The following is a 63,263-nucleotide window of genomic DNA, read 5'->3' as shown; positions in this document are numbered from 1 at the left end:
CCCTGATCAGTACCTACCTTATTACAGACCAATTCAGACCTTGTTGATCACCCCGTGCCCTTACAAATCTCAACGTTCATGCTACAAAGTACCATCACAAGGGAGACACAAACAAATAGACAACACAGTTTTGTGATGTCCGTATTGAAACAGCTGTGCGTCATATGGACCTGAAAACTCAATCTCCCTGTACAAGAATACGGGGTAAACCGTATGGGTTGACAGGTTTGATAATGACCCCCTCCTCATCAAGTTAATCAAACATTTGCCGTTGATTGCATCATCCAAAACACCCCGTAGTGGCGATTCTAATTCACGGTAAACCCCTCGTGAGCACGCCCGTCGTCATTACGTTCACGGTTCAAAAAAAGCTTCGCTATATATTCTTGGTTCTTTCGGTAAAGTCACGTAGAAGGGAAATAATAAAATAATAAAAATAAAACTATTCTCACGACGTTTCGATAGCAACACAAAAAACGACACTTTTTTCAAAAATGTATTGCTGTGGTATTCACACCTGATGATGATTACTTGTGTTGCAATCGAAACGTCGTGCGAATTTTGTTTTATTTTTTATTATTTTCCTTCTACGTGACTTTACCGAAAGAACCAAAAATATGAATCCCTGCAGTCACGAAAGCTTAAAATCGAAACTTCACTATAAAATTTCGTACCCCATTGTGGCACGTTATATTACAATTATTACAGGCCCCATGGCACAGAAAAATCTTAACATTTGCTGGAACGCCATTGACTCCCTCCTGGATATAATGATTTAGCCAATCTACATTCACATACCTGTCAACCCTTTATCAGTGCCTGACTTATTACATACCAATTCAGATCTTATTGGTCACCCTGTCTGTACCCTTATACATCGTAATGTTCATCTTACAAAGTCCCATCACAGGGGAGAAACACAAACAAACAGACAAGAAACATTGCCCGTATTGAAACGGCTGTACGCCGTATCGACCTGAACACTCAATTTACGGGTAAACCGTATGTGGGTTGACAGGTATGCATTCATAAAATATATCCACAAGTACCCGGGCAACACTTGGTATTTCCTGCTAATACATTTAAACAATTGTGCGACCGCGTGACAATATACTCTTTGGTTCTTTCGGTAAAGTCATGTAGTTAGAAATAAAATAAAATAAAACAAATCACGACGTTTCGATTGCAACACAAGCAATCATCATCAGGTGGGAAAACCACAGCAAGAAAAAAATCGCTGAAGCGTGACAACATATTTTTGCGAAATGGCAATGCTGCAATTTTCACACCAGTTCACGTCATACGTCAAAAACGTGAAGTGATGTCACGGGGCTAGCGGCGGAGTGGGCGTGGCTATGTGATTAGTGGGCGGAGCTAAACAACGGGGGGATGAGCCACCAGCTTCACCATGGCTCACGGTTGAGCCTCCCAGAAATGCGGTAGATCCCCCCCATGGGTATGCCCCGCCTGCACATCACACGACTGCCACGTCGCATGTACAATGCTCTCAGCCTTGTCCAAACCACCAGCTCAACAACTAATCTGAATCATTTAGGCCAGTAGTTCTCAACCGGAGGTACGCGGACCCCTGGGGGTATGTGGCAATGTCCCAGGGGGTACATGAGGTTATTTATAAATTTGTGAAATTATATTATACGAGTCATTAGTGAATAATCATGTATGAATCTGCCGATATAAAACATCTACAATCCATATGGTAACCGAGAACGATATGAAAGACATTTCTAAACGCATTGATCGTAAACAATGTGCTTTACCAGAGTAACCAGCGAGCGCGAACAAATTACTTCATGCTTGCAGTTACGAAGATACCTCACAAAATGGGCAATTGGTTCAAATATTGATGTTCATTATTCATACATTGATTTCTCAGAACCATGTTGGGTCACGCAAGGGTTTAATCGGTTGAAACAAAATTCAACAAGAGCTACAGCAGCCAAAAAAGGTTCAGAACCACTGGTTTAAGCCACCAATTCCAGATTAATAAATGTGGCCGTCCTAACAGGCAGCAGCGAAAGACACATGCAGCCCTAGACAATGTTGCAGTGTTGTGTAAAACTAATTCTTTCTGGCAAAGACTAATTAGAGAATCCATTGAAATTGAGAGGAACAAGAATAACTTTAATCGCTCTGACAGCTACAGGCTTAGTGCGGCCTGGAAGCGTATTATTAAATAATACACATTACATTTTGATTTAAAGAATTACTAATCTACAACTCATTCCTAATCATAACCAATGACTGATTACTAATCGATTATATAATTACAATACCCCCCTCCGCCTCTAATCACTGCACCTGATATGAGTTAAGTGACGACGTCACCCTGCTGCTCTATATAAAACCGGGAGCGAGGGCTTTACCATTCTGGCGAATTGCCCGATGATGCTGGATGTATTTACCAGCGAAACGTCGTACTCAAACTATAAATGTGGATTTACTCTTCAACACACCGGTGGGCTAAAGTAGTGAATTATTTGTCTGTCAACGTGACACCTTTTTTGCTGATTGGCCGTGTCGGGTGGTGGAGGGTTACGACACATTTATAAATAAACGCGATCTAACCCAAAAACCTTTATTATGAAGAAGTGAATAATTCTGCATTTTGGTTTAAAACTGGAAGAATGAGTCCAAGGTTCCACTTCCACTCATTCTATTCACACCTCGAAGTACAAATCTGAAAAAAAATTGTCAACATATGAGCGGTCTGTTTTTATAGTTCTGTAATGTGGTTGCTTTTGCTGTAATTTTATTTGGAGGTTCTCACGTCCCAAATGACCCCTCATCCCTCGTGAACCCACGACCGTTATGACTCCAAGTGCAATGTGACCCCACAAATCCCCTATGACTGCACGACTCCCCCATGACCCCACGACTCCCCCATGACAACACGACTAATCCATGACCCCACGACTCCCCCATGACAACACGACTAATCCATGACCCCACAACGCCCCCATGACAACACGACTCCCCCATGACCCCACGACTCCCCCATGACCCCACGACTCCCCCATGACAACACGACTAATCCATGACCCCACAACGCCCCAATGACAACACGACTCCCCCATGACCCCACGACTCCCCCATGACAACACGACTAAACCATGACCCCACGACTCCCCCATGACCTCTGCTCACGCAACTCAGTATACGCAAGACGCAATCTCAGCTCGGTTCTTTATTCACGGGGAGAGCGCGCGGCCCCCATGCGGCACGCACGGGGCGGTCCGTGGCCACGGGAACCGATACAGGCGTAGGGCTTCTGCAGGGAGGCACAGGGGCTCAGTCTGGGAGATTGGCTAAAGGGTTAAGTTCGGGAGAGAGGGCAGCACAAGTATCACTTCTGCGTGTCACGATGGCATCGAGCCGGTACAGCAGGGGCCGTTTTATGATGGCCGGCGGAGGCTGCACTGGCCCGCATGGCAAAGGGGGGTTGGTGGGAGGACAGTCTTGGCTCGGGCAGACAAAAGGATGGGAGGCTGGCTCGGAGACCGGGGAACTGGAAAGGGGGATGTGGGTCCCGGCCATGTGATCACCGCTTTGGGGGGAGGGGATCGGGGACAGTGCGGCAGCCCACGTCTAGGGCAAGTGGGCAGGGGAGACGGGGCAAGGGTCAACGGATAACAAAGGGCGGTGGATGGGAGGAATAGGGCAAAAGTGGATGGAGCATGGCACACGAGGCAGTGGATAGGGGGCAGTGGGCACAGTCATTGCCAAAGGGCAAAAAAGGGGAAAGGGCAGCGGGGCACTCCTCACGTGCCGCCCCAGGGTCGTGGATGGGAGCCCGGGGCCTCGGTCACCCACCCCACAGCGACAGCATCACAGCTCAAGCTCGGGTACACAGGTACTCACAGGTACTCAGTACTCACCACCACCTCTACAGCGCTAGCACTAGCTCTACCAAAACAGCAGCGACGCGGGCAGTCACAGCGACATTCACCAAGTAGATACCGCGTGTGTGCGTGCGTGTGCATCACATTTTGGACAATACATACGTGTTTCATAAATAAGACAAACAACATTGATTCATTATAGCAAATTATCATTATACAGTAATTATAGGAATCCTAAGTTCCTTTGCGACAAGGCGGTCAGCTCGGCGTGTCCCCACGGTTCAGTCCTGGGAAGGGAGAGGGAAGAGGGAGACGAGAGGGGAGAGACAGAGAATGTGGCTCCACCAACACCATCGCAGCAGCCCACATGACCCCTCTCCCTTCCTGTGTGACCCCCCCAACATGACCTGTGCATCCCTCCTCCGTTCGCATGGCACCTGTGCCCCAACAAGATCCATGATCCCACAACACCTGCGGAGTCCCTGTCCCTCCCCCACGCGAATCATCCACCACGCCAAAGGTACCCTCCCCCTGCATGACCCGTGTCCTCTCCCTCAGCTCACGTGACCAGTGCCCCCCCCCCGCCCCGCGTGGCGCACCTCCTCGGAGCTGCTCTCGTACTTCATGACGTCGGAGGGAGGGGGAGGGGCCCCGTCGCGGCTTTGCCGCTTCTCGGCCTTCACCATGCGCTCGTTGAGGATGTCGGCCACGCGGGTCTGGTGCACAAAGTCCAGCACCTGTGTGCAGCATCCGCAGCAGCAGCAGCATCCGCAGCAGCAGCAGCAATGGCAGAAGCAGCGGCGGAAGCAGCAGCGGCGGAAGCAGCAATCGCAGCGAACAAGCACGTGCACACACGTGCACACATGCGCACGGGTGCGTGACAACAGGTACACATTCGCACACGCACACATACACACGGTGTGCGACAACAAATACACGCACACACACGCGAACACACGTGCACAGGTGTGCATACTCACAGTTACACGATCACACGCATCCCCACCACAAACACGCGTGTACATCCATTCACACACACACCCACCCACACGCTTACGCACACGCCTCAAATAAATTCACAGCCCAATGTCAATTGCACTCACAGATGACGAGGCGGCCAGAAACCAAAGGCGAGGGAGTGACTCCTCTCTTGACCCCTCGCTTGACCTCGTTTTCGACCTCTTTTTCAACCTTTCTCTTGTCCCCTTACCCGACCCCTCTCTAGAGCCCTCTCTAGACCCCTTGCCCGACCCCTTGCTCGAGCCGTTTAATCTCCAGGGAGTTCCGGTGGGCTCACCTGTTTGCGCGAGTGAGAGGCGAACTCCTCGAGCGTCTCAGCCGCCTCCAGTTTCCCCTGCCGCCGGTAGAGAGCTCCCAGGTTCTTCAAAGTCGTGGCCAGAGTTGGGCTGTACGCACGCACACACCAGTAGTATAAAGTCAACGATCTCCTGTATAGCCTGAACAGAATAATGGAGCAAGTGCTGTTTGCGAGCACCTATGAAGGCTGGCATGGGATGCAAGGCGGTGGGAGGCCACACCGCAACAGGTACTCTAATATTAAAGGCTGAGATGACCTAGGGGAGGCCCGGGACTGGTTCAGATATTCGTCACTGTTATTGGTCGTCAGCAGAAATCTAACCCAGGCGATTCTTGCTGCGAGTGTTAACACTACGCCATCTTGCCACCAAGTAGAGGTGAAAGGCCGAGGTGAGGGAGTTGAGGTTAGAATGTGTAACAGACCTGGGGTCAATTATAACTCAATCAAGTGCAGTCCTGTCAGCTGAAGTGAAGGTGACTGCACTTCGATTGCACTCGTTCTGAACGAGCCAAATTGGAATGCGAATGAGCCCAAGGCTGTTGCGTGGGATGCACCTGTTGATGCTGCAGGTGCGGTACCACCCGTTTTCTTTCACGGCATTCCAGCCCTTGCCCTGGCGCACGGCACCGCCAGCCACACACACACAAAGACAAAGTCAAAGATCCCACAAATAGTCTGAACAGTCTTTTGGGGCAAGTGCTGTTAGCGAGCATCTATGACGGCCGATACGGCAAACGAGGGTTGTGGGTGGCCAGTACCACGCCTGGCCGCCATTGTCTCCCTAGTGGGGATGTTTACACACCCCACCAGGTGTTTATTTGAGGCCGATTTGACCTAGAGGAGGCCCAGGACCAATTCAAATAACCATTACTGGTGTTGGCTATGAGCAGAAATAGAACTCGGATTGGCAGGTTTGTAGAGCAGTGCACAAACCACTAAGCCACCGTTCCCCACACAGACGCGCGCACACGACCCACGGTGCCATGTGTCGCAGCGATCATGTGTGTGTGTTGTGCTGCAATGTGTGTGTTGTGCCGCTGTGTGTGTGTTATGCCACTGTGTGTGTGTGTTGTGCCATGTCTGGCTGCGCACCTTGGTCTCCTCGCGCTCCTCCGCGTGCATCCAGATGGGTTTGTTTTCTCCTGCAGGAGTGACAGGGCAGCGCCACCCAACACAAGCATGGCGTCCACAGTGAGCACACCACAACACCCGCCGTTCTCACTTCTCACACACAACCAGCACTACACCCAACCCTAACCAAACCTTTACGCTAATCAAACCCTAACCCGTAACCAAACAATGCTCCCACCGCTCAGCTACACCCACTCTAGCATTTCCACTGAGCTCTACCCATGCAGATTAACCCTAGCCTTCACCCCAAGCCTCACCCCGACCTCTACTCCGAGCCTCACCGAGCATGGCGTGGCTCTTACCGTTAATGGCGCCGAACTCGCGCTCGTGAGCCCGAGTGAGGATCTCCTTGTACAGCGCCTCCGCTGCCTTGTACTTTCCCTGCTTCAGGAAGCAGGATGCCTGCAGCACACACACATACACATGTACTCACACACACGCGCGTGTACTCGCACAACGGCACACACACGTGTACTCACACGAGCACACACACACACACGTGTACCCGCTCGCACGCACCAGGTTGTTCTTGGTCTTGGCCACATTGGGGTCGTCGGGGCCCAGCCGCCCCTCGTAGATGTCAAGCGCGCGCTGGTAGTAGTGCTCCACCTCTCCATACTTGCTCTGATTCTGGCACAGCAGCGCCAGGTTGTTCAGCTGCTTTGCCACGTCCGGGTGGTCCTTACCCAGCGCCTACACACAAAGACAACGGTCCCCCATGTAGCCCATGCAAACTGTTGGAACAACTGCTGTCGAATTTCAACGAAGGCCGGCACGGTGCACCTACGAGGGGTGGGTGTGGCCAGCGCTGTGCCGGGCCGCCTGCGTCTCCCTGACTTTCACACACCACAGCAGGCACTCGTGTTGAGGCTGGGATGACTGACAGGACGTGTGCAGGACTGGTTCGGATATCCAGCACTGATGTTGGCCGTGAGTGAAAATAAATCTCGAGTCACCAGGTTCACAGCGCAGCTTGCTTATCACTACGCCACTGCTCCCCACACACGTGCACACATTAACGCACAAGCATTCGCACACGTACAGACTCGCGCATGCACACACTCGCACAAACGCACGCATGCACCCACCTTCTCGCGGATCTCCAGGGCCTTCTTGCAGAGCGGCTCGGCCTCCTTGTACTTGCCGCGCTTGCCATAGAGCACGGCCAGGTTGTTGAGAGTGGCAGCCACCTGCAGGGACACAGGGCCCACAGCACGTGAGCGCGTATGGTGGGGCCTGTGTGTGTGATGGTGTGTGCGTGTGTGTGCGTATGTGATCGTGTACGTGTGAGAAGGAGTCTGTGTATGGGAGCAGTAGTGCAGCGGTTAACATGCTGCGCTATGAACCCGGTGACCTGAGTTCAATTCCCGCTCACGGCCAACACCAGTGACGATTATCTGAACTGGTCCTGGGCCTCCCCTAGGTCCACTTAGCCTCAAAATGAGTACCTGGTGCAGTGTATAAACATCACCACTAGAGAGACAATGGCGGCCAGGTGTGGTCCTGGCCACCCACCCATCTCGCGTACCGTGCCGCCCTTCATAGGTGCCTGCTAACAACATTTGCCCCAAAAATCTGGTAAGGCTCCATGGGGGATCTTTGTCTTTGTTTGGTTGTGGGTGGTGGTGGTGGACTATGGTACTCACGGCTGGGTGATCTTTTCCAAGGGTTTTTTCCCGGATGGCGAGGGCATCGTTCAGCATCTTGGCAGCCTCCTTGTACATGTTCTGATCCCTGGGCGGCGACATGGGCAAAATATACCAACTGCACGGTGCGTGTGTGTGCGTGTTGCGAGGCGTGTGCGTCCGTGCGTTCATGTTACGAGTCGTGCTTCACCGGTAGACGAGCGCCAGGATGTTGAGCATGGTGGCCACATCCGGGTGGTCGTGGCCGCTCGTCTTCTCCAGGTCCTCGAGCGCCTGCTTGCAGAGCGGTACGGCCACCTCATAGCGGCCCTGCGATGCGTACTGGATCACCAGGTTGTGTAGTGTCTTGAGCCGCGCCGGGATCTCGTAACCAGCCTGGAGCGCGCCCACCGATGCCGCACTGCTCACGTGCACTGCAGGGGCACGCACACACACACAGGCATGCATGTTGCACGCATGCATACGTGCACGCGCGTGCATGCGAGTGAGGTGAGCTTGTGAGCTCACCTTGGTCGCTGAGGGACTCCTCCCCACGGAAGAGCTCGTCCAGAGTTCCCCGTGAGCACACGGAGTCCTTGTCGTCCTGCAATGCACACACAAAGGCCAAGATCCCCCGATATCTTAAACAGACTGTTGGGACAAATGCTGTCAGCAGGCACGGCACACGAATGGGTGTATGGCTAGCACCACGCTCGCCACCTTTGCGGCCTCACTGAAGATGTTTAAACATTGCACCAGGTACTCATTTGAGGCTAGGGGAAGCCCACGACCACTTCAGATATTGATCACCTAAAGTTGGCGGTGAGTGGGAATCCAACTCAGGTTGCATGGTTGGTAGCACAGCACACTAATCGCTACACTACCACGCCTGTATACACATATACTCGGACAAACCCAGACACACGTACATCCACAAATACAGGTGTGACGTAGCTCGGGTGGTTTGGTCAGGATAGTGTAGCAGCAGCGGTGAGGCCGAAAAACAATGTGGCTGCAATGATGTGTCCAATGCGGCTGTAACGATGTGGGTGGGGGTAATGTAGCCACGGTGGTGTTGCAGGGACGGTGTGGTGAGGCTCACCGAGGGAGAGAGGTCATCGTCGTATTTGCGCATCTGGCTCATGAACTCCAGGTGCTTCTTCTCCTCCTCGAGCTGTGCCACGGCCTGCTCGCTGCGCTGCAGCTTCTGCTGCGTGCCCGCCAGCTCGTCGCGCAACCACTGGTTCTCCTGGCACAGGCGCCGCACCTGCGCTCGCAGCTTCTGCTTCTCCGACTCCATCGAGTTCAGGTGGTTTGTCAGCGCCATCATCACCTGGGGTGGGCAGCGGGAGAGGCTCGAGAGCGCAGACTCTGGATACACGAGCTGTCGCCGGCCCGAGTCAGGCTTGCCTGCCCTGCTAGCCAATCCAACTATCTTTAAGTTCCCCCTGCCTACTCACCCACTCACCCAAACATACGCCCACCTGCTCACCCCACAGTCCACCAGCCCAATAGCCCACTCGTCAACTTGCACTCCCGTCCGCCCACTCGCAGATTCTCTCATTCACCTGCCCGCTCACTCCACAGCCCATTCGCCCACTCGCTCGGCCGCTTGTCCCCCAAGCCCTCACCTGCGCCTCCCCAAGCCCCAGGTCGATCATGTCGAGGCTCTTTTTGACGAGCTGCGTCTTCTCGGTGACGACGTCATCATCCTCATCTCCGTCCTCATCGTGGTTGTGCCCACGCACCGTGGCAGCGTGGTGCGGACGTGCCAGCGCCTCCAGCAGCGTGTGCAGCAGCAGCGTGTGCTCCCCACGCAGCGCCTCCAGCCCCTGCATTACGGTGCGCGTGCCCGACAGGATCTCCTCTTGCGACAGGCGGCTGGGCCGCTCCTCGCGCACCAACACCACGGTCGACATGGCCTCAGAGTCAGCTGCACTGCACTGCACGGCACCGAGGGCACCACCGTTACTGTAACATCACGGGCAGCAGGGTGGCACTGTGGCAACACTTGAGCCTCACAACAAGAATGGCCTGGGTTTGAAATATATCACTCCCTGTTCTGCAGAGTGTGTATGTGGGTGAGCGCTACAGTGAGTGTCTGAATGAGTGTGTGAGTGCGTGTGTGTGCACGCGTGTGTGTGTGTGAGTTTGAGTGAGTGGAGTTTGTATGTGCTCCCCCTGTTCTAATTGAGTTGTTTCTGGGTTCTCTGGTTTCTTCCCATAGCTAAAACAAAACCACAATTTAACTGCTATTGGACAAAATATCCCAATGCTGAAAATTAAACCTGCAAATTACTCAACTGGCATTACAAATAGCAAAAACATCAGCCCCTCCTGCGAAAATTTTTTCAGGACCTTCCTGAAAATGAGTCTTGAGACTCAACGATACTTTCCTGGGAAAATAAGTGGAATAATAACCAGCAAAGCCAAAGATTCCTCGTATAGCCATAACAGACTTTTTGGGGCAAGTGCTGTTAGCGATCGCCTATAAAGGCCGGCACGGCACACGGAGGGGGTTGGTGGCCAGAACCACACCCGGCCACCTTTGTCTCCTGAGTGCCAATGTTTACACACCGCACTAGGTACTCATTTTAGTCGACCGAGGGGAATGCCAGGACCGGTTTAGACAATATAATCGTCACTGGTGACGGCCGACAACGGGAATCGAACTCGGGTGGCCGGGTTCGTAGCACGGAGTGCGCTAACCGCTACACTCCCGCTCCCCACATCACCACCATATTCACCAGCACCCACGCCAACACAATCACCACTACGACCACCATCAGCACCACCATCGGTAGCCATCATCATCACAAGTATCGACCGCAGCCGCCGCCCTTCCTGGGCGCTGTCCCCGCTCTCCCAGCCCCATCGGCGCTTCCTCGCGTCGAGCATCGATCCCCCGCCCACGTGCTCCCCCGTCTCCCCCCCCCCAAGGTCATGACATCACTCGGCTCTTTTTAGCGAAAGACGCTCAGAGCCATAAGCAGAACACTAACACTGATTCGAACTCTAATCCTATCTCTAACCAATACTCTAGCCCCATATCTTGCCATAACCCATAACCCGTACGATAATCCCAATTATACCCTAACGCCAACATTATTCAGCTGTACTATATCTAACCATGACTCGATCTCTTATTCTATCTCGAGCCATACATTGCCTCTAACCCGACCACAAACCCCGACAGCCGACAACACTAACTCTAACGCTGGCTCTACTGTACAGTACTTGTAATATACAGTACCTCTATGACCTCTAGCCCCCGCTGCCACTCACTATAACCCGAATCCAACTCCCACTCACAGCCCTGACCCCAACTCGAACCCGAACCCACACGGCTCAGAGGCGCGTGTCTTCCAAGCGTCACGACGCTGCTTATGCTGATGAAACAACCTCCAGCCGGGCCACAGCCTCCCTGCACCCTGCCTCCTCTTGCACCCCACTTCCCAGCACCCCGCCTCCCACGGGGCACTCCACTTCCATGTATCCCACCTCCTGCACCGAGTTCCCTCCTGCACCCCGGCTCCCTGCACAGCACATCCCTGCACCCCAACGCCCTGCACCCCGGCTCCCTGCACAGCACATCCCAGCACTCCACCCCCCAGAGCCATCGCACACCACAGATGATCAGTCCGCGGGACCCCTGCGTTGTGGATGCAACCAATCACATTCGTCAGTTACATCCCGTAAACACGTGACACAATACACACAACACGCACGATTTATTCACAACGTGAACACGTGACACAATACACACAACACGCACGATTTATTCACAACGTGAACACGTGACACAATACACACAACACGCACGATTTATTCACAACGTGAACACGTGACACAATACACACAACGCGCACACTTTATTCACAACGTGAACACATGACACAATACACACAACACGCACGCTATATTCACAACGTGGACACAATACACACAACACGCACGCTATATTCACAACGTGGACACAACACATAATACACACAACACACACACACTGATCACTACGTACAATACACACACACACTGAACACTACGTATAATACACACACACACTGAACACTACGTACAATACACACACACACTGAACACTACGTACAAAGCACCAACACACTGCCCACACACACAACACCCCCTACACAACACACCGCCCACACACACAACACACCGCCCACACACACAGCACAACACACCGCACACACACCGCCCACACACACAGCACACACTGCCCACACACCCCACACACACTGGACACACACGACACAAACACCACACCCACTGGACACACACACTGGACACACACTGGACACACACAACACCTACACACTCCGCACTGCCCACACACACTGGACACACACGACACCTACACACTCCGCACTGCCCACACACACTTGACACACACACTACACCCAATGGACACACACACACACTGCCCACACACACTGGACACAAACACACTACACGCACTGGACACACACACACTGCCCACACACACTGGACACACACACACTGCCCACACACACTGGACACACACACACTACACCCACACGACACCTACACCACACCCACTGGACACACACACACACACACTGGACACACACACTGGACACACACACTGGACACACACTGGACACACACAACACCTACACACTCCGCACTGCCCACACACACTGGACACACACGACACCTACACACTCCGCACTGCCCACACACACTTGACACACACACTACACCCAATGGACACACACACACACTGCCCACACACACTGGACACAAACACACTACACGCACTGGACACACACACACTGCCCACACACACTGGACACACACACACTGCCCACACACACTGGACACACACACACTACACCCACACGACACCTACACCACACCCACTGGACACACACACACACACACTGGACACACACACTGGACACACACACTGGACACACACGACACCTACACACTACACCCACTACACCCACACAACACCTACACCACACCCACTGGACACACACACACACACTGGACACACACACTGGACACACACACTGGACACACACACTACACCCACTGGACACACACATACACTGGACACACACACTGCCCACACACACTGGACACACACTGGACACACACGACACCTACACACTCCGCACTGCCCACACCGATGCGGCGCTGCCCGCCCCTGCGCGCTCTACTGCAGAGGCCGCGGCCTCCTCCTCCCTGACTCGAGAGCCACGCAACGCGGAGGAGGGAGGCGCCGTGCACGAGAGCGACGAGGAGAGACAAAGGCGGCCCCCACCTCTGCACAGAAATCGCCGCTCCTTCTAAAGCCGAGCCCGCGGATCCATCCAACCACGGCCACGTTACTCCGGTTCCGTTTTCTCGGGTTCCCGTTACACCGGTGACGTTAACCCTGGACCCCGTAAGCACACAGAGCTAGGCGCACTGGTTACGCGGCTGCTGATAACGGTGGTAACGATGGTAACGGTGGTAACGATGAAGCTGCTGGGGGGTGAATCTGCTCCCGTTGCTCCCGTTGCTGCTGCTGCGTCTCGCCCGGGCGTTGGAGCTGATGCGCATGCGGCGCGGGTGGCGTCACGGGGAACGGGAAGCGAGGGATGGGGGAGTGGGGGGGTGATGGTGGGGAGTGATGGTGGGGGGTGATGGGGTGGGGGGTGATGGTGGGGGGTGATGGTGGGGGGTGATGGGGTGGGGGGTGATGGGGTGGGGGTTAGAGGGGGGGGCTCTCATACAGGACCCCCCCCGCCCCTCATCCACATGATCATCCCCACCCCCCCAACGCGAGATAACACAAGGGGGCAGCTACCCCCCCCCCCCCACATGCACCTCGCACACGGAGACAAAGACCACCCCCACCACCCCCATTATAACCTGAACAGATTCTTAAGGCAAGTGCTGTTTGCAGGCACCTAAGAAGGCCGGAACGACACGCGAGGGGATGGGTGGCCAACACCACGCCCGGCCGCCTTTTACTCATTTAAGGCCGAGCTGATCTAGGGGAGGCCCAGGACAGGTTCAGATTAACCGTCACTGATGCTCGCCGTGAGCGGGAACCGCACTGGGGTTGCCGGGTTCGTATCCACCACTACGCCCCACGCTGCACACAACAACACCACCACCATCGCACGGCAGCCGCAACACATGCCTATTAAAACCTGACACGTCGGCCACAACGCACGCACACCACCACTGCAGGAGTCAGTCACACCGCTGCAGGAGTCACACCGCTGCAGGAGTCACACCGCTGCAGGAGTCACACCGCTGCTGGAGTCACACCGCTGCTGGAGTCACACCGCCCCACGTGCCGTGCACATCACCCCCCCACCCCACGCCGACCACAACAACCTCCCACCGCTGTGCACAACAACGCAAAACCTCCACCCCCACCGAACCCTACAGCCACAACCACACACCCTAATAGGCACCCACACTCATCCACACAGCAACACAAAGACACACACCTCGATACACAGCACATACCCCCACAAGCACCCCGACGCCCAGCAGCACACCTGCACCCCGCCTGGCGCAGGGGGAAACGCAGCCGCGGTGACGTCATCGCAGCGCTCTCGGGCTGCAGCCTCCACGAGAACATCCCCCCATCCCTCTCCCATCCCCCATCTCCCCCTCCCCCCATCCCTCTCCCATCCCTCATCTCCCCCTCCCCCCATCCCTCTCCCATCCCTCTCTCCCCCCCATCTCCCCCATCCCCCCATCCCCCCCCTCATCCCCCCACCATCCCCCTCCCCCCATCCCTCTCCCCCATCCCCCTACCCCCCAAGCCCTCCCCCCCAGGCCCCCTCCACCCCCCGGCCCTCACCCCCAAAGCCCCCCCCCCAAACGCCCTCCCCACAGCCCCCTCCCGCGGGGGGCACGGTGCTCTCTGCCTCACGACCACTCTGCATTTCCTGCCCAGCGCTGCAGCTGCTGGGAACATCCAATAAGCCCTGTGCCACTGTTTCACTACCCCGTGTGTCACTGTCGTGCCTAGCCCTGAATCTACGTGTCCCTGTGCCACTACCCCATGTCCATGTGTCACTACGCGTGGTATATCACTGTCCTTGTGGCTATCCCTATGTATCTGCCCGTATCCCTGTATCACTGTCCCTGTTATCCCTGTATCACAACCCTTTGGTGTCACTGTCCTTGCGTCTATCTATCTTTGTTTAACCCTGTATCCCTGTGCCACTAACCACCCCGTGTGTCAGTCTCCTGTGCGTTTGTGTCACTGCTCGCCGCGTCTTTCTCCCCGAAATCCGAGCTCTTATTAGGAGATGAAAAATCATTAAATCACTACTCCGTTCAGCGGCGCCGACAGAGCTGGGGTGGCAACGTGGGCACAGCACTCACAGGGACGCAGCGGCACGTTGCTCAATTTCCAGACCACCAATTCAACAGAGCCATTCCCCAAGCGCCATGGACGTCAGTGTCCAGGCTCCATCCCTGCATCTATTTTCAAGGTCGCCTCGCAATCTGAAGGCTGCGAGTTCAAATCTTGGTTGGGCCTGGTTGAGGCAAACCTTCATTCCGACGGGGTCGATAAAGTAAGGACCACTTTTTTGGGGGAGACAACAGTGGTTGTCCTATGCATAGACTCGACCCCGACTTAGGAATGTGGAATTTCCAGCACTGGTTATGTAGGGCTGTAAACAGGAGATGAGTGTCGATGCCTCCACGATCATTTGAGCAGCAGGAAGTCACCTTGGCCCTTAACTTGCCGTGGCTGTGTAACAACCATGTGTGGAAGCGGCCGGGCCCAAAATCCCACACCAAGCAACTCAGAATCTGCTCGGCAGAAAACTCGGTAGGTACCACTAACCATCGTCAGGCCATCGCCAATTCATCACCCACGAGCATCACTAATCATCATCACTCATTACCACCAGCTTATCAGCAGATATTACCAACATTACCAGCTCATCAACATCAACTCCTCGCCAACCAATATCACCAGGCATCACTCATCATCAAGAGCCAACACCCAACACAACCATCGTTCTATCACCTGCCATTACTCAACATGAACCACCACTCAATGTTGTCAGCCAACGGCCATCACCAGAAAAAAAATCCAACATCGCTATCCCAGACCCATCAACATCCATGTTCATCACCACGTCGCCCCTCTTCGCCTCACTCAACATTACTGAGACACGAAACATTCATGACGAGGGGCAGGGCACGGCCACCACCGCGACACAGCAGAGGGGGCCCTGTCGGATCAATCGAATCACGACCATTACCAACTTACCACCATCGCTTGCCACCACCAACATTTAATCTACGGGTGAAATTATATATTACAAGTACGACTACACAATGGATATAATTATCACCACCACATTTACTATCATCACCATAAACTACCAACATCACCGTTATCGGCACCATCACTACCAACATCATTACCACGATCATCATCGCCATCGCCGCACGCACTTTGTGTGATTGGGCAGGTGAACGGATCTCACTGCGGTGCTCGTTGGCGCATTAACGGGAAAACCATCATCACCACCATCACCACCGCCACATCATCACTGCCAACATAATTCCCATCACCATCGTCACTGCTCATTATCAACAGCCATCACTAACATCACCACCACCGCCACCATCACTACCAACGATCACCATCACGAACATCACTACTAACATAACGAGCAACATCATTACCGTCACTCTAACCATCACTACCGTCATCATCAATACCATCTGCAATATTACCACCACCATTACTAACAACCATCATCAATACCATCAGCATCGACATCACCATCACCACCACCATCTCCAACCCCCCACGCGGCGCCTACCCGCGGCTGCAGGATTTGGGGCCCGCGAGACGCCACGCGCAATGGCGATGGTATCGAGAGATGTAACGGTGGTGGGTTAACGCGGTAACTGGGTGGCTAGGGTAACGGAGTTGCTAGGGTAACGGAGTTGCTAGGGTAACGGGGGTAGCGATGGAACGCGCAGAGCTCCGTGCGCTCCCGGCTCGGCCGCTCGGCTACGGCGTGACGTCATCCCAGCGTGCCCCGCGTCGGGGTCACGGTTCGCCTCGGGGTCACGGTTCGCCTCGTGGAGCTCGTGGTGCCAGACAGAGGGCACCGGGGCCCCATGTCCCGTTTCCCCCCTTATCTCACGTCCACCTCCTCGTACGCTCTGTTATTATCATCGGCTGGCCAGGGAGCTCCGCCACCTAGTGGCGTAAGGCCTAAGCAAGCTAAGCAAAAGCTAAGGACCCCTATTGTATCGGGTGCCCCAGAGGCATCACCTGCATTATCTAATGAAAAAGCAATTATCATAAATACACTCATGAATACCCAATCTCTATCGTGTCCTAAGATAACTCTTTTTTCGTCTTGCTTAATTTCTATCGGTATTCTGTCCCATGGGAACGAACGGCAGGAAACGTTACACGCACTTCAAAGAGAAGGCTGTACATTTGGGCTAGGGATAACGGAGCAAAACAGGTCACATGCAACAATCAACATTTGGAGACGTCCGTCAGAGACAACTGGAAAACTGCAGCGTGCGCCTGCGTATACCGAGTCCCCAGGGCAGCTGTTGAATGCGTACGAAATCACAGCACAGGTGCACAAGTGCGATTGCTTTTGGAAAGCTGAACTTGGTCATGACAACACAGCCATGTGCGTCTAGAGGTATTTAATCAGCCCACACACTCCCTGCTGTGACGTATGGATCAGTCAAGGCCATTCATGAAAAATACAAATGAAAGGTGCGCAGAGAAGCGTGGAGAAATGCACACTTTGGAACTATGAGACGAGGAGCGTGTGGATTAGAGAACGTACACAGGTTAGAGACATCACACAAACTGTTCAAAAAGTCAGGTTTTGGCAGGACACGTTACAGCTGGAAGGGACAATCGGCAATGGCCAAAAATAATAACGGAGTAACAGCTGAGGAATGGAACACATTCGAGAGGGTGTGCAAATGCAGAAAGGATTGTTGTAACACAGGATCGTGGGTGGTAACAACAGAGTGGGGATGCCTTCATCCAGCAGTGGATTGATCATAGCCGATAACGATTTACTGTCAGCTCACGAGGAGCTTATTAATTGAAAGTTGGGCCTACAATCATTAATCTGACTTCAGGCCTCCAATGGGTCAGCAGCACTTTCCTCCACCCCCCCCCCCCACCATCATGAACAGCAGTGAAACGGACCGACTGGTTCGACAACATGCTCACTTTATTTCAATTACACGCAAATCCTCTAGCAATGAAGCCATAATGCACAATAAAAGAAAAAAATATAAAATATGAACAAGGTGCCCGTTCGTGACCTCGACCCCCAACAGTCCCCTTGGTGCCCTTGCTTGTCTTCTGCTGCCCCCTCTACTCCTGCCCTCCTGGGCAACTCCGCTCCCTCTTGGGGGGGGGCAGCTTCCGACGGTCCCGCTGTGCATTGCGCTTGCGCTTCTGGCTCAGGAACTTGTCGACCTTCCCTGACTTCTTGAGCGCCTGGTACTTCTCTGCCAACTCCTGCTTGCGCAGCTCGGCTGTGGTAGGGGAGGGGGGGGGCATGGACAGTGGGGGGAGAAGGGGTTAGCGTTCACTTCTGTGCCACCACACGGGGTAGGGGGCGTGTGTGTGGGTGGAGGAAGGATGGGGGGCTCACATTTCTTGGTGTAGAATGGGGAGTGTCCCTGCAGCATGAGCTCCCGCGCTTCACGCTTCGCCTTCAACTCCGCCTCCCGCCGCTTCTCCTGCTTTTGTTTTGCTCTCTCTTGGTTTTCCTGTTTCACGCGTAACCACAACCACACTGTTCAAGCAACCACACAGGTCAAGCTACCGCACACCCACAACCATACAACCACGACAATATGGCCACGACCACACTGTCCAGGTGACCACGCAGGCAAGAGTCTGTCTCTCCGCATAAAGCATACATTTCTCTAGTCCAATAGGCAAGGTGTTACCAGGCCAAACTTAAAAAATAGTATTTCCTGGAATGTTTAAATGTTGCATACAGCAGCCTGTTTATGGCTGTGTACCACACGATGCTCCACAATGGCAGATGAAGTGTTTAAACGGTGGTGCGTGAGAATGTGCAGCCGTAAAGCTTGCGCTGCATAGGACGTGTTGCCCATCGCCCCGTCCCGTCCTCACCATCCTTTGCAGCAAGTACTCCATCTCCTGCTTCCGATCACTCGACTTCACCTTCTTCAGCCCCTTCTCCAGCTCCTGAAGCACGCAGACGCATGCACACGAGCACACGTACCTCACGATCCAGTGTGCGCGTCTCTCACGTGTCCCACCACACGGAACGATCACGGTGCTGCCCCCACCTTCTTCTCACGCTGACGGATGGAGTCGAGGAAGCTGTAGGTGCTCTGGAAGATGGTCTCGCTGAATGTCCCCGACAGGTCATCAAACCTTGGGTCCCGCACAACCTGTGAGCAGAGAGAAGCAGGTGATGCATGGCTCCTATCAATATGCGCATTTACCTATGAGAGCCTCACAATTCAAGTCGAGGCTCAAGACCTCCAAGTTCACTCTACCTATGACTGCCTCTCTCTTAAATATACACACAAACCCCTTGAGAACAGTATATTGGGATATAGTTGCATCTATACACTATACGGATTTATTGCACTTGTTCACCGAGAAAAGCCTCACCGAGTCTCAGGACTCTTTTCATAACGGAGCGATGTCACGATGCGTTTCCCAATTAAGTAATTTGGGGTGTCATTTTTCAAATTTAGCAGATTTGGACAATGATGCTGGCACACAATGGCCTACTCTTCTTCAAATGAAAACACGAGATCTTGAATGCCCACTATGAAGCAAATGGTGCATATAATGTTATGGTTAATATGGTATATACACACACCGAAGTAATAACCAGGGCAGCCTGGCCACAAACCTCTGCAACAAGGGTGAACGCGATACGACTGGGCTGTCACTATCACCCTACATCATACGACTCTTGTCACCCAGTGTGAGCATGGGGGGAAGACGTAAAGCAGCGTGGGAGGGGTATCCATGGGTGGCCATTAGGAGGGGGAAAGGGAGGGACGTGTGGCTTCACCTGCTTCTTCATTGAGATCACCTGGCGCAGGCGACCCACAGGGCACTTGGAGGACATCTCCACGGGCCTGTGAGAGGCAGAACACAACTTACTGAGACAGAATGAGGTGGATGTGGTGAGGTGGATGTGGTGAGGTGGACACGCTGGTAAAGCATTGGTGAGGTCGACACGACAGTGCGGGGTCATGGTGAGATAGACGTGCTGAGGTGTTGGGGAGATGTTGATGAGGTGGGACAGTGGTGTGGAGTTGATGAGGTGCGGCGTGGTGGTGAGGAGGTATAGGTGAGGGACCGGTTCTTGTCGCTTCTCTTGGGCGCGCCCCCCGCTGCTGATGCTGCTGCCCGTGCCCCTGCACTTCTGCGCTCGAACTCCTTGGTGCCCATGGTCTCCCTCACACGCTGCAGCTCCTCCAAGGACATCTCGGCCATCTCTGCTCGCGCACAGAGAGACACTCTGGATTAAGAGTGGTTAAATCGATGTATTTTGTACTACCGGTATTCGCGTTTTTGAAACTGGTGAAAGAACGATATTGCCGACCGCATAGAAAAGCCTGCAGCTTTCAATGCCCTTTAGAGCTCCCTCTATTCGAGGTTCCATCAACCAGCAGGGGCGTGAGCGGGCATTTGCAGGGCTGCACATTTTTACCCGAGCAATTCGGGCAAATATGAACCACGCGGTGATTGAGGCCGCCTTGCCGTTCGTGCGTTCTCACGTGGAAACCCGTGTCTTCATTGTGAACATTTCATTACCGCTGAATGCTTCCGTTAATACATTCTGTCGTTTAATAACCCGACGACAAACGAAGTCAGCACACGACTCCTCACCTCGCCCGGGTCCCCCCCGCGTCGCACCACCTCACCTCGCTTCCAGCCGCCGTCCTGATCGGCGTCGCCAGCAAGCTCCGCGTCGCTCCCTGCACTACTATCATCTTTCTCATCTTCGCCCCCTTCCGGGACTGCCAGCGCCACAACTCGAGGTTGCCCCTTGGAGCCCTGCGCCACTGTCCGCTTCCCCGGGCTTTTGCGAGGGTCGGGGCCCGCGTTGCGGGGCCTTCGCTGCGGGGCCGAGAGGGTCCCGGGGGCGGCCGATAAGCCTCGTCCCCGTCCCCGCTGCATCTTCCCTCCCCGGGGAGGGAGACGCGGCTGCCCCGGGGTCCCCGGCTGCCCCGGGGTCCCCGTCCCCCTCCCCGCCCGGCGGGAGATATCGCCTGGTAGCGGCATCGGCAGCACTCGGGGCTCCTTTGGGGGGAGGGGATTTTGGGTCTGGACGGAACCCCCGAGCAGTCGTAGCCGGGGTCTAAACGCACCGGTAGTAGCCCCCCGTAAGGGGGTCTCGGGGCCACGCGGGGTCGCCCTGGAACGAAAACGTGAGAGGTCCACTAACTCTACAGTGCGTACAGTGTGGCACGTGTGTTGTCACGTGACGGTGGCGCGCCCTGCGCATGCGCGGTTGTGTGAGTGAGTGTGGGGGGGGGGGTGCAGCCATGCGCCATCCACTGCTGGATGAGGCGGCCGTGAAATAGCGAGCGCTCAAAGGCCAAGATCCCCCCGTTGTAGCCTCAGCAGACTGTAGGGGCAAGTGCTGTTGACCCTATGAAGGCCGGCACGGCACGCGAGGGGGCGGGTGGCCAACACCACGCCCGACCGCCTTTGTATTCCCAGTGCTAGCGATGTTTACAACACCGCACCCATCTTACGTGCAGATAATGGCACAAACAATTGCAGCAGCAGCAGCAGCAGATACAGACACTTGGTCATGATGATGATGAACAAATAATCGATTAAAAAGTCTCCGGTCAGTGTACGGTGGTCCACCACCATGCAGAAGCATGGCGCACACATAGCGACTGCATGCCCCATTTACAAATAACGTACGAAGGAGGAGGCATCATTACAGCAACAACGATTCAGCCACTCCGGCACTAATTATCCGACTCAAACCCAGCTCAATGTAAAATTACAGCTACTGCTCTACATGAACCGTACGCAGAAAGAACATCACCCTCGATTACATCACAGCACACACATACACCCAGGACAGCACACACACCCGTGACACAGCACACACCTGTGACAACACACACACACCCGTGACACAACACACACACCCGTGACACAACACACACACGTGACACAACACACACACGTGACACAACACACACCCGTGACACAACACAACACACACACGTGACACAGCACAAACACACGTGACACAGCACACACACCCGTGACACAGCACACACACACACACCCGTGACACAACACACACACACGTGACACAACACACACCCGTGACACAGCACACACACACCCGTGACACAACACACACACGTGACACAGCACACACACACGTGACACAACACACACACGTTACACAGCACACACACACACACCCGTGACACAGCACACACACACACCCGTGACACAACACACACACACGTGACACAACACACACACACGTTACACAACACACACACCCGTGACACAGCACACACACACGTGACACAACACACACCCGTGACACAACACACACACACGTGACACAGCACACACACGTGACACAGCACACACACACACCCGTGACACAGCACACACACCCGTGACACAACACACACACACGTGACACAGCACACACACACACATGTGGCACAGCACACACACACGTGACATAGCACACACACACCCGTGACACAAAACACACACACCCGTGACACAGCACACACACCCCCGTGACACAGCACACACACACACGTGACACAGCACACACACACACGTGACACAGCACACACACACACGTGACACACACATGACACACGTGACACACACACATGACACACGTGACACACACACGTGACACACGTGACACACACACGTGACACACGTGACACACACGTGACACACGTGACACACACACGACACACGTGACACACACACGACACACGTGACACACACGACGTGACACACGTGACACACACACACGTGACACACACACACGTGACACACACACACGTGACACACACGTGACACACACGTGACACACACACGTGACACACACACGTGACACACACACGTGACACACACACGTGACACACACACGTGACACACAGCACACACACGTGACACACAGCACACACACCCGTGACACAGCACACACACCCGTGACACAGCACACACACACACAGCACACACCCGTGACACAGCACACACACGTGACACAGCACACACACGTGACACAGCACACACACGTGACACAGCACACACACACGCGTGACACACACAAACACACACACACGTGACACAGCACACACACACCCGTGACACAGCACACACACGTGACACACACAAACACACACACCAGTGACACAACACACACACACACCCGTGACACAGCACACACACACGTGACACAGCACACACACACAGCACACACACCCACACACAGCACACACACCCAGCACACACACCCGTGACACAACACACACACCCGTGACACAGCACACACACACAGCACACACACACCCGTGACACAGCACACACACACACCCCCGTGACACAGCAGGCCCGGTGAAGGTGTTTTTGTTTATTTGCTGTAGAGAGCCGAGCGCCTCTCGCTGTGGTATAAAAACCCGAGTCGCTTTACCATTACTGAGCCATTCAACTCTGTCTCACTACAATACACAGTGCATATACAGTATACACTACAGTATGCAATAACCTATAGTATACAATACATCCACAGTATACACTACAGTATGCAATAAACTACAGTATACACTACAGTAGACCTACAGTATGCAATAACCTACACTATACACTACAGTATACAATACATCCACAGTATACACTACAGTATGCAATAACCTACAGTATACACTACAGTACACCTACAGTATACACCACACCTACGCTACACCTACAATATACACTACGCTTAAAGTAAACACGAGAGTACATCTACAGTATACACTACATCTACAGTATACACTAAAATACAGTATACACGACGGAATATACTCGTGCTCATATATGAAACATTGCATCTAGAGTAAAATCTACAGAATACACATTACCACGAGTACTTATACAGTATACCGGGGTAATACAATACTACAGTACTGCACCACGTACCAGCAGTACTGAGCGCGATCGTACTGTCAGAAGCAGTACGGTGGCACGGTACTGCTGCAATGTAGTGACTGGAGCACACGAAACTGCATCCCGTGACCCCTGTGACCCCTGTGACCCGTGGTGCAACACACGCGGAGGGGAAGCCGTGAGGATGGACACAGCAGGACACACCGCCGTGCGGCACAAAGACAAAGCTCCCCCATATAAACTTAACAGATCGGTGGGGCAAGTGCTGTTAGCGAACACCGATGAAGGCCGGTACACGAGGGGGTGGGTGGCCAGCACCACGCCCGGCCGCCTTTGTCTCCCCAGTGGCGATGTTTACTACACACCGCACCAGGTAACTCGTTTGAAGCGGAGTCGACCGAGGGGAGGCCCGGGACTGGTGCAATTATTTGTCATCGGTGTTGGCCGTGAGCGAGAACCGAACTTGGGTCGCTGGGTGTATAGCGCAGCACGAACAGCGCAGCACGAATCGTGTAGACGCAGCACGAACCGTGCGGAACGCATCACGAACCGTGTTGAACGCATCACGAACCGTGTGGAACGCAGCACGAACCGTGCGGAACGCAGCACGAACCGTGCGGAACGCAGCACGAACTGTGCGGAACGCAGCACGAACCGTGTGGAACGCAGCACGAACCGTGTGGAACGCAGCACGAACCGTGTGGAACGCAGCACGAACCGTGCGGAACGCAGCACGAACCGTGTGGAACGCAGCACGAACCGTGTAGAACGCAGCACGAACCGTGTGGAACGCAGCACGAACCGTGTGGAACCCAGCACAAACCGTGCAGAACGCAACACGAACCGTGTGGAACGCATCACGAACCGTGCAGAACGCAGCACGAACCGTGCAGAACGCAGCACGAACCGTGTGGAACGCAGCACGAAACCGTGTAGAACGCAGCACACAACTCACGAAAATCGCTCTACAATCCCGAGTCGCGAGCTCGCAGTGAGTGGAGTGGTGCCACCTGCTCCATTACCTGTCAACCCCTTACCTTATTGCAGACCAATTTAGATCTTATTGGTCACCACGTGACCCTTATAAATCTCAACATTCATCCTACAAATTTCCATCACAAAGGGAGAAAACGCGGACAAAAGTAAGTTTTTGTTGCCCGTATTGAAACGGCTATACGCCGTATGGACCTGAAAACTCAATGTCTCCATACAATAATACGGGGGGGGGGGGGTAAACCGTGTGGGATTGACAGGGGATGCTACTCTGTGAACGACTGTCGCCTCTCACGGGGACCCTCCCCATATTACGACTCTGTGGCCTCTCTCTCTGGCTCTGGTATGAGGAAGGGCGCGAAAGGTCAACTAATATAGCTTCCCTTCTCTAGGGCAGCGTTATTGACAAATATGTTGCGTTTGGTGTTATTTGTGCATCGCCACCAACTCAATATCGCAATTGTATGTGTTTTTAATTATCTGTATAATTCCGTGCGTGTGTGTGTGAGTGATGAATCTCGGTGACGTCTTCTCTAAACCCTTGGCCCCTTTGGCGTATCTGCGTTTCTTCACAACCCGCACAGGGCCCCCCGGGCCACCCTCGCTGCTTCCCCTTCCCCAGGGCCCCACGAAGGTCCGCGTTGGGTGACACGGCTCCCGCAATATCCACTGCTGTGTTTAAACGATATTTAAATACAGAAAATACTTTCTAGTTATTATTGGGTGCAAGGTGGCCAGAAGGTGGAAAAGCAGAAACTAATTATTCAAACTCATCTGTGCAGAGCTTTGTGCGCAATTCAACCCCCACGTATGCGTGGTGGATTTTCTCCGGTTTCCTGCCACGCGAAGCCAAAGACTATGACTGAAATAGTCCGAATGTGGAGGCTGTGCTGGGCAAAGTTCTCTGCTATTTGACTAGACGCGCTATCTGTCAACTAAGGAGGCTGCGTGCTTAATCAACCCTTAAACCAGCACACACTGGTAAATAACTCTACGCCTAATCATCCAGACACGAATATTATCGAACTCGCATTTTGTCCGTCCAGTAAATCTGAAACTTGCAAGCGAAAAGCAGACCGCAACGTGATATTCATTACATTAATGCGTGGGCAATTTGCAAAGGCGCGGTGACACAGACCTATTTCATTTAAAGGTTATAATCACTTGTTCATCACGACGTCCTTTTTACTTTGATGTCTCAATAGCGTTACGGAGATCGCGTTCTGCCTTTGTAGTGAGGGTTTGTTATTTGATGCCGAGGAGGGGGGAGGAGGCGCCTCGCCCCCCCATGTGGAGTGACGTCAGCCGCTAATTATTATGAATGAGGAGGGGTCCATTTGGAGGACGTCACCTTATGATTATTAATGAGGAGGGCTGTTCGATGTGGAGTGACGTCACGAGCGTTAAGGACAGACATTCATGGGTTATTATAGCAGGTATGTTATCTATACTCCCAGCCAACCAACAGCGGGTTCTTATTCCTACCGTCGATCCTAAGCCAATCAACCAATTTTACACTGACTTGTCCGACCCCCAAACTAGTGCTGGTCCTACCCCACATCAAAACTAACCAGCCAACTACACACTATTAGCCCTAACCCCAACTGGCCAATCAGACACTAGTACTAGCTCAACCCCTAACCCGCTCCCGACCCCGCAGCTTCGGCAGGTTCCCTTTCCCCGTGCTCTTCACCGCTTCTCGGGTTCGGAGGGAACAGGACCCTCCCCACCTTTTACAAGTGAGTCCCCATCCATCACCATACGTATGGAGCAATCCCCCACGTAAGCTTCCTCTGCCTCTCAGCAGCAGCCTTCCAACACACACACACACAAAAACCCTCTGCTCACGTGCATCACCACAAAGCGCACTAAAAACGTTTGTATAAAAACGAATATAAGATATGTTGGTTTAAACTAAAGACAACGACAGAGCAGCTACGGACATAGCGGCAAACACGGCTGCGGCAAGATCTGCGACGTTGCAGCAGCAAAAGCAGCAGCAGCAACAGGGGCAGTAACAGCAGCAACAGCAGCAACAGGAGCAGCAACAGTACAACAGGAGCAGCAACAGTAGCAGCAACAGCAATAGCAACAGAAGCAGCAACAGCAGCAACATCAGCATATGGACGCGCTGTCAGTGTTTGGATTCGGCCCAAATCCGCGCACCTACCAAATTAGCAGTTTCCTGTCCACCAACAATCTACTACATCTAAAACAATCTGGGTTCCGAAAAAAATACAGCACCCCATCTGCTGCATTAGACTCTCTGAATCACATTGACAGTAGCCTTGATAATAAGCAGTACTGTGCCTGTCTTTTTCTAGACCTGTCCAAAGCTTTTGATACAGTAGACCACAACACCCTGCTTAGTAAACTAAGTTGCCTCGGTTTTTCTGAAAACGCAGTAAAATGGTTACAAAATTACCTCTTTTCTCGTATTCACAGATGGTTGGAGGTCAAACAGTGTTAAAGTAACAAAAGGGGTTCCACAGGTTTCCATCCTCGGCCCCCTTTGTTCTCTCTTTATGTCAATGACTTGGGCACTAACCTGGATCATTCCAGGGTAAATCTTTTTGCAAATGACACGATACTGATTACTGCTGGCCGCTCTCCAGATGCCGTGATTGCTAAGCTACAGGGTGATTTCAACAAACTACAACACCAGCTAGTTGCTCTTAAACTAGTCCTGAATACCTCCAAAACCAAGGTGCTATGCTTCTCACCAGAACTAAAGCAGGAAATTATTTTTCCCCAATTACATTCTTTAAATAATTATCAAATAGAGCAAGTCAAGATCTATAAGTATATTGGGGTCATCCTATATTCAAAACTGAATTTTGAAGATCACATTGATTATATTGGTAAAAAGACAAAAATAAAAATAGTTTTTCTGTATTGACACAAGCACTGCTTCCCCCCAATGTTCCGTTTGGAATTGATAAAAGCTATCATACTACCTCTACTTGACTACTGTGACATCGTGTATAAATCAGCCCCAAGTACTGTACTGAAGAGGCTTGATTCCATCTATCACTCGGCCTTAAGATTTACATTGAACTGCCCATATAGGACTCACCACTGAGCTCTACATTGGGTAAAACTTAACATCTCTTAATGTTCGACGGCTTGTGCACCAGATCTTATTTATTCACGATGTACTTACAAAAATATCCGCAGACTACCTGCTGGATCTCCTCTCTGTTTCAAAGAACAAATTTGACTTCAGGTCTTCGCTCATTTACCAGCTTCACATTCCCTATTGCCGTACAAAAACTGGAGGAAGGGCCTTTGCTATTGATGCCCCCAGGGTCTGGAATGCTATTGCCAATAAACTGCAACTTGAATCGCTACCAATGAGATCTTCTCTCAAAACTGCTCTATAGGAGTTGTACACCCCTAGCTGCCATTCCTATTAATTGGCGTAAAATAAAATGTTTCGCTCCGGATGACGCTGCAAAGTATTATCTATATTTTGATTTAGCGTGCTGATCTTAAAGGTGCATTGAAAAATTTGATACTCCGACTGATGCTTCTGTTGTTGTGGAGTAACTCATGCAGCCAGCTATGGCTCTAGGATTTGGTGTTACATGTTATTTATGTAGTTTATTGTAAAAATTCGGTCAATCCCTATGATCACTGTTATGTTGCAATTATGGCTTTATTTTTTTGGTGATTTCGAAAACGTTTTTTGGTTTAGACATGTTTGTTTTGTTGTAGTACGGAGTTAGACTGACGGCCTTAATCTAAGTTTTCTTGTAGTTGTTGTTTGACTTACATCCCACTGGGATTTTTTGCAAACAGCCTTGGTGTACGGTGTTTTTTCCAGGAATATTTTGCTGTTTTTTAATGGATTTTCTGTTTGCACAGTCACCTAGTCACTTTAAGATGTTTTCTTGTTCGTGTTCTTTTGTTTGTTGTGGTTGCACCCGATTCAAGAGCCGAATGGCTCACAGGGCGATACCAAAATAAATAAACTGAAACTAAACATTTAGGAATCGCGAAAAATATCCCTCGGGAGTGACGTCATCCCCCCCTGTCCAGTGCGGTTACATGACGGCACTCCCCCCGACATAAGTGCCGTCACATGACGTCTTGTATGCGGGCAATGACGTCGCGCTCGTACAATGGGACCGCGTCACGACTGAAACTTTAGAGACAGAGGAAAAAAAACATTAAATTATGGGACTTCCTTTGTCAGTACCAAAATATTAGAATAGGTTGTCCCCTTTTTTCTGGCAACAAAACAAGTGTTAAGCTCTTAAAACCACCCAAACTGAAACCTTTTACAAGGAATCATGTCTGCATTAACCACAATACTTGTGTGGTCAGAATGCAAACAAAAAACACTGATAATATATGCATTGTCTTTGAAACTGATTGGTCCACACCAGAGACAGCTTTCTTTTGAGCCTCGTCTCAAACGGTGACAGCTTTCTTTTGGCGTCCTCACCGTTTGAGAGGAGGCTCAAAAGAAAGCTGTCTCTGGTGTGGACCAATCAGTTTCAAAGACAATACAAATATTATCAGAGTATGTTTTTTTGTTTGCATTCTGCCCACAAGTATTGTGGTTAATGCAGACACGATTCCTTGTAAAAGGTTTCAGTTTGGTGTTTTAACATCTTAACACCTGTTTTGTTTCCAGAAAAAAGGGGAAAACCTCTTCTCAACCCATTAAATTATTAATATTTAAAATCATGATTACATTTTAGCGAATAAACAATAAAAGGAAATGCAAATGCGATGAATATAAATATGGAAATATGGGAATAAAATACGCAACTGGGCTTAAAAATCGGAAACTTGCCACAATACGGCAGAGATACAGCAGCGACAGCAGCGAATCCAAGTCCACTTCGCGCCTAGGCCAACAATGGGTCGGGCAAAAACAAAGACAAACGAGTGGCTGAGACGACGATGAATGCGGTAATCAACTCAACGTGGGAGAATCATGACGCGTCTACAGTCCGGCCCAGAGGAACCTCAGTCTAAAGTGCATTGCAGGGAGGGTGATGGTGAGGAATGTGTTGTGAGTGATCCAGGGAGAGCCGTGGCAAGGGGAAATAGGCATGAAGCGGCAAATAAATCGCCAGCCCAACACTGAACTCCACACCGGCACGAGAGTCTTTGCGAGTCCGGCCCTCTCGCCCCTCATCTCCAACTCACCACACACCCCGAGCCACCCCCTCTCACTCACCCAGAACATCTCTTGATGGAGTCGCTCACCCCACTCACCCCGGGTCGTAACTCGAGCGCTCCAGACAAGAGCTCCCGTGTGTGTTGAGGGATGGATGTTAACAGTTTCAGGGTTAGGACGCGACGTGACCCCGACGTGACCCCGACGTTACCCCGACGTTACTGTACAGCACTGAGCGAGCTGGATCAACACAGCGCGAGGAGTGCTAGACCAGAGCCATGGTGACTGCGATCTCACTCAACTCCTCCTGTTCAACTACCGTGCAAAGAGCGAGGTCTGTAAAAAAAAAAAGCCCCGACAGAGTTTTTCAATGAGAATATTTCAGCAACGTTTTGATCATTTTTTTAAACCAGTATTTTATATATATAAAAAATGATTTGTATTTCACAAGGAACGACTGCTACCGCTGTAGCCTAGAGGAATGTGTGGCCAAATGAACCCGGGCCGTGAGGGCCATGAGGCCGCTCCTCCCTCTGCTCCATTCTGTTCCCTCTGCCATGCGAGCTCAGCTGCAGCAGCATCGCCGTGCAGTCACTATCGCACTCATTAATTGTCAAACATAACCACGTACTGTGCAGCTTAACTGGAGCGCTGCTCACCACACTCACCTCGACAAACTCTCACCCCATGCACCCTTAAGCTTCTCGCCTCAAGTTCCCTCGCACCACACCTCTCACCCTGCCACGTGGTGACCTCCGGATGAAAGGCGTTAATAGCAGTGTAGATTATTATTGTTATTCGTACCCCACCATCACGAATACAACCACAAACTCTAGGTCGCCTCCTCAACCAAAACCACACCATGGGACCGGGGGGGGAGGGGACTATCCCACAGGCGTGGGGGCGCAACTCCAGCAGCCACGTGGGCCCTGTGCTTCACTTGTAGAAACCCCCCCGGGTACCACTGGGGCCTCCGCCCCCATGTCCAAGAGGCCCCACTGTTCCTCCCGAGTCCGGAGTCCAGCATTGGAGATAGAGACGCGGGGTGATTCCCCTAGTCCACGACCGGCACACAAGAGGTTGCGGGGTGGCACGCCCCCCAAAGCACGGTGATGAAGGGTCCACAGAGGACCGGGGGGTAAGGGCCCCTCTCGCACTCGGCACCGGGCAAGGTCCAGTTGTAGGGCGCGCAGGGCCCACACACGCGCATCGGGGCCCCCAGCGCAAACACCCCCGTGGCGTCGTAGCCGTGGCCGCAGTAGCGCTCCCGGTCCAATGCCGCGCGGTGCTCCTGCGGGCGGAGAAGAGCGGTCCCACCAGGGTCCCCGGTCGCCTCCACCAGCATCGGCGGCTTGCTGGGTTGGGGCGGCGCCAGGCTGGCCGAGGGCCCCCCGCGAGGGGAGGCGCAGCCCGGGTCTGCGAACTCAGCATGGATGAGGACGCGCGCTGCGCAGTCCGAATGCGCGAACGTCGCGACCAGGGCCGCGTTCAGGGTCCAGCAGCCAGCGGCGTCTGCGGGAAACCGCAGCCTCCTCGTTAGGAACTCGCACCGCGGGGGGGGGGGGGGGGGTGGGCGAGGGGCCCAGAGCGCCACGGAGCTTCTGGGTTCTAATCCAGGCAGCCGCATATAATAAAACCGGCCATTCCCCCACCCATGTTGAGGATTCGTGTTTACCAGACACTGTTTCGTCTATATTCAGCCACCACACTGCAGGTCGCTATCGCTCACTCACACGCTCAACCCCTCACCCTCTTATACAATTGCGCACTCACCACACTACAGGTCACAACAATTCTATGATCATTCGCATTGTTTCGCTTTGGAATTCCCGACCATCGTAGTCTCTTTTTCCCCCAGCTCCGATAACAATAACCTCGCTCCATTACAACTCTGAATAACTCTGATAACAGTGCTGTTTTGGTAAAGAACAGGACATTCAAGTGATCGTCTCAACCCGGTTGCCAATGAATGCACATATCCCCATCAGAATAACATTTTGTTCTGCACTTAATTCGTGTGAATTCCAGCTGCTGTTATGATCTATTGTCGAGTCGACTATCATGCGACGAACATTACTTTCATATGCAGGGCGGATGGGTAAGTTCCACCCTCGACTGTTTGGCGGTCACTTTAAGGGACCCACAGGCCGTTTCTCTAACAAAAAGTCTTGCATTTCTCTGTGACAGATTCAGTTGCCACCACGCAACTCAAACTATGGACCACATATATAGCAAACCCCTGCAGTCTGCGCTCCTTCAACGGATGAGGAACAGCAAAACTACACGAAACCCTCGCGTCGTGGATCGCAGGAGACCTCCACAATGTGCGTCTCAGCTAATGGACATTTTTGCTGCTGCCGTCACTCACGAGAGTAGAACGGAGATCCCAATGCATTGTCTCGGGACGACGTGACGATGATGATTGCTCAATCGCGGACCGTTTGTCAGTCGCCTACTGGACGAGCGCGTGCGTCCTCACGCCGTGCGTGGTTTGTTTTTCGCGTTTCGTTTGTTGTCATCCCTCCCGCACCTTTGATTGGCGCGGTTGGCGACGTACGGTGCGAAAGAAGTTCAACATACGTACATACTTGCAGGTCCTGGGGGTTACTTGAAGATACCTCACCACGCTGTTCAGTGCGGGAGTGGGAAGATGGGGTAAAGTGAGACAATGGATGTTGGTGCTCTTCCCAACGACTGTGCACCAGGGTAGTGTCAGTGCCCACTGTTTTACCCAGGGAAGACTGAGGCTCAAGACTCCCTGTCATGAGGGTGCTACTCCTACATTGTGGATGCTTTGCCATTAATTACATCAGTGAGTTAGTGGCTTCGTGTGGGAGTGAACAGGAGAAACTTGAATAAAACCAGCGGTGCTGTGCACGAGGTGGTAGCTCAAAACTTGGATTCAAGAATCACTTCCTGTACTGACATCTTCTGAGTAGCTGGCAGTCCAAGCCTAGAGCACCTCGTTTTCCAGGACAGTCTCCCACCAAGGCGCAATCTGGCTTGACGTCTGAGACTGAACGAGATCGGGCGTGTCCAGTGACTTGGTCATAAGAAAGAGTAGGGGGCCTAGTACCAGGTGCTTAGTATGCAGGGCCGAAGAAGTCGAGGGGTTTTATGTAAGATGAGCCTCTTTCGCACCCTACGCAGCCAACCGGGCTAATCGTAGGTGCGGATTTTCTGGGATCTAGGGGGTCCGGCCGGAACCAGGGTGGGGAGGGGGGGCCCAGGAACCTTAGGATCTAGTTGTCCCCCTACGTCACGTGTTGTGTGTTCCCATCTACATCACCACGTGGAGCACAGCGGGGAGCCGAGTCCCCCTCCCTACGCCATCCTACTTTCTGCACTACATTATATTGGTCCCCTGGTAGATGGAAAGAGAGAGAGAGACAGCGCTGCGCCTTTCACGCGGGCGGTTCATAGTGGCCATCGCGGGTGATGATGTTTCGCGAGGTCGGAGCCCGGGGTCTACCCTAATTATAAACGCGAGGCATCAGGGCCCTAGTATCCATGTGCTCGCTATTAATACACGTGATGCTGCTGCTGCTGCTGCAATCACGGAGGGACAGAGGCCCGGGTCAGGTGTGCAATCGTCAAAATCACCACTACCCCCGCGAACATAATCATCATAATCATTATCTAATCCACTGCTGGATGAAGCCTCCTTGACGTCGCAGCCGCCACCATCCCTCACGGTGCTGCAATGTCATAATCTTTCTCACGCCTGAGCTGTTCTCTGACTGCCCATAAAATTACCATCGGCCATGGTCTCTTTTCAGTTTCATTTACTAGGGAAAGCCTTGTGAGCCATGTGGCTCTTGCAACCGCAACCTGAAATGCCCTGCCCACAACGCCCCACGAACTTCCCTTAACCATCAATATCATGCCCCTGCTGTCCCTCCATCTGCCTGGCAGTGTCTTTGCAAACGTGCATCTCTACGTGAATCTTCGCGCACATTTTATCTTTCCGTCTTGGCCAGCGTCTGCGTTTCACGAACTGATCTCACACCAGCAGGAACTGATCTCACACCAGCAGGAATCATGCACCGATTGAAAACGCCTCTACAAATAACGCGTGCCCCCACGAAACCCCAGGGCGCCTCGGGCCTCATAAACCACAGCACCCCAAGAGCTCCGACCTGAACCAGACAGAGTTAGACTCCCACCCCCGGCAGCTGATACGAAGAGTGGGAGGGATGGCGCGGGGGTCGGTAGGTTCGGAGTCAGCGTTGTTACCTGGCCGCAGAGGGAAGGCGCTCAGTCGCTCCGACTCCATCGCGTGCGGGAAGTAGTGGTCTCGGAGACACGTGAGGAAGCACGGGTTACGCAAAGGCCACGGGAGGCCCTCGTCGGGCGCGGAGCAGCGCGTCCTCGTCTCCTCAGTGGGCCTGGCCGCGGCCCGGGGCCCCCGACCCAGCAGCCCGAGGATCAACGCGGCAGTGACGCAGCCAGAAATCCACGGCGGGTTCATGGTGGTGGTGGTCGCCGCCGCCGCCGCTACCGCTGCGGCGACCTCAACTCCGTTCCCCGTGCGCCGAGGCGCGCAGCTGCCGCGAGGTCGACGCTGCGGCCGGACCACCGAGGGCGGCGGGTGATGGGGGGGCACGGGGATGGGGGAGGGAGGGGGGACCACCCCGCACGACGACTGCGGACGGAGCCTGCGGCGGCAGCGGCGGCGTCCTCCTCGTCGTGGGCCCCAGCCTCTGTGCCGCGCCACGAAACTCGATACGCGCCGCACGTCAACAGCGCGGCGCTGGCCTCCATCCACCGAGCGCGGGGCCCCACATCATCAAAGTTCGCGGTGGATAAAGTAGAAACACCTTTCAGGGGAGGCACCGTGGGAGAGTGGTGTTGGACTCGTGGGTGGAGGGGGACCCCGGGGGTGGTTTTTTGGGCGGGAGCTGGCACGGGGAGTTGGGAGAGGGAGCTGGGGTCGGGTTAATTCTCAGAAGAGGGTGGCTAGTGGCTGCCCCCCACCCATCCCCCCCGCTGGGTGAGGAATTAACTCCCCCCTCCACCGTGGCCGTGTTGATTTAAATACAAAGCGCGAGCACGACGGATGGCCATTACGAACCCACGTGGCACAAAGACGGAAGTGGGGTCCCCGTGCCACCCCGGAGCTCGGCGCAGGTAAACAAGTCGTCTCTGGCGGAGTCACAACAATAATACCCAGCCTGCCTCATACTCCTCATCCCCCAATCGCTCACCCCCACCAACACTCGCACACGTACTGTACCCACACACACACACACCGCACACTCTACCTCACCACACACACTCCCCGCATGCCCATTCACGTTCCCTCTCGAGCTGCTGGAGGCGCAGAGTTCCATGCTCCGAGGCTCCATGCTCCGTGGCGCCGTGGCTCCGCTCCGTGTTTTGGGTCCCTCCTCCTCCTCCCCGCGCGAGAGAAGGAGCGGATTTCTCGCGGTCGCTGGGAGGCGGAGCGGATTCTCTGCCGCGGAACCCGGAGCGGCGGGGGGTGGGGGGCAGCAGCTGCACCCGCTAAGCCACTACTCGGCTGACCTGACCGGTAACACCAGGGCTTAATGTCAGCCGGAGCTGCCCGGGACTGAGCTCCGGAAAATACTCTCAGTCTCACACCATCCCTAATTAACGCCGAATGCGGTGGCAGTGGGATACGTTTGAATGAGACGCGTTGAGCTTACGGAATGCGCGAAAGCTGTAGCAGCGCTCATCGCATATTTACATGGACTCGCCGCGCACGCACCTTCTAAGCCTTAAATGAGTACGGTACCTGCTACGTCTATCATCAGCATCAGGGCTGGGGAGATAAAGGAGGCCTGGTGTGGTTCTGGTGACACCGCCAACTCGTGCACCGTGCCGCCCTTCTTCGGTGCATCTCACGAACAGCAATTGCCCCAACAACCTGTGTAAGCTATACAGGGAGTCTTTGTAAGTGCCCGTGTTTCATGTCTATGTACACGTGTCTTTAGACCAGTGTATATGTGTATATACACGTGTCTGTGTCTCTATTTGTGTATCTGTACACGTGTGTGTCTGTGTCTCTATGTGTGTCTCAGCGAGCGCAGTGGTGGATAATTCTGAACAATCCCACACACAGACGCGCCTCCCGGTCCGATTCTGTTCTCCTTATATTTAAACAATCTTGGACTAAATTTAAATCACTCAGAATTAAATATCTTTGTTAATGATAATGTCATGCTAGTATCAGGTAAATCTCCACACGAAGTCAAATAGAATCTCCAACACAATTTTGACTTAATTCAATATCAATCTTCATGACTAAAATTGTTTCTAAATCCCCAAAAAAGGAATATCATACTCTTTTATATATTTTTAAAAATCCAATTTCATTCCCTTCAGCTATTACGGATATCAGAAACATAATAATTTAACACGGATTGTATCAAGTACTTAGATTTGCTGATTGACTCAAAGCTTACATTCCAACGTCATATAGATGACATCTCAAAGAAAATCGAATACAAAATGTGTTTTTATAATAAAGCTACAAACACTGTTTTCCCATTCGTTTGCACCTACAAACTGTTGAAGCTATCATTCTACCACTTTTTGACTACTGTGACACTGCTTACAGTTCAGCTGCTCATGAATCACTAAACAGACTAAACCCGCTTTATCATTCTGCTCTTTGATTTATACTGGATGTACCATATAGACTCACCATTGTGACCTCTAAATACAATCCAATCTCACATGACTAGATACAAGAAGACATCTACATTGGGCCCTGTTAATCCATAAAATCCTGATTGACAAATCTGTGCCATACCTAGCGAATTCATCTCATTGGTAAACCCACTAAACCTAAGACGTCCATATAATTGCTTTATAAATGTCCCAAGAACAAGAATTGGAATAGGTGACAAAGCCTTTGTCGTTGCAACACCACGTTTTGGAACAACCATGTTTCCTCCCTTAACATCATAAATGTTCTTTTAACAAATGCTGAAGCAGATTAGTGCTGGATACTACAAAATTTTGCCAATTTGATATGTAAGTTTGAACTTTCCCCATGTATCTATAATAAAATGTTAATGTGCAATTTTCTTGAGGGACTGTGTGTTGTCTTGGGGTGGTCTGGGATTGTTTTGGTTTTGCTGCCTTGTCCAAGATTGCATTGGGTGTTGAAAAAATCGGCAGGAATTGATGTACTTATGCAATTTGTACTTATAAACTTTATTCAATTTATATTTAGTGACTTGATTGGCTTTCCTGTACTTTACACTCCTATACGTTGATGTATAATGTTGTTGAAACTGTCTGATCTGCCCCTACTGGACATCTGTGAAAAAAAGCTGCATAGCTCACTAGATTATTCCAGTCTAAATAAAGATTCTGATTCTGGTGGTTCCAGGCAAAGCCCCCTCCCCTCTCCCCCATCCTTCCCCCACCTTCACGTGGGGGGTCCCACAGCCCTGAGGGACCGCATGCGGAACCGTGTACCCCCCTGGGGGCCTTCGCACGGTACCCCCTCCCTGATCGTCACCAAGAGCAAATCTGCGCACCAGTCTCGGTCCTGTGGGTCCTCGGGCCAGCGCACACAGGGCCGGCCCGCCTGCAAGTGGGCCCTCACGGGCCCATGCCTCTGCAGCTGGAACTCGGGCAGGGAGCCCAGCAGCAGCACGAGCACATCATGGCGGGTCCCAAGGGACCCTCCGCGACCTTGCGCCAGCCTCAGGGCCTCCATGCACCAGCTGTCGGCCAGGAAGTGGCGTGTAAGCACACAGAGCGTGCAGCGACTCGCGTCCACGGCGCGGACCAGGTTGTCCATGTGGGCCTCGCCCGGCACGAAGTCGCGAGCCTCCAGGCACATGGACAGGGGGCCTCCGCGACCCCCGCGCAAGTCCAGGCGGCGCAGGAGCTCAGAGCGGACCCACGGGAAGTCTGCCTCACTATGGCACACGAAGGCGTCGTAATAAAACTCTGCACCACCGCCACGTTTCTCTTTCGCCTTAGGAGTCGCTCCCCATTCCCACGTCAGGAGCAGCTCACGGAGCCACATGAGGCCGTGGTAGAAGCGGCGGCGGCAGCAGCGGTGGCCGAGCGTGGCAACGAGGAGGAGCAGCACCGCAGAGGAGGAAGCACAGAGGAGCGAGAGGCGCAGGTGCCGCACCAGCTGCGGGTCCTCCTCCTCGCAGCCCTGACTGTCGAGCAGCACCAGCAGTACCGCCTGAAGCTCGGCCGGAGACGCACACCGGAGGGCGTCGGGAAAGGAGGCCACGGCGGCGCTCGCCGAGGAGTTCAGCCACGCAAGGAGCGGCATGAGCGCGCATGTGCAGTGGAATGGGTTCCCGCGCAGGTCCAGGAGCTGTAGCAAGGCCAAGGGGCCCAGGGCCATGGGGTCCAGCACCACGAGGCGGTTCCATGCCAAGTCCAGCACCTCCAGGCTGCGGAGAGGCTCCAGCGAGGCAGCACTCACGCTGCTCAGGTGGTTGTTGGACAAGTTGAGCTTAAGCAGTGAGCTCAGGCCGAGGAAGAGCCCATCCGGCAGAGCCGTGAGCAGGTTTCTGTCCAAGTAGAGCTTCTGCAGTGCTCCCAGTGTGTGGAACATGTCCGTGCAGTGGCCACTGGCCCATGCGATCTCCATCGTGTTCCCGCTAATGTCCAGGTAGACGAGGCTATTGTTTGGGCTCCACGGGGTGGCCTCGGGTGGGCAGTCCCTTAAAACGTTACCCTCAAAGAGCAGGAACTGCACACGTGGCGACGCCATGGCCCTCCACACCTCGCCCAGGTTATGCAACCGGTTGCGTCTCACGTCCAGGAACACGAGGCTCTTGTCCATGGTCTGCAGGCCATACAGGTTACTCAGGCGGTTGTCACCTAGCATGAGGTAGGTCAGCGAGGGCAGCATTAGCTGCGGTAGTTGCAGGATCGAGTTGTCCCTAAGGTCCAACATGGTGAGATGTGGGAAGCCCGCGAATGCGGTGTTCTGGATGATGCCGATGTGATTGTGGCTGAGGTCAATGCTGTCCAGCGGGGAGTTCACTAAGTCCTTGAAGCTCCTCTCATAGATCTCGCCGAGCAGGTTGTAAGACAGGTTGAGAAACACCAGGCTTTCGAGGCCCTGGAAGGCGCCCGGCGCGATTTCGTTCACCTTGTTTCTGCTCACATCCAGGGAGCGCACGGCAGGGAACGCGCTGAAGACACGTGGATGCAGCGAGAAGACGCGGTTCCTCGAGAAGTCCAGGACCTCCACGCCGGATTTCTCCAGTCCCAAGAACCACTCCCGCACCGGTTCCTTGAAGTTCATGAATGCAAAGGACCTGCCGATGTTGGGGAGCAAACACAAGTTTAGCGCCTTTATGGGAACCCCGCGAATACTCTCAAGGAAATTCTGCAGGCTGCTGGGGACAAAGGTGGTGCTCGAAATGTCCAGGAGGCCGAAGGAGAGGTTGCGCAGGGGGTTTCCACACTCTGTCCAGTTAAAAGCCGTGTCCTGGAACATCCTAGTGTCACTCAGGTCCAGCAGCTCGAGGCGGAGTCCAGAGAGCGCCGCGAGGTCTCCCTCGCACAAACTTTCCAGCTTCGTGTTGCTGCGGAGCTTGAGGACCCTCAAGGATGCCATGGAGAGGAAGACCCCACTGAGCCGTGCGCGCTGCAGGCTGTTGCCGGTGAGGTCGAGTTCCCGCAGGGAGGTGAGGTCCCGGAAGAAGTCGCCCTCCAGCACCTCATCCTCCAGGCCGTTGTAGTCCATCTGGAGCTTCTCGAGCCGATGCAGACCCCACAGCGCGCGGGGCTCCAGGACGAGGAGGCGGTTGCCTCCGAGGTCCAGCCAGCGAAGCTGGGGCAGCTCGGCAAAAGCCAGGTCCTCCACCACCAGGCCCTGCAGCTGCCGGCCTAGCAGCAGCACCTGGAGGTAGGCCAGCGGCGGCAGCGAGGCGCGGGAGAGGCGCGATATGTTGTTGAAGGAGATGTCCAGCTCCGTGGTGTTCGCGGGGAGGGAGTCCCGAGGAGGCGGCTCCTTGAGATTCATGTTTATACAGGAGACGTAGCCGGAGTGCGGCTCAAGCCAACACGCAGAGATACGCCCCACTACTACCACCACCAGCAGCAGCAGCTGATGATGGTGATTCTGGGCTCGAGGTCCGGCGGCGCGGACACTCCTCATGATTCCGCTGTCAGAGCCCTGTGCGTCACCCACGGGACGCGCCCTGTATGGTGGTGGTGGCGCCGCCGCCGCTGTCTCGGACTGTGTCGCTTTGAGCTTGCGAGTCGCTCCGAGTTATCGGGGAGCGAGCGTGAGCCCAGTTAATGTGTCACTCCCTCCACCCTCGCCTCTGACCTCTCCCTTCCCCTTCTCTCTCACCCGTTACCACTCCTCCTGCGCCCCCCTCCCCCTCCCTTCTTCATCACCGTCCACTTTCCCCATCTTATCTCTCCTCCCCCACCTCCCTCTCTCGTAATCAAACTCACACACGCGGACAAATAATGGTCGGGTAGAGGCGGTGCGGTTCTCAGGAACTCTGGGGGGGGGGGTCCCTGATGCCGAGTCATCATCATACTCATCCAACCCCTGGCAGCCGCTCGCCACATCCTGATCTTTCGCCTATGACTCAACTTGTTCAATAGACTCACGTGGCCGGGTTCGCAGCGCAGAGCGCGAAGCGTGCGCGGTCACGCGAGATACACACGTACTCGAGCTACAACTCACTCGAGCTACAACTCACTCGAGATACACATACTCGAGCTACAACTCACTCGAGCTACAGTTACGCGAGCTACAACTCACTCGAGCTACAGTTACGCAAGCTACACTCACAAAATCGCTTCGAGGCTTCCTGTCCCGAGCTCACTTCCCCGACTCATTGGCGAGGGTGATGTCCGCGATTTGTGTTCGTTCCCTAAACGGGAGTAACCCCCTTCCCCGCTTGTTCCATTTCCTCCTGAGTTCCGTGGCCTCCGACTTTCGCGATCAAATTCAGCGCCGTTTTTTGTCGAGCCACTTTTGCATCCTGCAATCGGCTCGTCTCTTCACGGTTCATTGATTCTGGTTCGCCTTCAGCAAATGCCCTCGGGTATGAATCCGATTCTGTGCTCCGGTTGGGTCCCTCCAAGACGAAGTCGAGGGAACTGGTTCTGCCTGCCTTTTGCACCGAATTCATCTAGAGACCAGATGTGCAGCCTTCTCCTACACATGTCCATTGCTGCTGTCGGACTGTACCTACCGCTGTGTTGTTCGGCATAGCTGCCACTGCTATTCATTGGCATAAAATATGGCTCTAGGGTTTGGTGTTACATGTTATTTATATAGTTTATTGTTAAAAAATTCGGTCACAATCCCTATGATCACTGTTACATTGCATTTATGGCTTTTATTTTGATTTCGAAAACGTTTTTTTATTTGGCCATGTTTTTGTTTATTGTAGTACGGAGTTAGACTGATGGCCTTAATCTTAGTTGTATTGTGGTTGTTGTTCGACTTGCATCCCACTGGGATTTTTGCACACAGCGTTGGTGTACGGTGCTTTTTCAGGAATATTTTGAGGTTTTTTCCTGGATTGTACAGTCACAATCACTTTAAGATGTTTTTTTGTTCATGTTTTTTGTTTGTTGCGGTTGCACCCGATTGAAGAGCCGAATGGCTCACAGGGCTATACCAAATAAATGGAACTATGAACTATGTCCGACGTTTCACTCCCATGCGCTGGCAGCTTTTTCAGTAAACGTGGTTCAACTCGAAACCACATAACTGACGCGCGCAATCTGCACGGCGCTTTCATCCTGCCCTGCAGCTCAATGCTACGGGTACGCCATCAATCATTGACATTATCGTCTGTTCTTGTGAATGGTTTATAAGCTCGAGTGACATTGTCTCTGCTGGCCACGGACGAGGGCTTCACGTGAGTTCGTGTAGTTGTGCTTTCTCGAGAGCAATTGCGCTATGAACGCGTACCCCATGTTACATATTGCACTCCACATCTCTGATTCCATGTCGGGAACATACCCTGTAACGTAGCTGTGAAGATCCCTGGTAACGTGAAGGTATCTTCTCTGTTGTAAACTAAAATCACTTCATCATAAATTTTGTCGACAAAATAGCAAGCCATTATCAATCCACTGCTGGATATGAAAGTCTCCCCAAGCCATTTCTAGTGATCCCGCGGTTTAATAATATACCCAGCTCCCACACACAAGCCGATTTCATTGCTATATAAGTAGATGTACGCTAATTCCATCATTTCCCTCCCCTTAGACATATGAAGCTTTGGAGCTGTGGAAGTTATTTGGAAGGGTAAACACACTCAACTATTCTATCAATTTTCCAAACTGAATTTTATTTTAATTCACGGCAAGCAGGGTGAACATTCGCCGGCCAGCATTGAAAGTGCGCGCTTAAATAAAACCCGTGTAAGGTATTATTCACTGTACTGTATACTGCGTGGTTACGCAGTTGTAGACTGCATCGGTGTCAATGTTTACACTTGGCCCCCGTGGATACAGCGCTATCTACCGATCACTCACGCGCAATGCAGCTCAATGCGGCACAACCAGTGCCGGCCGAGCCAGAGCACAACTCACAACAGTGCAAAGCCAGATTGCAGACCGAGCTACAGCACAGTTATGGCAGAGTACAAACTACACTGCCGAGTACGCTACAGCAGTCACAGCTCGCACACAGCAGCTACAGTTCACACAAGTCGCAGTGCAACCACATCTGCAACAGATGATAGCACCACCCCCATCACACAGCCCCTGCACAGCGGGCCGTGTCACCACTCACAACAATGCAGACATGAGGAGCAGCATTTTCTTCCACTTTATTCATGAAATAGCCGAGCGAAAACATCATCCAATACTCACGCTGCGCCCTCCAGCAAATGGAGCGCAATTGAACCTGCACGCGCTCTACGCGAGCATCTTGCGGTGATTAACCGCGCTGACCTATGGAACAAAGCAAAGGGTGTCAACTGGCACGGAGGACACGCCGGATACGAGTCCACAGGTGAGAGTCGAGTCCCCAAGTCCGAGGGGAAGTTTGCAAGGAGCCGCACTCCCCTGCTTGCGGACCAAGCTCTCAGCCATGATTCTGACCCCGCAGATGAGAACAGAATCCAAGGGTGAGCTCCGACATATTGTGGGAACAGTTCTGAGGGCTCTGGGTATAATGGTGTGAGTGGGTGTATGGGGGAGCTTTCGCGTAGCGGTTGGCGTGCCGCACTTCAAATCCGGTGCATGAGTTCGATTTCCACTAGTGACAATCTAAACTATTCCTGGGCCTCCTCTAGGTCGACTCAGTATCAAATTAGTACCTGGTGCGATATGTAAACATCGTTGCTGAGACAAAGGTGGTGCTAGCCACCCACCCCATTGTGTGCTGTCAGCCTTCATAGGTGCTCGCTAGCAGCACTTGCTCCAACCAAGTTTGTTAAGGCTGTGAATGGGTTTGTATGGGTATAAGTAAATGGGTGAGAGTAAATGGGTGGCTGAAACCAACAGACCAGACCCAGCGGCTGCAGTGTCCTGTGGAGGCTGCGATAGGCAGCTGCGATAGGCAGCCTCCCCTGAAACACACGGCACCGCACGCATCTCCTCGTGATGCAGTCGCACCGCTGAGGTGTGCCGGCTGCTGCTCGTCCTCTCAGCGCCGTCGTGGCACCTCCTCAGCACATTCACCACGATCCCCGCCCTCACCCTGCATGTGAGATCTGAGAGGGCAGGGATGAGGGGGGACCAGAGACCAAAATAGGAGATCAGAAAGCAGAGATCACAGGGGACACAAGGAATGGGGGCAGCAGCAGAGTTAGAGGTAGGAGACACGGAAACACAGGTGGTTGCCGAGAGCAGAGTATATAGGGGGCACAACAATGCATTTTGGAGGGGGGCAACTGCCTTTGAATGCAAGGTGGTGCTATTTGTCACTCAGGGCAAGTTCCCCTGGTGCAATATTTCGCCTTTTCTGCAAAATACTTTTGATTTCTCAAATTTGTACCGTGAGGCCCATCACCTCCGATTAGCATGATTGACTATGTATGGTGCGAAAGAAGTTCAACATACATACAACACAATGGCCTACACTCTTCCTCGAATTGTCATAGGATTGCTAACATGCACTGTGAAGATGGTGCATATTTGAGGTTAATTCCCCCACGGTGATTGGCGGAAGTGGTGTTTTCCAGCAGCTTTTCTCACAATGGCACTGGTCGCGTTTGTGGGGCCATGATGCCATGGGCAGGGACTGAGAGGAGGAAGTGAGCAGCCTTAACAGGCGCAACAGGGCAATCAGGACAAACAAGACAGACTCGCTCACAAACACACGACTCTCGTTCACCACTCTCACTGAGATCTGCTCATTAAGATCCACTCACCAACATCCCAACCCAACACAGCTGTTTTAGTTAAATATGGAAAATATCATAAGTGTCCTCAGTTAACCAGTAAAGTCACACTGTCTCAAGACATTTTCAAATGGGGTCTGCATTGGGATATTTGGCTAAATCCAAAAACAAGTGTTTGTTTGGCTTCATCCGGGAGGAAAACCAGAGCACATGATGAAAACCCATGCATGCACAGGGGTAACAATGAAAGCCCACAGCAATGGATACAATTGAATTTCTGCTGTGGCACTTTTTTGCATTGTCACCACCTGGCCAGGAAAAAAAAATCATGAATGCAATAGCACCAGAAGGCCCCCACCACCCCTCCACCAGCGGCCGACACGCGCAGAGCCATGAGCTCACGGTATGTATTGAATGGTGGCTACCCCGGCATCGCCATCCCACCACCACTTGCCTCATGTCCCGCGTTCCGTGGACTGGCCACTGGGCACACGTGACCGATAACGTTGGCTCTGCGGCCACATGACAGGGGAGCTGTGGCCACCATCAGGAACAGGAGTTTGGCTTGGTAAGGGCCACCCCGACTGTTGCAAGAGACTGGGACCTGCTGGGTGCTGCCTAAGGCACCTGGTTATGTGCTTGCCACTGGGAGATCGAAGAAAACATGTGCCGAGTCGTGAGGGCCAGCCGGGGCGTACAGCCTCTGGATCACATGAGAAACCTCCCATGAGTGGAGTGGTGGTGCCACAATTCGTGTACCATCACATACATATTTATGTTGAACTTCTTTCTAACTACGTCGCCAACCACGCTAATCGGAGGTGTGATGACAGCACACCAGCCACAAATCAAAACCATCAGACCAATCACACCTGACATACAAGTCAAACCCATTAGTGTCAGGTGATATCTGAACAGGTCATTGCCACTCCCCACAACCTCTTCCTTCACTATTTCACGACGTGCAATGTCAAATATGGTTATACACGTGTGATGAATAAATGGCATGGGAAGGGCCTTCATCCAAAAGTGCATTGATAAAGGTATATTTGTTATTGGGATCTACACCCGAAACCAACAGCCCCGGCAGCCAGGAGGCAGCAGCAGTTCACCTGCAACGGGAGCCTACACACCTTCCTCTTAATGCTGCACCGGGCCACGAGGTGGATACATTTCATGGTACCGATCTCTTCACATGCTCAAAGAAAGTGATTGGTGGCAATGTGGCAGAGCATAAACCCCAACCCTCGGACCCCCAGTGGCTGTTCCATCAGCAGCCGTGGCATTTAGGTGATGAGCGGAATCTCTCAGATCAGCCGTAATATTTGGGCACAAGGGTAGTCAAAATAATACAATAACCCGTGGGAAACTGACACAAATTTTAAACTTAAAACTATATGATAGTGTGTTCATTAGGGTGCTAGTACAACTTAAGTTACATTAATTCATAGGCCACGATAAAACGGCAATATGCACAATATTGAGTGGTTTAAGAAGTTGTGGTATAAGGTTTAAAGACCTCTGGTCACGTTTACTATAGCCACGATAAAACAGTACATAACTACCTACACCCGCCTAAATGTAATGGGCCCAACACCACCAATTCGTGAAAAACCCAGCCCCAGCGCAACACCATAAGTGTTACAGTCCCCTGCGGCACCATTCCCATTATACCACCTGTCAGGCAGAACGCACCACGAGGCACACACAAAGACCCCCCGTATAAACGTAACAGACTGGTGAGAATGCTTTTAGCAAACACTTTTGTTGGCCTGCATGACACATCCGAAGGGGTAGATGGCCAGCACCACGCCTGGTCGGCTGTCTCCCTAATGGCAATGTTCACACATCATACCAGGTACTCATTTATAGCTGAATCGACCTAGGGGAGACCCAGAAGGTTCAAATATTCGCCACTTTCGTGAGCGGGAATCGATCAGACCTTGCGTGCACTCATACATGGGGCTGACAAAATTCCAAGGGTAGCAGCAAGCATAACATGTTGAAGGGTTCGGTGTTTGTTGCATGTAAATTGCGAATTTCCTTTTTGCTGCCCCTTGGCATGTGGGCGCCTCCGAGTTTGGGTACATTTTATGCGGGTGTAGTGGTTAAACCGGTTTAAAGAAAAAACGTGAAGTGTGTGCACAAGGTACATTTCCTTAATTTCACGTTGCAGCTGCTGAGGGGAAGAGCTGATTGGGGGCTTGTGAGGTCGGGTTAAGTCCTGCAAATGAAACCATTATACCAAAAACCCCAGAGTTTAATTTTTAAACGTCAAGAATTATTGGTCTTGACAATTCTAAAAGGCTTACTATACGGTAACTCACTAATTTGAAAAACGGTTATCACAAAATTCGCCTTTATTGGCCATATAGACAAATGTGCAAAGTATTATTTTCAGTTTTATCGACGAGCACCAAAATGAGGTATCTGGTCTGGGGCCCATCGCACCCAAGACATCTGAAAAATCCATCATACCTTACCTTGACAGCCATACATGTCAGTCACCACGCCTGACAAAGCCATCACACCTGAGAGCCAAACGTGTCAAAACCCTTGCACGTATTCCACCCAACACACGGCCATTATTCACACCCTCACGCCAACACCTTACGCACGCATCACACATGCAAATACTTACCAGGCCTGCAGCACTTGCCATACCCTACAGCACACACGTACCACACCAACACAGTACCACGAAGCCACGCCACACACGCCGTGCACAGGGAGCGAGCTCGTGCGCGAGGGGGTACAGGGGCAGGCGCTATCCACGGGCCCCAGCACCACCCCACGCCTCTACCTGCCACCTCCTCCTCCTTACCTGTGCCTCTCGGCCCGCCTCACCCCCTAACTCCAATCTTCCCTCGCACCCTCGCCGGCCGAGGCCCCCCGTCCGCCCAGCCGCTGCGCCCCTAGGGGGTTCGGGTCCCCGCCGCCGCCACCGCTGCTGTTGCTGCTGCTACTCGATGCCCGGGGTCGGCGGAAGCGCGTCTAGGGCCCCGGGGGTCGCGCGAGATCGGAGGCCCACGGGGGGGCCCTGGGGCCGCTGCCGGTTTACGATGAAGCGAGACGGAGCAGGCCGGGTCCAAGAGTCGGGAGATGGAGTTTATTACAAACAGCGCGTACAGGGCCGAGCCGAGCGTTTGTTTTTATCCGTTACCTCCGCCATGACTCGCGAGTGTTTTTATGAATGTAGTATTAATATTAAACAAGGTATCTTCTAAAATTATTAAAGAACATCCGCCGACAAATCACTGCAACTACGGAAAGATCGGAAAGATAAAACGCAATTCTCACGAGAAACAAGAGCGAATCCCTAGACCCGCGCCGCGCCAGTGCCGCCTTTACCCGCGAGTCTCTTCCCGGTCTCCAACAAAACAAACAGCGGCGGGGGAGTGTGGATTGGGGGGGGGGTGGTCTCCGCGGGGATTCCGTGACGATCTCCTCCTCGATCGCCTCACGCGTTAAAACACAAGGGTAGAGAGGGGATCCCGGGTCCCCGCTCTCAGCTTAGCCGGGGTTCCGGGAGCCGCGGAATGAAGGGGGAACGGCCGCGCAAGTGCGGGCCCCGAGAGGCCGCCACGAGGAAGGGGAGAGCGGGGCGAGGGGGGGGGGTGAGGAGCTCCTCTCGTTAATGGACCCTGCGTGAGTGACCCGTCGGGCCCCAGAGGACTCCTCTCGCTAGTAGCCCCTGCGATCCCCGTTGAAGCGGCCGTACGCGTCGTCACGGTCGAGGCTCGAGCCGAGGCGGTAGCGCGCAGAGGGGCCCGGACTCATGGCGCGCCGAGCGAACATCGCGGGACCGGCCGAAGGCCCGAGCGACGCGCCGAAGCCGCGGCTAAGCGGGCTGCGCTCCCTAGCCCCGGCCGAGCGGTAATAGTAGGGGTCTCGGGGTGGCGGCGGAGGCGGCGGCAGCGGACGGCGATCGTAGTACGGGTCGGGCGCGTACGCGGGCGGCAGCGGCGGCGCGGGCCGCCCTCGGGAGCCGCCAAAGCGATCGTCGAAGAAGCCGCCGCGCTCGCCGGGCCGCGGCCCCATGCCCGGATAAGGCCGCCCAAAGCCACCCGCCAAGTGAGACGGCAGGTGCGACGGCGGTGGGGGCGGAGGAGGCGGTGGCGGAGGTGGCGGCGGGTAGGGCCGCCCGTAGCCCAGGTGGTGAGGGTGCGGTAGGGGGTAAGCCACGAAAGGCGGCGGTGGCGGAGGCGGCGGAGGCGGGTGGTGGTGGTGATGGTGCGGCGGCATTGGCGGCATGGGCCCGCCATTGCGGTAGCCGCCACCGCCCTCCTCTCCTCGGTGCATGTGGCTGACGGAGAGCTTCACGTTGATGGTGCGGCCGCCCAGCAAGTTGCCGTGCAAGGCGGAGATGGCGTCCTCGGCGGCCGAGCCGCGCTCCATGTGCACGAAGGCGAAGTCCTTGACGATGTCGCACTCGAGCACGCGGCCGTACTCGCCGAACAGCTCCTTGATCTGCGTCGTGGTCACGGAGGGGTCCACGTTGCCCACGAATACCTTGACGGCGTTGCGCACGTTGGTGGTGGAGTAGAGCACGTTGATGCGATTGCCGCCGAAGCTGGACTTGTGCAGCAGCTGGATGGCCGTCTTGGCGTCCATCTCCTTCTCCATGTGCACGAACGCGTAGTTGCGCATCACATCGCAGTCGTTCACCTGCCCGTATTTCTCGAAGAGCTCGCGCAGCGCGCTCGGCTCCGTGTCGGACGGCAGGTTTCCCACGAAGAGCTTCACCATGGTGGCTTCGAGGGGAACAACGAGCGCCGAGAAGGATGGAGAACGAGTCCAAGAGGGGGGACGAAGCCTTCGCGACCACCTCCTCCTCCCCCGAGGCGCCCAGCAAAATGGCGGCGCGTGCCCCCGCCGAGTCACGAGATGGAGGAGCGCGCTGGGGCGTGACGTCACGCGCACGAGGAGTAGCGTGACGTCATCGCGCGGGACAGTCGACACGACGTCGAGGCATCTCTCGCTCGTGTGTAGTGTGTGGGGACGGGGCGACACGGCGTCGCGCGGGCACTTCATCGCGCGATGTCGGCGTGTGTGGGGAAACGCGGAGCCAATGCCCGAGGTGTGGCGAAGGAGCACGCGCGCGCCTTGACAGTGACGCCTTTGTTTAGGATCAAGATGGTGACGTCACCGCGGGCCTTGGTCGCGCGCGCGCGCATACGGGGGAAGGGAGGGTGACATGACGCAGCGACGCTTCGCGCGGGAAAACCGCGAGCCAATTGGAAGCCGCCGCCTGGTGCGCGGCGGTTGAACGTTTCTCAGGGTTCACTGACGAGCCGGCCTCGGGTCACGTGACGCGGCGACTGAGGGAGACTCGAGGGGGTTATGGCCGCCTCGTGAGGCCCCGCCACCACCGTGGTGCTGGGCTCAGTCGACCCATTGACACTTATCGAGAGGGGCAGGCCCCCCCCCCCCACGAATCCCTCACGTTTCTCCACGAGTACCAATTCGTGCCCTCACTTGTACCATGTCAATCACTTGTTCTCGTGCCACCCCGTGCCCCCCCCCCACCCGGCGCTTGTCGGCGAGAAGGGTTTGCAGCTTCTTCAGACTACCTACTGGATCTCCTCTCTGTTTCAAAGAACAAATTTGACCTCAGGTCTTCGCTCATTTACCAGCTTCACATTCCCTATTGCCGTATAAAAACCGGAGGAAGGGCCTTTGCTATTGATGCCCCCAGGGTCTGGAATGCTATTGCCAATAAACTGCAACTTGAATCGCTACCTATGAGATCTTCACTCAAAACTGCTCTAGAGGAGTTGTACACCCCTAGGTGCCACTGCTATTCAGTGGCCTAAAATATGGCTCTAGGGTTTGGTGTTACATGTTATTTATGTAGTTTATTGTAAAAAGTTCAGTCACAGTCCCTATGATCACTGTTACATTGCATTTATGGCTTTTATTTTGGTGATTTCGAAAAGTTTTTTTTTTGGCCATGTTTTTGTTTATTGTTGTACGGAGTTAGACTGATGGCCTTAATCTTAGTTGTCTTGTGGTTGTTGTTATTTGACTTGCATCCCACTGGATTTTTGCACACAGCGTTGGTGTACGGTGCTATTTCAGGAATATTTTGATATTTTTTTCCTGTATTTTCTGTTTGCACAGTCACATAATCACTTTAAGATGTTTTTTTCTTGTTCATGTTTTTTGTTTGTTGCGGTTGCACCCGATTCAAGAGCCGAATGGCTCACAGGGCTATACCAAATAAATGAACTATGAACAGTACCTGTCCCGTGACCGCTTACCAACAGCAAGAGACTTCTTCCACTTGACGTGGTAGCCTCAAGGTGCACCTAGCCTGGCACAAGCGCCGTGGTGAAGTCGCCGCCGCCGATGAATGGCGAACGGCTGTCGTTCGACCCTTGGACCCCCTGCGCAAGTTGCGCTCCCTGCACACTCTATAATAATAATCCCATCACGGAAGCACACACATTCACGTTCGCCACGGAATTAAGCCTTAATTAAGCCTTAATTAACGTGTGGACGTTGCAGCCCCCCTGGTGTCGATCCACGGCTGGATGCGTGCTTCGCTTTCTCCGCTGGGGCCGTGACAGCTGATCAGCGTCGCCAACTTTTGCCGAATGCAGCAAAAACCCGGATTCATCTCATACCTCGGTGAATGAAGATTCAAACGTGTGCGGTTTACTGTGATCAAGTACTGCAGACGCCGACATCGGTGGTACTGTATCATATCGATTCTTGCGCCCCGACAAAGACGCCAGATGCCAGGATCACACCCGGGGCAGTCGGCGGCCCCGTTGTGGTTTTGTGGCCAAACTTCACGCCGCTTTTGTCGACTGCCGGGGATCCGAGGAGCGATTTAATGCTTCTCAATAATGTGCAGATGAGCCGGTGCTCAACTCCTGTTTACAAACCGGTGGAGGGAAGTTCCACATTCCTATGCCCGAGGGGCGAGTCCGTCCGTAGTGCATCTGTTGACTCCCCGGCTCCCACCCCCCCCCCCGCAACAAAGTGGTACCGATTTTATCGACCCCCAAAAGGAATGATGGGGCTATATCAACCCCTCCACCAATCAGGATTTCAACTCGCAACACTTTCTGATTGCGAGTCGCTCACTCTACAGCCGAGAGCGCCAACCTGACCGGTTAGATTTGTGCCAATGAACCTTATGTCATGAGCCTCGCATAAACTGCGTTGTGACGTCATTTGTACGTCTGTTGAAGGCGAACGACAAGGGGCGATCTGTCCCTCTCGACGAGCTCTCCACGATGGGCTAATCGAGGTTTCAGAGCTTTAGTTCACGACTTTGGCAATTTTGACAACGGCATGATAACATGAATAATCCGCGCCACGTGGGGTCCTCGGCGTTTTGACGTGCGCGGTGGGACGTGGTCACCAATGAGTAAATTAATTCATCTTAATTTGAAGCTTTCGTGAACTGCAGGGGAAACCCCATACTGTTTGGTTCTACCTACGTGGCTTTACCGAAAGAACCAAAGAGTATAAATTAATTAATTACGTTTTTGTTTGTTTTACTTCCGTTTATTCTTGACCCCGAGGGTCCCGTCATCTGGTTTCAATTATACCAATGCAGACGTAACAGAATGTGGCAGTGTTCTTCACAGAGCAGGAGGAAGAGGAGAGGGCATTTCGCCGTGTCAGTGTGAGGGCCGCCAACAACCTTGAATCCACTGGGTTTGACAGCAGCACGATTGGGGTGTATTTACATTTGTGTATTTCCGCACGTCTGTGGCCGTCAGTACTCCCTGGGCCTTGCAATGAACAACACTGCTCTGTATATTCTTGGTTTCTTTCGGTAAAGTCACGTCGAAGGGAAACAATAAAATATATATTCTTAGCTCTTTCGGTAAAGTCACGTTGAAGGGAAACAATAAAATATATAAAACAATAAAAATTCTCACGACGTTTCGACCATAACACAAACGGTCATTATCAGGTGTGATGATGACCGTTGGTTTTTCACACCTGATGATGACCGTTTGTGTTATGGTCGAAACGTCGTGAGAATGTTATTGTTTTATATATATTTTATTGTTTCCCTTCAACGTGACTTTACCGAAAGAGCTAAGAATATGAATTACTGCAGTCACGAAAGCTTTAAATCAAAATAAAATATATATCAAATGTTCTTGCCGTTGGTTTTCACACCTGATGATGACTGCTTGCGTTGCAGTCGAAACATCGTGAGAATTTTATTGTTTTATATATATTTTATTGTTTTATTGTTTCCCTTCGACGTGACTTTACCGAAAGAACCAAGAATATGAATCACTGCAGTCACGAAAGCTTTAAATCAAAATTTAACACTGCTATGTCTCGATTTAAAGCTTTCGTGACTGCAGGGATGCATCTTCTGGGTTCTTTCGGTAAAGTCACCAAGTAGAATGGAGATAAAATAATAACAATAAAATTCTCACGACGTTTCGGCCACAACACAAGTATACTTCCTCAGGTAAAAAAAGGCTACTTGTGTTGTGGCCGAAACGTCGTGAGAATTTTATTCTGTTATTATTATTTTATTATTTTATCTCCATTCTACGTGACTTTACCGAAAGAACCCAGAAGATGAACGCTAATATGGAATAAAAACACAACCACATAAGGATGGTTGTGGGAAAAAAAAATAAACACTCCACACATTATTTGGAATAGATTTTAAGCGGATATCCATTGTGGAAGATCAAACGCTCAAATGCATGGAGACGATGACAGCACTTGCAGACGAGGCATACAAACACTGAAGCGCATACAGACTATGGAATAGAAAAACACGACACACACAATGGAATAAATAGACGCGGAATGGGTCCGCTCGCCGTGGTGACCCCACGCCAGTGGTTAAGCACCGCGGTGCCCAGTTATGCGCTAGGACCCCTCGCTGGCTTTCATTGAGAGTCGGGTCATGGACGGTTTGCAAAAAAAAGTTACTTGAATAAACGTGAGTTTCCCACAACCTGTCCGCAGCCTCTCGGTCATTTGTCTCTCTCGCCACGGGTCATGGTCAAAGCATGTGCCAGACTGCAGGCCCTTTGCTCGCTCGTTTAGGACGGGCGTCTCCTCGCCATGGCCTGAACTGGCCCCAGTATCCACCGTTTAGTTATTTAACTTGGCGGGTGGCGACGGTCATCACCGCGGGTTTCTGCGCATGATGTAGGCATGCTCTCTAACGTCCTCACTTCACACAGCCCTCTCAATAGGTGCCCATGTGTCCCGGCTGCCTCATGGGTATCTACATCTCGATTCCTATGTTCTAGGCCTCCACAGCGTTTTCCACTTGCATCAGGTTTCAATGTGTGTCCCCCGGCGTGTCTCCAAGTGTTCCAGTTCCTCTGGTGTCCTCACGAATCCCAAGTCCCCCACGTGTCTCAGGTCACCCACGTGTCTACACGAGTCCGAGTTCCTCTCGTGTCTTCACGAGTTCCAGGTCTCCCACGTGTTTCCACGTGTCTCGGGTCCCCCACGTGTCTATACGAGTCACAGCTCCTCAAACGTCCTTACCAGTCCCAGGTCCCCCACATGTCTCCGCATGTTCCAGATCCTCCACGTCTCCTCACGTGTCTCAGGGCCCCCACGTGTCTCCGTGAGTCCCAGTTCCTCCACGTGTCCTCACGTGTCTCAGGCTCCCCACGTGTCTCCATGAGTCCCAGTTTGTGTCCTGACGTGTCCCCACGTGTCCTCGTGTCACCACCACCCCGCCATCGGTACATGTCACTTGTCGGCGAGCACATGCAGGAGGAGCGCGCGTTCGTCCTCGGGCGTGTGCCCACCGTGACGCGCGCGCACGATGCACGTGGGCCGGTGCAGGTTCAGCAGGAAGACGAGCTGCTGCCGCTCCCGCCGCAGCGCCTCCATCTGTGAGCGCAACTCTGTGTTCAGTGCCTCCAGCTGCTCCGACTCCTGGGGCAGAGGGGGGGGAGGTCAGAGGGGAAGGGTAGATCAATCAATAAATCTATCCATTGGTACATGAGGGCCTCTCTCCCCAAGCTGCCACCACCGTTCACGATGCACTGATCCGCACGGTAATGAATACCTCAATACGTTCGTCCAATAACACTGTGGTCTTCAAAGGAAATACAGTAGAACAACTCTTAACGACCACCGCTGTTAACGACTAATCGCTTAGCGACGGGCTTCCATAGAGCCCAATGTGTTCACTTCCCGACCATTCCCCTGTTAACTACGGGCTGTTGTAGTTATAGTAAAGATTAATTCATTCATTAATTTACCGTGTTTTTATATTATGTGTTTATAATGTTGTTAGTACCTTTATGTATTAATATCCACTGTTTAAATATCATAAAGTCCGGTATTTTGGGTGAAAAATGGTAACTTTATATGTTATCGATACGAATTAGGCCTTTAACGTATATTTCCTATACTCGCTTAACGGCCAAATCACTTAACGACCGGTTTCGTGGAACCAATTACCGCTGTTAAGAGGGGTTCTACTGTATATGTATATAACGTTTCGGGTAATGGCCCTTGAAAGCGTAATAAATATTTTAATGATGGGGGGGGGGGTGGGGCAAAGGGCGGGGCTACCCTGAGGAGTGGATGGGGCCAGAATCAGAGCTGGAGGCGGGGCTAGCTGTCGAGTGGGCGGAGCTAGTTATCGAACGGGTGGGACTTGTTACCGAGTGGGTGGGACGAGTTCCGGAGTGGGCGGGGCTAGTTGTCGAGCAGGGTGGGGGTTAGTTGCCGATTGGGCGGGCCTATTGTATGGGTTTGAAGCTTTCGTGGCTGCAGGAATCCATACCCTTTGGTTCTTACGGTAAAGTCACGTAAAAAGATGGCAAGCTACCATTTTTGGATGTCCTTATAAAAAAGAGACCTGATGGTTCAATGAGCCACTCTGTCTACAGGAAAGCTACCCATACGGATGCTTACCTGAAACTGGATTCCCATCACCATTCATCCCAGAAGAATTCCCTCATCAAGACTCTGCACCATAGAGCCCAATGCATATCCGACCAGGAACACATAGCCAGTGAACTCAAGCACGTACACCAAGCTCTTAAGGCTAATGGTTACTCCGCATACACAATCCGCAAAGCTATCACTCCAACCATGAAGAAGGACCCTCTTGAGGAGCCTTTCAAAACCATCACTTTACCCTACATTGCAGGGATCACAATTTTTTTTCCAAAATCTTGAATAAACACAAGATCCAGGTCCGATTCAACACATTACATAAAATCCGTGATCTGGTTCCGTCTGTAAAAGATGTGATTCCGGACATACAGTACCCTGGCGTCTACAAACTAAGTTGCCTCTGTGGTAGTAGTTACATTGGAGAAACCAAACGACATATCTCGGACCGCATTCGTGAACACAAAGCAGACCTAAAACATGGTAGGACCAACACCTCGGCCGTGGCAGATCACTGTTATAAGTCAGTAGGCTCACATGACATTGACTTCTCCAAGACAGAGGTTCTTTGCAAGCCATCTGGCTACCATGAAAGATTCGTTCATGAGGCTATCCACATATACAAACACAGAGACAATTTCAACCGACAAGATGGATTCTGGCTTAGCAATCATTGGAAGGATTTGATAAACCATTTTGGGTCTTAATTGATTGTTCATGCTTACGGTGGCTTTCAGACCGCATCCATTATTTTTCGTCTCCCCCCTCCTCTTTTCCGAACATAAATGGACTCGTCCATCTGAATAACTGCCAAATCGCTCTCCGTGGTGCTAACCTTAATAAAAAATAAAAAAACGCCACTTTTTCAAAATTTATTGCTGTGGTTTTCACACCTGATGATGATTGCTTGTGTTGCAGTCGAAACGTCGTGATAATTTTATTGTTTAATATTTTTATTATTTTATTGTTTCCCTTCTACGTGACTTTACCGAAAGAACCAAGAATATAGAGTCACGTAGTTAGAAAAAAAATAAAACAAATCACGACGTTTCGATCGCAACACAAAGCAGTCGCTTGTAACTAACTACGTGACTTTACCGAAAGAACCACAAAGTATTCTATGGTCTTTTGGTAAAGCCACGTAGAAATAAAAACAATAAAAATATCACGTTTCCATCGCAACACAAGCAATCGTCTTCAGGTGAGAGAGGGGCGGGACAAGTTGCCGAGTGGGCGGGACTAGTTGCCGGGTGGGCGGGACTAGCTGCCGAGTGGGCGGAGGGGGAGAGTTATCGAGCAGGCAGGGCGATTGCAGCAAAACAGGTGGGGCTAGTTGCTGTGTGGGCGGGGGCGATTGCAAAACAGGTGGGGCTAGTTGCCGAGTGGGCGGGGCGATTGCAAAGTAGGCGGGGCTTGTAGTGTGGTGGGGGGGTAGCACGGGGGTGGGGCGGGGGGCTCACCACGTGTCCTGGTTGAGCCTCCCGGATATGTGGTGCTCAGGGTTAGGGGGTCGAGTTGTATGGGGTTAGAGGCCGGGGGTATGGGGTCGCTGTCGCCCTCCTCACCCGCTGTAGGCATTCCGTCCGTTCTCGCTTCTTGTTGCGACACTTTGCCGCAGCCATCTTATTCCTCTCCCGTCGCCGCTGCCTCCGTTCCTCCTCCTCAGCCGAGACCTTGACAGAGTATGAATACAGTATACAGTATATGAATACATTATACAGTATATGAATACAGTATACAGTATATATGCATGAACTCACTGACAGTATACGTACAGTAGACACCGACAGTACATGTTCAGTACACACGCAACACATCCCCACTGACAGTATACATACAGTATACACATACCCATACAGTAAACATACAGTATATACAGTATAAATACAGTACACACCCCGACAATATACATGCATTATACTTATATACAGTATATATATACTATATATATACTGTATACATACTAACAAGTATACATATAGTATACACAAGCCGACAATATACATACAGTATACACGCTGTACAGGTGAGTGTGTGCACGTTGTACAGGTGAGTGTGTGCACGATGTACAGGTGAGTGTGTGTATGCACGCTGTACAGGTGAGTGTGTGCACGCTGTACAGGTGAGTGTGTGCACACTGTACAGGTGCGTGTGCGTGCACGCTGTACAGGTGAGTGTGTGTGCACGCTGTACAGCTGAGTGTGTGCACGCTGTACAGGTGTGTGTGAGTGTGTGCACGCTGTACAGGTGAGTGTGTGCACGCTGTACAGGTGAGTGTGTGCACGCTGTATAGGTGCGTGTGTGTGCACGCTGTACAGGTGAGTGTGTGCATGCTGTACAGGTGTGTGTGAGTGTGTGCACGCTGTATAGGTGCGTGTGTGTGCACGCTGTACAGGTGTGTGTGAGTGTGTGCACGCTGTACAGGTGACTGTGTGCACGCTGTACAGGTGAGTGTGTGTGTGTGTGTGCACGCTGTACAGGTGCGTGTGTGTGTGCACGCTGTACAGGTGCGTGTGTGTGTGCGCACGCTGTGCAGGTGAGTGTGTGCACGCTGTATAGGTGCGTGTGTGTGCATGCTGTAGAGGTGAGTGTGTATGCACGCTGCACAGGTGTGAGTGTGCGCGATGTACAGGGGAGTTGTGTGTGCGCTGTACAGGTGTGTATGTTTAATACGTAGGCTTTCGCGGCCAATATCCATAATACAAGGGTTTTTTTGTTATGTAAATGTGTCGTTAATTCCCCCAACCCCCACCACATCGCTCAAGAATTGCTCACAAGTGATGCCATCACATCTACCCCTCTGTTTAAGGAACGAAACAGGAGGATTTATCCACAAATAAGGCTGTCGCCTGATGAAGCTAGTTGTAATTACTGCCGAAACGTCGTACTCAGATTGTAAATGTTGTGGCTTTGCTCTCCAGAACACCGGTCTGCTGTACTAGTGACGAATTGGCCACGTTCTGTTTACGTGACAACCCTTACTAGTTGGCTGTGTCGGGTGGTGTACAAGTGTGTGTGTGTGTGCGTGATGTCTACAGGTGTATGTGTAGTATACAGGCGCGTGTCCGTATTGTGTACAGGAGACCATATGTATGTGTGCACGTAACCTACCGGCGCACGGGTCTGGTAGGGTCGAGGCCTCGCCGTCTCTACGGAACCCATGGTAGGCCCCAGCGATGGCCCAGCCCCGGTGTCCGCGGGCCCTAGACCCTGCGCGGCGCGCTTGCTCTGGATGGCGAGACGCAGGCCCTCCTTCACCAGGGGGGTCAGACTGCCCAGCTCCTCCATGAGCGAGAACGGAGACACGGGGCCCCCGGCTTGCGCGGCCGCCTCCGGCCACTGTGGGCCACCGGGTTGGCCCTGTGGCATCATGACGACGGCGGAGTCCGGGGCACGGGGGAGTGGGGGGCCTCAGGATCACGGCGGTGTCGGGGTCCAGTGGTCCTGTGTGCGAGGTCGCGGCTCGGCGGCCAGGATCGGCGGCAAGGTGTTGGGTCGGAGGCGGTCGGATCGGTTGGAGCTCTGCGCGAACAACAACAACAACGACATTGACACCAGATACTGATGGGGATCGGTGACGGACACAGTAGTTCACACATTGCGATGTGAAACCGGCGACCCCCAGTTTGCAGTACCTGCCACGGCTATTGACGACGCCAGCAGTCCCGAGTGATATATGAACCAGACCTGTCGTTCCCTGGCTTCACCAACACGCATTGGACCAGCGTGGGGTTTTAAAAGTATGGTATAACGAAAGCCTTTGTCATCGAAACAACGCGAATTAAAACAAATGACATGTACAAATCGTAACTATTCTATACTCTTGCGTATGATGGTCTGCGAGCCATATAACGAGAGGGCTTCAGCAGAGTTCGTGTAATTTTCGCTCTTCGTTCTCCTTTGAAGGAGCGCAGACCACAGCAGGGTTTAACTCTATCGTCCACAGTTTGGGTTGCAAGCCGACACTCGCACTACTGTGGGTTGTCTTACATTTTCCATTCATTAAATGACTTGTGTGCGCATCGGCCTGCCGTGGATGTCGCAACTGCATGGTGCGTGCGGCGCTCCTCGAAGACACCGGTGTGTATACCATCAACCGCATCAGAACATCAACCCGAACTAAAACGAGGTTGTCCCGGTAAACACCTGAATTCTATTTCATCGAAGCGAACGAGCCTAACCAGGGGACATCGTCAAACGATGGATAAAGTCTCCGTTTCCACCGCGCTCCGGGTCACGCGGCGCTCTGCAAGCGGCGGAGCGGCACGCAAACAAATCACGCACACACGTGATCGAGGGGGACACGTGTGCGCGTGTGTATGTGTGCGCGCATGCTATGCATGTCGTAGTGTCGCTGTTAGGGGGCTGCGCTACGAACCCGGCAGACCCGAGTTCGTTCCCCACTCACGGCCAACACCAGTGACGATCGTTTGAAACCGGTTCTGGGCCTGCCCCTAGGTCGACTCAGCCTCAAATGAGTACCTGGTGTGGCGCGTAAACATTTCCACTAGGGGAGACAAAAGCGGCCGGGAGTGGTGCTGGCAAACCCACCCCCTCGTGTGCCGTGTCGGGTTTTATAGGCGCTACTCGCTAACAGCACTTGCCCCAACAGTCTGTCAAGGCTATACGGGGGGTCTTTGTCTTGCATGCCATGCAAACCACACGTCGTGTATTACTACAATCCATTTAATAATTTTGGGGGGGGGGGGGAGATTAACTTGACTCGCTTAAAGCAAAACTGCGCCGTGGTTTTACTTTAAAAAGTTGATCAACGTTTGCCCCGATCTCCATAACGGAATCGTGCTTCTGTGATTTGAGTAAAAGTCCGTAACGTGTGGCTTCTGGAACTTTACATGACACGGGCAACAAAGGTCGTCACTATAAACGCGCTTGATGACATCTCGTGAAAAACAATGAGCAATGATCCAGTCCAAGACTCGTCACTGAAACCATCGCCACACGCGCCGCTAATCCTCGACGCGACCGTTCTTATCGCACATATTGCAGTATGTACACTACAGTATATACACTACAGTATATACACTTTACAACTGCTTTTGTGTTTAGTTTGTTTAGTACGTACGGTGCGAAATAAGTTGAACATGCGACAGTACACTATACTGTATGCGTGCCATAAAGTGCACACTTTAATGAATAGACACAGCAACAGGTTCATGACAATCATTGCGGTGAATTAATTCATTAATGGGAAGGTTAACCTGCCGAAACGTCGGCTACTGTGAAATAAACCCTGCAATTTGTTGTACACATTTTATTATAACACGTTTATAAACCGTGTACATTATTTAAGTTAATCATGAACGGATCGCAATGATGCGTCATGCACACCCTATTCTGTGTACGTGTGTGTGTTCATTTGTATGTGATAGCGGTGGTGTATCGCGCTGCGCTACGAACCCGGCACACCCGAGTTCGATTCCCGCTCAAGGCCTGGGCCTCCCCTGGGTCGACTCAGCCTCAAATGAATACCTTGGTGCGATGTGTAAACATCGCCAATGGGGAAACAAAGGCGGCCGGGCGTGGTTCTGGCCACCCACCCCCTCGTGTGCCGTGCCGGTCTTCATAGGTGCTCGTTAACAGCACTTGCCCCAACAGTCTGTTGAAGGGTGTATGGAATAATCTATGTCTTCATGTATATATGTGTGTGTGTGCTTACATGGTGTGATGTGTAAATATTGCAACTGGGAAGACAAAGGCGGCCAGGGGTAGTGTTGACCACCCCACCCCTTCGTTCCGACCTTCACATTATTAACCCGTGTCAGTGTTGTACACGTGTGCTCCGCTGCCACTTCACCTCCTCACCCGGGCGGCCCCGCTGCGTCGCGACCTGGGCGCGTTAGGTTGCATACGAACGTCGCGCCATGTAAACACGCGCACGGTGAGAGCGCGACTCCTGTCGTGACACAGAGCCTCGCGAAGGATCACCCATTCCTAACGCAACTGACAGCGAATGATCTCTAAATTGAAATTCAGTTTCTAAAGAAACTCCCAGTACGTTGAGTGAAACGTCGGACATCATTATGAGCAAATACTCGGATAGCTGTCCTGTTAAACATTCGTCCATAACAATACCTCTTCGTGTGCTTTAATGAAGGGCCGAAACGTACCTACTTTCCTGGTGAAGTCCGCAGTGTTTTTGTTTTTGTTTGTTATCACCAAATAACAATTCGTTTAACTTTCATTTTAAGGTCGTAAGTTTCAAGGTATTATTCTGTGTGTGCGTGTCCGTTTGTATCTCGGGGTCACGATAACTCTCGTGAACGCGACTCAAACCGAGTGAGACTTTAGTCGGAGGTGCCCGATGAAAGCGGTACAAAAAAAACCGGTGCTCAATTGACACGGCTTTTAAGAGAGCTCTATGGCACACGCGCGGAAACCTGCACAGTGGGTTAGCAGCCCCCTCCAATGGAACTTGCAGAGCTGCGCCGAGTCTCAAAGCATATCTCAGGAGGACCCTGCCCTGAGATGTTGGAGTACAAACTCGCGTCTCGTGTCTTTGTTGAGGAATGCTTCTCAATTCATCATCATCAACCATGATTTATCCACTGCTCAATGAAGGTCTCTTCCAGCTACGGCCATCACGGCCCTGCGTTGAAGTAACAATCCACCTAAGCGCCCGCATACGATATTATTTCATCGCTCCATCTCCGCGGTGGATGTCCTCCCGGGCGCGTTTCCTCCCTTGACTGCGACTCCGTCAATCGTCTCGACCAGCGACCATCGTCCATGCTGGCGTTCATTTCACTGTGAGATCGAGGAGGCTGTTAATCTCTGCGTTGCTGCGCTTCTGGTTGTTGCACCAAGTCGCATCTGATGTTTCGCAGCGCTAATTTAATCCCAGGTCTCCCTTTAGAGAGATCGTTTCAGTGGGATCTCACCTGCTCCATCACACATCTCGTATATCAATTAACCTCTACACGTGACCACGTCAGATTGCAATAATTCTCTGTGAGTTGGGTTAAGAATGGATGATCTTTCGCGAGGTTCGGTGTCGCGACAGTTGTCGCGCTCTCTCCGTGCGCATGTTTACATGGCGCGACGTAAGGACGCGACCCCACGCGCCCAGGTCGCGACACGACGGGGCCGCCCGCGTGAGCGAGTAGGAGGTGAGCGGATGAGGAGGAGGAGAGAGGTGGAGGAGACGGGGAGAGGTGAAAGTGACGGCGGAACACGCGTGTACAAACAAAGAACCCCCGTATAGTCTGAACATACTTTTGGTGTAAGAGCTGTTAGTGAGCACCTATGAAGGACGACACGGTACAAGAGGTGTGGCCAAAACCGCGCCCGGCCGCCTTGGTCTCCCTAGCGCTGATGTTTACACACCGCACAAGGTGCTCATTTAAGAGTTTACCTAGGTGAGACCCAGGACCGGTTCAGGTATCAATCAGCACTGTCGTTAGCCGTGGCTGGGAATGGAAATCACACGACCGCTCTCCATAAACACACACAAGACTCGCATTGTATACCGAGAGGGAAGATACTCGCTTGGGGAGAACTCCATCAAGCAGCGTATAGATCATGTCTGATCACATAATAAGTGCATGCAATGTCCATGTACAGATAATGACATGGCTGGTCCTGGGGTCCCCTCTTCACAAACCCGCACTGACCAACGTGGTGAACTATGCAGGTCAAACAACCCCGAGAACCGACAGACATCTCGCTGTGAATTGACAAGAAGATTAACAATATTGCATTGTTACCGAGGTAACAGTTAACAATGACAGCACAAACAACAGTGACAATGGGCGGAGAAGAAGAGAACGCGGACCAGGGCACAGCACGAATCACAGCCTGGCACCACATGTGAGTCGATGGGAAGGACACGACACGGCGAGGTGGAATGA

At 52.7% G+C, this 63,263-nt stretch overlaps 5 protein-coding genes across 13 annotated transcripts in view; all 5 read right to left on the bottom strand.

Annotated features, from left to right (window-relative positions):
* Positions 1–3,192: 3,192 nt before the first annotated feature.
* LOC116947205 (kinesin light chain 1-like) lies at positions 3,193–17,009 on the bottom strand. 9 transcript variants are annotated; one of them, XM_076070383.1, is made up of 15 exons: positions 11,498–11,543; positions 11,436–11,452; positions 9,566–9,877; positions 9,037–9,267; positions 8,463–8,538; positions 8,146–8,368; positions 7,956–8,043; positions 7,398–7,499; positions 6,829–7,002; positions 6,612–6,711; positions 6,271–6,320; positions 5,733–5,791; positions 5,158–5,266; positions 4,460–4,597; positions 3,193–4,147 (listed from the first exon to the last, which is right to left on the bottom strand). In XM_076070383.1, exons 1-15 carry the CDS (start codon positions 11,526–11,528, stop codon positions 4,142–4,144), a joined length of 1,716 nt encoding a protein of 571 aa, XP_075926498.1. In that variant the 5' UTR covers positions 11,529–11,543; the 3' UTR covers positions 3,193–4,141. The 9 variants fall into 9 exon arrangements, with proteins under 9 accessions (XP_075926498.1, XP_075926500.1, XP_075926503.1 ...); XM_076070385.1 differs by lacking the exons at positions 11,436–11,452; positions 11,498–11,543 and adding an exon at positions 16,781–17,009; XM_076070388.1 differs by lacking the exons at positions 11,436–11,452; positions 11,498–11,543 and adding an exon at positions 16,781–17,009 and having other exon boundaries at positions 9,566–9,872.
* A 1,151-nt stretch (positions 17,010–18,160) lies between these two features.
* Positions 18,161–21,413, bottom strand: RRP36 (ribosomal RNA processing 36). The gene is made up of 7 exons (XM_032962710.2): positions 20,880–21,413; positions 20,312–20,450; positions 20,021–20,087; positions 19,278–19,382; positions 19,099–19,173; positions 18,608–18,725; positions 18,161–18,488 (listed from the first exon to the last, which is right to left on the bottom strand). The coding sequence occupies exons 1-7, from the start codon at positions 21,238–21,240 to the stop codon at positions 18,325–18,327; spliced, it is 1,029 nt and encodes a 342-aa protein (XP_032818601.2). The 5' UTR covers positions 21,241–21,413; the 3' UTR covers positions 18,161–18,324.
* Positions 21,414–23,584: 2,171 nt separating this feature from the next.
* On the bottom strand, positions 23,585–42,860 carry LOC116947208 (toll-like receptor 5). Its single transcript, XM_032962712.2, has 2 exons — positions 34,478–42,860; positions 23,585–31,753 (listed from the first exon to the last, which is right to left on the bottom strand). Exon 1 carries the CDS (start codon positions 40,356–40,358, stop codon positions 37,644–37,646), a length of 2,715 nt encoding a protein of 904 aa, XP_032818603.2. The 5' UTR covers positions 40,359–42,860; the 3' UTR covers positions 23,585–31,753; positions 34,478–37,643.
* A 4,753-nt stretch (positions 42,861–47,613) lies between these two features.
* On the bottom strand, positions 47,614–49,617 carry LOC116947209 (uncharacterized). Its single transcript, XM_076070391.1, has one exon. The coding sequence runs from the start codon at positions 49,558–49,560 to the stop codon at positions 48,211–48,213; it is 1,350 nt and encodes a 449-aa protein (XP_075926506.1). The 5' UTR covers positions 49,561–49,617; the 3' UTR covers positions 47,614–48,210.
* Positions 49,618–52,045: 2,428 nt separating this feature from the next.
* LOC116947210 (cyclic AMP-dependent transcription factor ATF-3-like) overlaps positions 52,046–63,263 on the bottom strand; it is an 11,748-nt gene continuing 530 nt past the window's right edge. Inside the window, exons 2-4 of the mRNA XM_032962714.2 lie at positions 58,507–58,917; positions 56,961–57,068; positions 52,046–54,423 (exon numbers count right to left, since the gene is read on the bottom strand). Of these exons, the coding sequence (XP_032818605.1) occupies positions 54,235–54,423; positions 56,961–57,068; positions 58,507–58,767 (558 nt within the window). The 5' untranslated portion in view covers positions 58,768–58,917 and the 3' untranslated portion in view covers positions 52,046–54,234. The remainder of the gene's footprint in view (positions 54,424–56,960; positions 57,069–58,506; positions 58,918–63,263) is intronic.

This window comes from Petromyzon marinus, chromosome 29 (genome assembly GCF_048934315.1).
Source record: "Petromyzon marinus isolate PM22_M1 ecotype Great Lakes invasive population chromosome 29, UKy_Petmar_22M1.pri1.0, whole genome shotgun sequence".
NCBI lineage: Eukaryota > Metazoa > Chordata > Hyperoartia > Petromyzontiformes > Petromyzontidae > Petromyzon > Petromyzon marinus.
This window is presented reverse-complemented; position numbering and strand designations above follow the sequence as displayed.

Bases quoted from the DNA above. Each gene is read 5' to 3' on its own strand.
- LOC116947205 (XM_076070382.1), bottom strand. From the start codon at position 10,732: ATGGTGGTGCTGATGGTGGTCGTAGTGGTGATTGTGTTGGCGTGGGTG. The intron at 9,268-9,565 runs GTGAGGGCTTGG...TGCCCACCCCAG, and splicing joins TGGGGCTTGGGGAGGCGCAG to GTGATGATGGCGCTGACAAA. The intron at 7,500-7,955 runs GTGAGTACCATA...GTGTCCCTGCAG, and splicing joins TTGGAAAAGATCACCCAGCC to GTGGCTGCCACTCTCAACAA.
- RRP36 (XM_032962710.2), bottom strand. From the start codon at position 21,240: ATGCCGCTACCAGGCGATATCTCCCGCCGGGCGGGGAGGGGGACGGGG. The intron at 20,451-20,879 runs GTGAGGTGGTGC...GTGCGCGAGCAG, and splicing joins GGACGGCGGCTGGAAGCGAG to AGATGGCCGAGATGTCCTTG. The intron at 20,088-20,311 runs GTCCCTCACCTA...TGCCTCTCACAG, and splicing joins AAGAGAAGCGACAAGAACCG to GCCCGTGGAGATGTCCTCCA.
- LOC116947208 (XM_032962712.2), bottom strand. From the start codon at position 40,358: ATGAGGAGTGTCCGCGCCGCCGGACCTCGAGCCCAGAATCACCATCAT.
- LOC116947209 (XM_076070391.1), bottom strand. From the start codon at position 49,560: ATGAAGTGCCCGCGCGACGCCGTGTCGCCCCGTCCCCACACACTACAC.